At 35.4% G+C, this 72,089-nt stretch overlaps 1 long non-coding RNA gene across 1 annotated transcript; it reads left to right on the top strand.

The window, feature by feature from the left end:
• The first annotated feature begins 20,759 nt into the window (after nt 1-20,759).
• Nucleotides 20,760-35,805, top strand: LOC141502478 (uncharacterized). The gene is made up of 2 exons (XR_012472535.1): nt 20,760-30,315; nt 33,340-35,805. It is a non-coding gene; the product is annotated as an uncharacterized LOC141502478 (long non-coding RNA).
• Nucleotides 35,806-72,089: the final 36,284 nt, after the last annotated feature.

A 72,089-nucleotide genomic window follows, 5' to 3' on the forward strand; every position in this document is an offset into this window, starting at 1 on the left:
AGAGTTGTTTACCATTTCCTTCTTCAGCTCAAACTGAGGTAAAAAGATTAAAGAGACTTCTCCAGGGTCACATAGCTACTAAGAGTCTGAAATCAGATTTGGACTCAGTTCCTTCTGACTACAGGTCCAAGGCTCCATTCACTTACAACACCTAAGTGACTATATAATACATAAATGCATAGATATATACACACACATATATATCAGGCTTAGCTGATAGAGCATTGGGCTTGGAATCAGGAAGTCTCATCCTTGTGAGCTCAAATCTAGCTTCAGACAATTACTAACTGTGAGACCCTGTTTGCCTCAATCCCTCATCTGTTAAATGAGCTGGTGAAAGAAATGGCAAACCACACCAGTATATTTGCCAACAAACTTCAAATGTGATCACAAAGAGTCAGTCATGACAGAAACAACTGAACAACATATTCCCTCTCACTCTCTCTCTCTCAAGGTGGTTAGTATTTAATGGGGAAAAACAGCAGACAAAAGGAAGTTAAAATGGGCTAGGAGAGTAAAGGGGGGGCATGATGTAGAAATTAAAGAAATCTCATAGTATAACCAAGTGGGAAACAAGAAGATGCCTGCTGAGTCCCATCCATAAATGGATTCATGGCTTTGCCCTTCAATCAGAATAATAGAGAAACCAGGATGATTGACTCTTGTGGGATGATGAGTTTTTTCCAATGATAGGATAGATTTTTCCTGGGTCATGGTGAAGTCAGATAAGTTCCAAAGCAGTACATCTAGGAGAGAATTGAGGAGATATAGGTGCAAATGTTAATGAGACTTTTAAAAGTATTATCATTGCTTAACAAAAAAATGTCAAGCCCAGACAACTGACTCAGCAATAGTGCTTGTCAGCATATGTAATATTACACACCTGTGGGCCTCCACTTGTCCAGTGGAAGGAGGTTGGGGAATCTCTTTTCCAGAGTCAAGAATGGTCATTATAATTGCATGATTTATTGGGGTTTTTTTTTGTATTTTTATTTTCATTTACATAGCTATAGTTGTGCATATTGTTTTACTGGGTCTACTAACTTTATTCTGTATCAGTTTATATAAATCTCCTAGTTTTTTTTTCTGAAACCATAATTTCTAATGGGACAATAATATTTCTTGTATCATAATTTGCTCAACTATTCTTCTGTTGATGGACATTCATTTAGGTTCTATTCCTTTGCTATCACAAGAAGTACTGCTATGAATATTTCGGTCTTTGACCTTCTTGGAATATATTCCTAGAAGTGACATTTTTGGGACAAAGAAAATGAACAGTTTTGTTGCTCTTCTTAAATATTGCCAAATTGATTTCTATAATGGATGGACCCATTCACAGAGATGAATGCATCCTACCAGCAAAAATCAGAATGCGTGCTTTTCCTGAAGCTTTTAAAAATAGGTAATTTCTATCTTTTGTCAATTTTGTGAGTGTGAAATAAAATTTCGGAATTTTAAAAATTGTCATTTCTCTTATTAGAAAATTTTTCATATATTGTAAATTCTATTAAATAGTTTTTCATATCTTTTAAATACTTCTGTATTGGAGAATGACACTTGGTCATGTATTTGTGATAATTCCACACATATCAGACTTGAATATTAGACTTTTAATAGTGGTAATTGATACAGTAATGTTTTTTCAATAGACACTTCATATTATCTTAATTTCATTAATTTTGATCATGTAACATTTAAATAATAATTGAAACAATATTTTATCATTTGTGATCATTTCTAGCTCTTATTTGATTAATTCCTTAGTCATAGAGGTAAATATCCTTTCATTGTCTCCATTTATTTTTGCGATGCAGCCTATTTTATATTTAGATTTAGTTAGGCAATGTATTCCTTCCAGAGTCGGGAGGATCAAATGAGATAATAATTGTAAATTACTTAGAATAGTATTTGACCCATAGTAAGCACTATATAAATGTTAGTCATATTCCTTCCCCTTCCCTGCCATCTCCTCCCCTCCCTTCCCCCTTTTCCCCTCTGTTTAGACACATTTTGTACAACCATAATCTATTGTATTATATTGTAAGATGTTGGACTGCACATCTTAGTTTAGATCAACAAGTAATTTATGTTCTCAAGTATTTTTGAATACATATTTTAATTTTTTTAAATTTCTGAATCTTGCTATTTACTCTGATTCACTGATTTTAAAAAAAATTAAGGCAGTAATAAATAACTTTGATAGTTACTGTTGTATAGTGTAGTTTGACATTTAGAAGTCATATTCCTCCATTGTTTTTACTGTTTTTTTATCAGCTCCTTTGAGATTTCTTCCTCAAATTTTTTTTTGTTATTTTGTCAGGTCTTATAATGTAATTTCTTGGGAGTTTGTTGGGTATAACATTAAATCTATAAATTAATTTAGATATATTGTAGTAATACTGGCATGGCCTGTACAAGCAATGAACATCTCTCTGTTTATTTAAAACTTTTTATTTCTGTTGAGTTTTATATTTGGGTCTATAAAAATCTCTTAATTATAATAGCTACTATTTATACAGCACATTATGATTTGCAAAGTATATATACTTTAATGCATAATTTCATTTGATCTTCCTAACAACTCAGTGAGAAAAGTTCTATTATTATCATCACTTAACAAATTAGGAACCTGAGGCAAAGGATCACACAAAATGAAAATAAATTCACTTTAAATTTTTAAAAGAAATATATTTCCTACAAGTAGACATTGGTTTTCTTTTTTTGTTTTTGTTTGTTTGCTTTGATAAAGGTGACAAGACCTCTCTCTCTCTCTCTCTCTCTCTCTCTCTCTCTCTCTCTCTCTCTCTCTCATGACATTCCTGACATTTCTCCTGTTTACTTCCTTACCAACAATGTGTCATCTTCTTCCCATAACTGCTATTCTCCATAATGATCATTGAAAAAGTTGGGCTAATCACATGGTGAGAGAGAAGGCTTGCCTTGTTTCATTTCATTGCCTGGTTTCATGTGATGTCAGTAGATGTAGTTAGAGTTTCTTAATAGAAGACTATGCAGGATTTATCCACATTATGAAGATCACAGATTTATACAAGTAGAGGTGGTGCTGAAAAGTTAACTAGTGTTAGGGAATCACAACTGCCAAACATTTCAAAAGCAATCACTTCTTAAATTCCTCTCATTGGCTCCATAGGAATAGATTGAAAGATTGTTATTTCTACTGGTTGAGTTGTACCATTTTATTTCATCAAGAAATATGTTTGCTCTTATATGGGCATAGCCTCAAATTTATGGATGATGGAGGACAGAGGGTTACAGTTGAATTTGTGTTTGTGCTTGGTGTGTATGGTCTTTTAGGAGGCATTTCCTCAGTGCTGGGTCAGCCAACTTTGACCAACCAATAGGAGTTGAAGATAGATGTAAGTTTGTCATTACAATTTTTAAATAGCCCATAGAAGTTTATAAATGATCAGTTATTTCAGCTGTCATGACATGATATTAATTCAATGCTGACAAGTCCTTGATATCAAGTTGGCGATGTTCCTGGGGGTCTGTATTTTGAAAGCGGTAAGGACTGATTGAAGATTACCTCAAAAGTAATTTAAATAATTTATAAACATACATCTATGAACACAAATTAGAACATGACCTAATGCTTCATTGGGGAAATTCAATAACATGACCTGTTAACCGAATGACAACTAAAGACTATCATTTACCATGAATAGATTTCATGGAGACTTTTTTTTATTCTACCTGTCAGAATAAAGAGAGGGACAGAGAGCTTGCCAGCTTACCAAATGTTTCCAGCTCCTGAATCCTGCAGCCTCGACATAATTATATCCTTTTTATTTATTGATAAACACCATATGCCTGTCATGTCAGAGATCAGTGGATGTCATTAGACTGTACTACAAAGACCTCCCTCATTATTCCATGCTCCATTCATTCTTGTTAGAGCTTTACTACTGAAAACTGGAATCTCTGGGGGCATTGAAAGCTGGGTGACCAACTTGATTAGCATTTCTTTGATAGCCTATCCCTGAACCAAGGCGCTGAAATTTACAACCTCCTCTGGACTATCTACTCTCACTGAGCACTGTGGGACAAGTGATTCAAAAGAGTAAATGATCCAAAACATAATTTTTCTTTTGAGTTTTTACTTTCATAATGACTGTTTTCAAGATTTAAGTGCTTACATGGAAATTCTTTTGTATTCTTGAAACCATCTTGGTTAGAGAAAGCCTTGAAGTATATATATATATGTATATATATTATATATATATATATATATATATATATATGTATGTATGTAAAAGCAAGCCATCTAAATGGGCTTTTCCCCCCCATTAAAAGAAAAGTTCTGAACATAAAGATACCTTATCAAATAGTTATTTCCATATACATGATAGAGCAAAAAAAAAAGATCATGTATGAAATTGCAGATCTTCATGTACAATGTGCTTTTCTGTTAAAGTATAGGATAAATTGAATTGTAACCTTTGAAGTTATACTGCTTGTACTTATTTTTGGTCTTCCTTCTGTTGTCTTCTCTGCTTTAAAAAATATGCTTCCATGACCTTCTTTTCTTTCTTAGTAGGGTAGCTGGTTAGTACATTGGAAAGAGGATTGAGTCTAGAATCAGAAAGACCTGAGTTCAAATCCAACCTCAGATACTTTCTAACTGTATAACCTTGAACATATCACATACCTAGTCTGCTTCAGTTTCCTCATCTGTAAAATGGGGCTAATAATAGTATCTACTTCCTAGGATTGTTGAAAGGATCAAATGAAATAATAATTGTAAAGCACTTAATATAGTGCCTGGCACATAGTAAATACAATATAATTGTTAGCTATTATTTGTTTCTGTTCACATTTCTTTTCTTTTCTTCCCTTCCCTTTCCCTCCCTCCCTTCCCTCCTTTTTCCTTCTTTCCTTTTTTTTTGCCCTTAGCTCCATCCCTCCTCAATTCCCAATTCCTTCAATATAATGACTGTTAATAAATCAGAGGACCAATGATGAAATAAGCTATCTATTACAAAGAAGTGATGGATTTAGCATGCACAATTATATATATTTATAGATGGAGATCTATTATACACACATACAGGTACATGCATATACTATATATATATATATATATATATATATATATATAGGTATAGCTATCTAAATATGTGTACAAATATACATAAATATCTATATCTATGTATCTATATCTCTATCTATATCTATATATGATATAGTCACTAAGTAAACTTGCTTCACTTATCTAGGCATATTTGTTACAAGCTATTTATTTTAAATTTTCTCCCCCCCCCCACAGTGGAATTGAGGGTACATGAGAAAGAAGATAAATTTTTGTGAATTCTTTTTAAATTGAGAGTTCAGGAGTACTACAGATGTGAAATGAAGTATTCATTTTCAGATAATTGCACTTTATTTTATTACAAGAGATCTTTCATGAAGTAGAGGTAACTATAAATGTTTGTAATATAAAAACAAAACAATAATGAAACAAAAAAAAAGAGAACAAAATAATAATTTTAATAATAAATATGCATAGTCAAATAAAACAAATTTCCAAATTGGGTCTGTTAAAATATTCTATCTTGTTCTGTATCTTGAGTTCATCATTTCTCTGTCAAGAAGTAAATAGTGTGTTTTATTTTTAGCTCTCTGGAATCATTGTCATTGCATTGATCAGAGTTCTCAAGTCTTTCAAAATTGAGTTTTCCTTATAATATGATGTTTTTTTATGTATAAATTGTTTTCCTGTTTCTGCTTACTTCATATTACATCAGTTCATACAAGTTTCTCAATTTCTCTGAAACTATCTAACAATTTCTTCATTTCTTAATGGTTTAATAATTATATCACATTCATATAACATTTTATTTAGTTATTATTTTAGTTTTTAGTTCTTTGCTACTACAAAGAGAATTACTATAAATAATTTCATTCACATGATCTCTTTCCTTATTCTTTTATTTCTTTGCAATATAGGCCTACTAGTGATCAAAGAGAATGTAAAGTTTTGTGACTTTGGGGGCATTGTTGCAAACTTATTCCCAGAATGGTCTGATCATTTTACAACTCTAACAGTTGTGCATTAATGTACTTGTTTACTCTTGGCTCCTCTAATGTCTATCTTTTTTTTGGGGGGGGGTCATCCTTTCCAACATTATGAATGTGCAATGAGATCTCAGGGTTGTTTTAATTTGTATTTCTCTTATTATTAGTTATTGGGAACTTTTTTTAAATGATAGCTTGGATTTCCTGTTCATATCTTTTGACTATTTATTGGAGAATATTTCTTATTCTTATAAATTTGTATCGGTTTTTTTTAAGTCTTGGAAATGAGACTTTTATCAGAAAAACTAACTGAAAAAATTTCTCCCTAGGTGTTTGCCTTTTAATCTTAGCTGCATTGATTTTGTTTGTGAAACTAAAAAAAATTTTAATTAATCTTTTATCCTTTGAAATTCTCTATGCCCCCCCTTTTAAAATGAACTCCTCTTTTTCTTAATTCTCATCTTTCATGAACTGTCTGTGATATTTAACTCTGTTGCTTACCTTCTTTTCCTGGATATTCTCTCCTCTAGGTTTTCATGACACTGTGCTCTCCTGGCTTTCCTTCTATTTGTTCAACTCATTTTTAAAAATTCATGTATTTTTGAATTTTATAATTTCCACTCTAATCTCATTTCCTTCCCCCACCCCCACAGAAGGCAGTCTGATAGTCTTTACATTGTTTCCATGCTATATTGATCCAAATTGAATGTGTTGAGAGAGAAATCATATCCTTAAAGAAAAAATGAAGTATAAGGGATAGCAAAATTACTTTAAAAGATAACATTTTTAAAATAGTCTTTGGTATTTGTTCAAACTCCACAATTCTTTCTCTGAATACAGATGATATTCTCCATTGCAGATACCCCCAAATTGTCCCTGATTTCAAGTCATTTTTTAAGTGCATCTCAAATACTTTCTCCTTCAGGAAGCCCTCCCTGATCACCCCTGACAGTAATGGCCATATCCTCTTGAACTTCATGGAATTCTGCCTTTTTCATCTCTCCAATATACCATTGACTTTTACTATTGTGTTTTATGGTTATCTGGTTTTGAGTTTTATCTCTGTATCAGACTGTACAGGGACTATGTTTTCTCTAAACTTTATATCTTGCTCTTAAAAGGACAACTTTTTAGAAAGCTGGAGCATGCTGAAGGACTTTGAATTGGAGTTCTCAATTCCAACAATAATGTTGTTAACAAGAGGGTAATAATGTACAATATGACACCTTGGTCTTCAAGTTGGTATAATGACATTCAGGTGCTGCTTTTCAAGTAACACTTCTGTGCTTTATGTACTAGACAGGTCTTATTCTGATGCCTCATAGTGGCTGACCATAGGATTTCAAAATTCATAATCACTAAATGCAAGCTCTGAATTTTTCTACCTTGTTAGATAGGTTTCAAGGTAATTACCAGTGAGAGACTGCTGTCTGAAGAATAGTCAACCTAACGACAATAGAGTTCTTTGCTAGTAGACTGATGGTGAAGCTTATAATTTTTTTGGTAATGACAATAAACAAAACAAAGAAAAACACAAAACGATTTTCACTCCTTTGTGTCTCCTGCTTCTGGAATTACAGACAAAGAAGAAGGAAAGAGGACAGAAGAAGCTTAGAGTTTTTAGAGTATTTGTAATCATGTAATCATGTACTACTGGAATTTTTGATGTTTAGGTATCAGAATGGATATGATATTATATCCACTATATTTCCCAGAAGCCCATGTTCTTTCCCCACATTAAAATATAAACTCCTTTAGGGAAGAGATTAGATTTTTGTTCATATTTGTATTCCCAGGAAGTAGCACAGTGCCTAGCACTAGTAAGTTTTTAATAAATGCTTTATCTAGCTATACTACTAATATCCAGAATTTGCATAGTACTTTAAAGTGTTTCACAAATATTATCTCATTTTATTCTCACAATCACTCTGTCACTCTGGTAGATAGATACTATTCCTATTCCTATTTTATAGATGAGGAAACAGGGGACAAACAGAAGCTATGTGACTTATCCAAAGGCCATGCAACTAGTAAATATCTGAAGTAAAAATTGAAGTCAGGTCTTTCTGATTCCAGGTTCAGCACTCTATCCAAAGCACCATCTACCTTTAGAGATGTGACAAAGGATAGGACAGTTACACCATATGTATACTTTAACAGCATTTGTGTTTTGCTTCTGTATCTGTATTATCAGCACCTAAAATAATAGTAGAATCTCTCTCTCTCTCTCTATCATTTATCTATCCCTGTTGTTAAAATTGCACCCAGTTGGAAAAGAGGACAGGAATATTATAGTGAATCAAGACAGCAACTAGATATGAAAATGAAGAAGAAAATAGACCTTCTCTTTATTTGCATCTAGACTGTATTAGGCACCAAGACATTCAGGCAAGAAATCTTCAGTATTCCAATGGTAGAAAGCAATATTGAGGCTTCAGAATTTATCCAATGAGCAACTCTTTTGTTCTATTCTTTAGCTTGAACTACCAAGTTATAAAGCAATTTGGGGAGCAGAAATCAATGAATAGAACCTTTGGAAACTTGAGAAGTAGTAGTTTTGACTTTTGGGTCACTCAGGTTATTTGCTCTAGAATTGCAAGGAATCTTTGAAGGTTTTCATTTATTTTTGTAGATCGAAATTAAAGGAAAAATGTTTTCGTTGCAGTCTTTAAAGATCAGATGAGTTGCTTTAATCTAACTATTAACTTTTGGTATATAAGATATCATGCAAGTTATTGTAGATTGCTGAAGTTACACATTGTGTAATTCTTTCTCATTGCATTGCATGTTTTCTTGCCATAGATGTTCAGTTATTAGAAAATATAACATAAAGAGAATTAAGTATGCAATAAGTGCCTAATAAATGCTTGTTGATTTGACTTAGCTTTCAGTAGCTAAGTGGAAAAGGGACAGTATCCAGATATCTTTCTCTGTTTCATAATATATTTGTACATATATTTATGTGTGTATATATATGCATGTATATATATATAGAATGTACAATACTTGATGACAGAGAATTTTGCTTTTTGTTTCTTATATTCTGGACACTTACCATAACATCTCAGACCTAGGAGAAAATTAATAAATGCTTGCTGCCTGGGTTTGATCAATTACAATTAGGGATTCTAGTGCCAAATAGCCATGGGGGAGATTATCAAACTGTTAGTCTGCCAGAACTAGTAGAAAGAAATCAATGTAGCCCCTTTCATGAGACATCATACAGTCTACCATTTAAGGAACTTTTGGAGTCCTGGCTAGATCATACTTCAGAAGTATGGAGAAATAACTGGGGATAGTGGAGTGGGAGTATTAATGTAAAAATACAAAAGAAATTAATGGCCAACCTCAGAGGACTTGTTTTTGGCCTTGGCCACTCACAGAAATGACTGCATCTTATGATCACAGTGCCTGAGTGCTTGCAAATATTAGATGAACAGTTTGATGTTATAGTAAATGTGAAGGAAATCTATATCCAGTTCCTTAATGCCCATTAATGGGAATGGGAGAAGACTTTTGACTTTGGTCATTCCCTAGGATTTAATGAAAGGAAGGATCATATTAGGAAAACATTCAAGGTGAAAGCTGTTATGTTCTTACTGTAAAAGTTGGATGCTGATGGTACTCAAGGAACAATACATGGAAGCAAAACGCACCTCAAAACTCTCAGTTTTTTAGTTTTGTTTTCTAAAATTATTCACTGATAGTTTTTAGTAGTTCATTGCATTAATTGTTGACTATGACTTCCCTCTCCATACATAGTAAACCTTGCCTAAATACTTGTCATCTCTTTTAGTTATTAAGAGCTTTTCAAGTATGGATTGCTTCATTGTTTTATTTATGTCCCCATACCTAATAGAGTGCCTAGCATATAGTAGACCCTTTTAATAAATACTTACTGATTTTTGTTAAAGAAAGTAGAATAAAACAAAATGAAAAGTCAGAAAAACCAATCAGCTAGTGTCTGATAGTTTGTGCAGTACTGTAGCATTGTCCCTTACCTCTGAAACCAAAGGATGGAGATACAACTTTTTGTGTATTCTCTGGGTTTAAGTTAATAATAATGTTTGTCCTTCATTTTTGAAGAAGAACATGACATCAGGGAGGTAATGCCATGACAAGCATGTGAATTGGATTTGAGTGAGAGGGATACTGTGCTAAGTCATCTGCCTCACTTTCTCTTCCAGAGTCATCTAGGTCCAGTGGCCAGATATAAATCAGGATGACTGGAGACAGCCCTGGATGTAGAGCAATCAGGGTTAAGTGACGACTTGCCCAAGGTCACACAGCTATAAAGTGGCAAATATCTGAGACCAGATTCGACTTCCAGCTCCCTGAATCCCAGAGCAGTGCTCTATCCATTCGCCAAGGGCATAATTAAATCAAATTCAAGTTGACATTATTTTTTTTCCATTTACATTGCAGTCATCATTATACATATTGTCCTAGAGTTTCTACTTCTTTCATTCTGCCTTGGTTCTTAATATTCATTGTAAAATAATTATTCTTATATTCATACTCAATACTTCCCTTAGAGATGAGCAACCATTTATTTTATGTCTTTGATACCTCAAAAAGTTCCATTATGATTATGTGGTTTATATGCTACTTCTTTCTCCATTTTTGACCTAATTTGTATCCCTAGCACCCATCACAGTATATGCTTATAAATGCTTGTTGATTGACTGATTTGGGTGTTTGCACAACAGTAGATTATAAGAGTATAAGACTTTTTTTTAGTAATTTGTTTTTACATAGTTACAAATTGTTCTCCAGAATGATCATACCATTTACAGCTCCACCAGCAATATGTTAATTGTCTTGAATTTCTATAGTCCATGCCACAGTGAATATTTGCTTTGCTTGCTATCTCCCATTTGCTAGGTGTGAGATAAAACCTCAGTTGTGTTTTAATTTACATTGCACTATTATTTGTAATTTGAAACAATCTTTCATGAATGTTAATAGTTTGCAGTTCTTTTGAGGACTGTATTCTTTTCACAATTCATCCATTGGGTAATAGATATTTTCATAGATTTGTGTTATTATCCAACTTGGAAGTCAGATCTTTATTAGAGTTATTTAATGCAAAGATTCCATCCTTCATTGAAAGTTTACCTTATTTTTTCCTATTCTCATTGATATTGTTTGTAAAAAAAACTCCAATTTTATGCAATCAAAATTATAATTAAATTTCCTTATTATCTTCTCTACCCCATACTGGATAAGAATACTCTCTTATTTAAAAAACCAGTCTCATAAAAATATTCATCTATGTTTTTCCTTTTAAAAAAAGTCTTTTTTATTTAGATCAAATATCCATTTGGAACTCTTGGGACTCTAATGCCAGTCCTCTTACTTCAAATTTGATGTTGGAAAAGATAAGGCACTCACAAACCATTGAATATTAAACAAAGAGGGTTTATTTTTCTCTAAAATATCAAGGATATACAAAAATATACAGTGGAACTTAGCTCTCTGGACCCAACCCTTTTCATCTTTTTTTTTAAAATTTATTTAAAAAAATTTTTATTTTATTTATTTTGAATTTTACAATTTTTCCCCTAATCTTCCTCCCCCCCCAGGAGGCAGTTTGTTAGTCTTCACAATGTTTCCATGGTATACTTTTATCTAAATTGGATGTGATGAGAGAGAAATAATATCCTTAAGGAAGAATAAGAATAAGAAAGTATAAGATAACAGAATTACATAATAAGATAACAGTTTTTTTCCTGACTTAAAGGTAATAGTTTTTTTTTCAAACTCCACAATTATTTCTCTGGCTAAAGATGGTATTCTCCATTGTAGATAGCCCAAAATTGTCCCTGATTGTTGCACTGATGGAATGAGCAAGTCCATCAAGGTTGGTCATCAACCCCCATGTTGCTGTTAGGATGCACAATGTTTTTCTGGTTCTGCTCATCTTGCTCAGCATCAGTTCATGCAAATCCTTCCAGGCTTCCCTGAATTACCATCCCTCCTGGTTTCTGATAGAACAATAGTGTTCCATGATATACATATACCACAGTTTGTTAAGCCATGACCCAATTGAAGGACGTTTACTTAATTTCCAATTCTTTGCCACCACAAACAGGGCCACTATGAAGAAAACAAATTTATTATGGAATAAAAGAAGAATTTCAATAACATAGTTTAATAAAAAAGATAATTGCACCTGAAACTACAAATCTATTATTACAACTTTTAAATATATATAATAAGGTAATCATGGAAATTTCTTTTTTTCTCTCTTTGCTCTTGCCCCATTATAGATAGGCTACCATTAGATACAAATTAAAAGATACAGAAACACATATACATAAAATTATGCTAGATTTACTTCTGTATATAAGTTCTTCCTTTGGTTCGAGACAGCATCTTTCTCCATGTGTCCTCTATTTTTAATTCATATAAATATGGTCAAAATGACTTGCTCACTCAAAGTTGTTCCTTTTTTTAAAATTTATTTTTATTAAAGATATTATTTGAGTTTTACAATTTTCCCCCCAATCTTACTTCCCTGCCCCCACCCCCCCCATGGAAAGCACTCTGTCAGTACTTTGTTTCTATGTTGTACCTTGATCCAAATTGGGTGTTATGAGAGACAAATCATATCCTTAAAGAGGAGAAGAGAAGTCTAAGAGGTAACAAGATCAGACAATAAGATATCTGTTTTTTTCTAAATTAAAGGGAATAGTCCTAGAACTTTGTTCAAACTCCACAGCTCCTTATCTGGATACAGATGGTACTCTCCTTTGCAGACAGCCCAAAATTGTTCCTGATTGTTGCACTGATGGAATGAGCAAGTCCTTCAAGGTTGAACATCACTCCCATGTTGCTGTTAGGGTGTACAGTGTTTTTCTGGTTCTGCTCATCTCACTCAGCATAAGTTCATGCAAATCCCTCCAGGCTTCCCTGAAATCCCATCCCTCCTGGTTTCTAATAGAACAATAGTGTTCCATGACATACATGTACCATAGTTTGCTAAGCCATTCCCCAAATGAAGGACATTTATTTGATTTCCAATTCTTTGCCACCATAAACAGGGCTGCTATAAATATTTTTGTTCAAGTGATGTTTTTACGCTTTTTCATCATCTCTTCAGGGTATAGACCCAGTAGTGGTATTACTGGGTCAAAGGGTATGCACATTTTTGTTGCCCTTTGGGCATAGTTCCAAATAGCTCTCCAGAGGGCTGGATGAGTTCACAGCTCCACCAACAGTGTAATAGTGCCCCAGATTTCCCACAACCCTTCCAACAATGATCATTATCCTTCCTGGTCATATTGGCCAATCTGAGAGGTATGAGGTGGTACCTCAGAGAAGCTTTAATTTGCATTTCTCTAATAATTAATGATTTAGAGCATTTTTTCATATGGCTATGTATTGTTTTTGATCTCCTCATCTGTAAATTGCCTTTGCATATCCTTTGACTATTTGTAAATTGGGGAATGGCTTTTTGCTTTAAAAATATGACTCAGTTCTCTGTATATTTTAGAAATGAGTCCTTTGTCAGAATCATTAATTGTGAAGATTGTTTCCCAATTTACTACATTTCTTTTGATCTTGGTTATGTTGGATGTTGGTTTAATCTGTGCAAAAGCTTTTTAATTTAATCGAATTAATCTAATTGGTTTTTGGTGATGTTCTCCAACTCTTCCTTAGTCATAAATTGCTCCTCTTTCCATAGATCTGACAGGTAAACTAGTCCTTGATCTTCTAATTTGCTTATAGTATTTTTTTTATGTCTAAGTCCTGTAAGCATTTGGATCTTATCTTGGTAAAGGGCATGAGGTGTTGCTCTAATCTAAGTTTCTTCCATACTAACTTCCAATTATCCCAGCAGTTTTTATCAAAAAAGGGAGTTTTTATCCCAATAACTGGACTCTTTGGGTTTATCAAACAGCAGATTACTATAATCATCTCCTGCTTTTATACCTAGTCTATTCCACTGGTCCACCACTCTATTTTTTAGCCAATATCAAACAGTTTTGATGACTGATGCTTTGTAATATAATTTTAGATCAGGTAGGGCTAAGCCACCTTCTTTTGCACTTTTTTTGATTAAGCTCCTGGCAATTCTTTTTTTTTTCTTTTTAGGTTTTTTTGCAAGGCAAATCGGGTTAAGTGGCTTGCCCAAGGCCACACAGCTAGGTAATTATTAAGTGTCTGAGAACCCAGGTACTCCTGACTCCAAGGCCGGTGCTTTATCCACTACGCCACCTAGCTGCCTCCTAACTCCTGGCAATTCTTGACTTTTTATTTCTCCATATGAATTTACTTACAGTTTTTTTCTAACTCATTAAAGTATTTTTTTTTTTTGGAATTTTGATTGGTAGGGCACTAAACAGATAGTTTAGTTTTGGTAGAATTTTCATTTTTACTATATTAGTTCTACCTATCCATGAGCAGTTGATATTTGCCCAGTTATTTAAATATGATTTAATTTGTGTGAGAAGTGTTTTATAATTATTTTCAAAAAGATTCTGAGTCTGTCTTGGCAAATAGACTCCCAAGTATTTTATATTGTCTGAGGTTACTTTGAATGGGATTTCTCTTTCTAGCTCCTCCTGTTATATCTTGCTAAATATATATAGAAAAGTTGAGGATTTATGAGAGTTTATTTTATAACCTGCAACTTTGCTAAAATTGCTAATTGTTTCCAGTAGTTTTTTGGATGATTTCTTGGGATTCTCTAGGTAGACCATCATGTCATCTGCAAAGAGTGAGAGTTTTGTCTCTTCCTTCCCAATTCGAATTCCTTCAATTTCTTTTTCTTCTCTAATTGCTGATGCTAACATTTCTAATACCACATTGAATAGTAGTGGTGATAATGGGCACCCTTGTTTCACCCCGATCTTATTGGGAATGCCTCTCCTCATTGAATATAATGCTTGTTGATGGTTTCAGATATATACTGCTAATTATTTTAAGGAACAGTTCATTTATTCCTACACTCTCTAGTGTTTTTAATAGGAATGGATGCTGTATTTTGTCAAAAGCTTTTTCAGCATCTATTGATATGATCATATGATTCTTGATAGGTTTGTTGTTGATATAATTGAGTATACTAACAGTTTTCCTAATATTGAACCAACCCTGCATTCCTGGAATAAATCCTACTTGATCATAATGTATTACCCTAGTGATAACTTGTTGTAATTGTTTTGCTAAGATTTTATTTAGGATTTTTGCATCTATATTCATCAGGGACATAGGTCTATAATTTTCATTCTCTGTTTTAACTCTTCCTGGTTTAGGTAACAGCACCATATTGGTTTCATAGAAAGAGTTAGGCAGAGTTCCATCTTTCCCTATTTTTCCAAAGAGTTTATGTAGAATTGGAACCAATTGTTGCTTAAATGTTTGGTAGAATTCACTTGTGAATCCATAAGGCCCTAGAGATTTTTTTTAGGGAGTTCAATAATGGCTTGTTGAATTTCTTTTTCTGAGATAGGGCTGTTTAGGTACTTAATCTCTTCTTCATTTAACCTGGCCAACTTATATTTTTGTAAATATTCATCTATTTCACTTACATTATCAAATTTATTGGCATAGAGTTGGGCAAAATAAATTCAAATTATTACTTTAATTTCCTCCTCATTGGTAGTGAGTTCACCTTTTTCATTTATGATACTAGAAATTTGGTTTTCTTCTTTTTTTTAATCAAATTGACCAGAGGTTTATCAATTTTATTTTTTTTCATAATACCAACTTTTGGTTTTATTTATTAATTCAATAGTTTTTTTGCTTTCAATTTTATTAATTTCTCCTTTAATTTTTGGAATTTCTAATTTAGTGTTTAATTGGGGATTTTTGATTTGTTCTTTTTCTAATTTCTTTAGTTGCATGTTTAGTTCATTGATTTCCTCTTTCTCCAATTTATTCATGTAAGCATTTAGAGCTATACTATATCCCCTGAGAGTCACTTTGAATGAATCCCATAGGTTTTGGTATGTTGTTTCATTATTATCATTATCTAGGATAAAATGGTTAATTCTTTCTATAATTTGTTTTTTGGCCCACTCATTTTTTAAAATGAGGTTATTCAGTTTCCAAATTGTTTTGGGTCTATATCTCCTTGGCCCAGTATTGCATATGACTTTTATTGCTTTGTGATCTGAGAAAGATGTATTCACTTTTTCTGCCTTTCTGCAGTTGGTCATTAGGTTTTTATGTCCTAGTACATGGTCAATTTTTGTATAAGTTCCATGTACTGCATAGAAAAAGGTATATTCCTTTCTATCCCCATCCGGTTTCCTCCATAAGTCTACCATATCTAATTTTTCTAACAATCTATTTACCTCCTTAACTTCTTTCTTGTTTATTTTATGATTCGATTTATCTAGATCTGAGAGCTGGAGGTTGAGGTCTCCCACTAGTAGAGTTTTGCTGTCTATGTTTTCTGTAGATCTTTCAGCTTCTCCTCTAAGAATTTGGGTGCTGTCCCACTGGGTGCATATATATATTCAATATTGAAATGACTTTATTGTCTATGGTACCTTTTAGGAGGATAAAGTTTCCTTCCTTATCTCTTTTAACACTATTTTTGCTGCTGCTTTGTCTGAGATAAGGATTGCTACCCCTGCTTTTTTTTTTACTTCAGCTGAAGCGAAATATATTTTGCTCCAACCTTTTACCTTTACTGTATATGTATCTCTCTGCTTCAAATGAGTTTCTTGTAAGCAGCATATTGTAGGATTCTGGTTTTTAATCCACTCTGCTATTTGCTTACGTTTTAAAGGAGAGTTCATCCCATTCACATTCAAGGTTATGATTACTGATTCTTTATTTCCCTCCGTGCTATCTTCCCTCTGTTTGTATTTTTCCCCCTTTCTCCCCCACTTTATCCATATTCCCTAGTATTTTCTGAATACCACCCCCTTAAGTGTGTTTGCCCTCCTATATGACACCCTCCCCTTTCTTTCCCCTTTCCCTTTTTCCCTTTTTCCCTTTTCCCTTCCCTTCCTTTTGTTATTTCCCCTTTTTGCCCCACTCCCCTTCCCTTTCTCCATCCCCTCTCCCCTTTTCTCCTTTTAATACTTGAAAGGTTAGATGTTTTATAAGTTAGCTGAGTATGTGTAGGTTGACTTTAAGCCAAGTCTGATGAGAAGAAGATTCAGGTGTTTCTCCTCTGCTCCCTTCTTCCCCTCTATTACCATAGGTTTTTTGTACCTCTTAGTGTAATGTGATCTTCCCCCTTCAATCCCCTCCCTCCTCCAGTCTCTTTCCTGTCCTCCTTTTTAAGGAGGTAGTGTTTTTTTAGATCATTTTACCTAAGTCTGCTGAGTGTCTGTCCCTTCTAGTTCAGTATATTGTATCGAATAGAGTCAAAATTCCTGAGAGTTATCAGAATCTTTCTCCCAAGTGGGGTTAAAGCCAGTTACATCCCATTAGATAGCAGTGTCATGGATAGGTCATGAATGTTCATCATTTCTGGCTAGGTGTATTCTCTCTTTTAGAGTTACAATTCTCAAGATTTATGAGAATCTTTTTCCCCCCATGCTGGGATATAGCCAGTTTCAACTTACTAGATTACATTTTTTTTCCTTTTACTGCCCCCCCCTTTTTTACCTTTTCATGTGTCTCTTGAACCTCCTATTTGATGTCCAAATTTTCTATTTAGCTCTGGTCTTTTCATCAGAAATTTTTGGAATTCTTTCGATTTTGTTAAATGTCCATCTTTTTCCCTGGAAGAGAAGGCTGAGCTTTGCAGGAAAGTAGATTCTTGGCTGCATTCCAAGCTCCCTTGCTCTTTGAAATATCTTGTTCCAGGCCCTTTGATCCCTTAATGTTGATGCAGCCAGGTCCTGCGTGATCCTTACTGTGGCTCCCTGATATTTAAATTGTTTCTTTCTGGCTGGCAGGATTTTCTTTTTTATCTGATAGTTCTGGAGTTTGGCCACAACATTCCTTGGTGTTTTCATTTTAGGATCTTTTTTCTGGTGGGGGCTCGATGTACTCTTTCAGTAACTACTTTGCCCTCTGATTCCATTATATTAGGGCAGTTTTCCATCACTAGACCACGTCATATTAAGTCCAGGCTTTTATTCTCTTCAATGTTTTCAGGAAATCTTATAATTTTCAGGTTGCCCCAAATCGATCTATTCTTGAGGTTAGTGGTTTTGTTTATGAGGTATTTTACACTTGCTTCTATTTTTTCTATTTCGGGTCTTTCCCTTCCAAGAATTTTTCTATGGATCCACCTTTCCGCTTACCCTTCTTCATTTTGCTAAGACCTGAGTTGGGGAGGGGCTGGTTCACAAGGGCTTGGGATTGCTAAATGCTTTACTCACTGAGTGTAGTTTCTCTGGCTGGCCAGTAGGAGGTGTTGATTGCTTTCTCTGGAGTATCTGTGACCTTGACTGAGGCCTTCTCTCTTTGCTTGAAGGGAGGAGTTGGAGTTATTGAATTCTTTTGCCTTCAATCAAAGGTGGGCTTTACCCTGGCCTGAGGTTATTCCTCATCTGGGCTGGTTCTTCTGCTCACACACCTGGGCCTGAGCCGAATTAGTTTGCATTTTTTTGTTAGGGAAGAAGTCTCAGTTGTAAGGGGACTGTGTTCCTCAGACCAGAGGAGCCCAGGGATGGTGTCCAAAGCTTTCCTGCTCCAGAACCCCCCCCCCCCCGCCCCCCAGCCCTGTCTGCAATCTTCTGGGGGACAGCACCAACACCAGTGCCTCTGCTCCCTAGTGGACTCAAGCCCCTGCCATCTAGCCCCATCGCTGATCCAGCAGGTCTGTCTCAGGCCCTCAGACTCTGGTTCCAATTCAGGTGCTAATCTGGCTGATCTGGGGCTGATCCTCCCTCTGAGCCCAGACTCACAGCCCAAATTCATCCAGTGCTGCTGCAGGAGACAAATCCTGAGGTAGATGTTCCTTCTCCTGGCTTTTCTTTCTGGGTTTTGTGAGTCGGATTTCTTTTAAGAGGTTTGTTTCATGTGATAGATGGGGAAGAGATCAGGAGACTTTAGAACTGTTCCTGTCTTCTCTCTGCCATCTTGTCTGGAAGTCCAATGTTGTTCTTAAAACAATATCACTGTTATTGTATACAATGTTCTTTTGGTCCTACTTATTTCATTGTCTCCCTTTTTGTGCAAGCCTTTCCATGTCTTATATCATTGAACTCAGCATTTCTTATAGTATAGTAGTATTCCATCACAACCATAAACCACAAATTGTTTAATCATTTCCTAATTGTTTGAGGATGCCTGCAATTTCCAGTTTTTTTGCCACCACAAAGAGAACTGCAATGAAGATTCCATTTATATTAAAAGTTATAGTTACTATTTGTGAATTTTCCTCCATCTTATTTTTACTTACTATTTTCTTTCTCAGTCTCTCTTTTTTACCCCTTTCCCCTTATCCTATCTTCTCCCCACCACCCTCCTACTCCCTTGCCCATCTACCCCTTCAAGAGTCCCTCCTGTCTTCTAACCCACCCTTCCAATCCACACACCCCTCCCCCATTCTTCCCCTTTCTCAAATCCCAATTTACACTTTTCTCTAAAAATTTCTCCCCTACCCTATTCCCCAGTTTTCTTACCTCTCTGTATGTCTAGAAGACTTCTGCACGCTTCTGGATGTACCCATTTCTTCCTCTTCAATAGAGATAAGAGAAAGGTTCCAACATTATCAACTCTCTAACCCTATCTGCCTTGTACTAGTTCTTCCTTTCATCCCTCATTTTTATAATACAATTGCTCTTTTTTACCTTTTCCTAATCAATTTTGCTTTTAAGAATCAGCCCATCATACATGATTCAGCCTCAACCTTTCTTTCAAATTATATAATAAGCATCTTGACCTTAATGAGTGCCTTATAATTATTCTTTTATGCTCCTTATATTTCTTCTAGATTTTTTTATATCAAAGTTTTCATTGAGTTCTGGTTCTTGAGTTACAAATATCTGGAAATCTTTCAGTTCATCAAATGTCCATTTGTTTTTTTATTCAGGATTTTACTCAATTTTGTTGGTTAAGTTATTCTTAAACACAAACTCAAATCTTTTGCATTTCAAAATATATTATTCTAAAGGAGAATCTGCTAGGTCTTATTAAATCTGACTGTATTTCCACAATATTTAAATTGATTTTTCTCTTATTGCTTGCAGTATTTTTTCCTTAACCTGCGAGTTTTGAAACTTGACTATCACAATCCTTTAAATTTTCCACTTGAGATCTCTTTCAGATGATGAATGATAGCTTCTTTCTAATTCTATTTTACCCTTTTGTGCTAAAACTTCAGGGCAATAATTTTTAATAATTTTTGTAATATTGTATCCAGATTCTTTTTTTGATCATAATTTTCATGTAGTCCAATAATTCTTACACTGGGGAAGCAGGGCCAATATGATTCTAGGGATGGTTTTTGTCCTGGGTCTACCCCATATCAATTGGAAGGGCATGTGGGGGAAGAATTGGGAGGGAAGAGGAAACTGTTGGGGAATTTTAAACCTTTTAAGTCTTTTTTGATAAAGTCTGTGTTGTGGTGGGAGGAAAGAAGTTATGACTGGGTTAAGGTCATAGAACAGGAACTTGCTGTGAGATATGGTATAAGGAACTGGTTTTAATCTTTTTTTTTTGTTAAACTACTTTCCAGACTTCCAAGTAATTTGTTGTCAGATGGAAAATTAGTTCTTTAGTTTTTCATGTTATAGAACATTTGGTTATTCATTCAATTGTTCTGACACTTGCAAGTTCAGTCTATTTTATTGATTTTCATTGTATTTTTAAAACTGTTATTAAGTAGCTTTAATACTTCATAATATACTATGAGGTCTAAAAGTACTATTCCTATATCCTTCCTACTTTTCCCCATTATTTCATTTTCATTATTTCCCTTAAAGGTCTATACATTTTGCTCTTGAAAATGAATTTTTAAAATTATTTTGTCTAAGTATAACCATTAAATCTGTAAATTAATTTATGCAGTATCATTATTTTTATTATATGAGCACAATGTAACTCTGAGAAATGACACACTACCCAAGTATATGTCTTCTTTTATTTCTGTATCGAGTATTTTGTGATTATATTTACTTAAATTTTGGATTTAAATTGTTCTGGTACATTGGGAAGGCTAAGGTCTCTGAAGCTAATGAACCTGAGATCAAATCCTTTCTCATGTATGTAAGATCTGTCTGACATTGGGGAAATCATTTAGTTTTCTTAGGACTCAGTTTCCAAATAAATCTCTAAATTAAGGAGCTGAACTGATGAGCTCCAAGGTTTCTTTCCCTTTTAGCTCTATGATTGATAACTAGTTATTTTATTGATATCTAGGTTATTTTAAGTGGGATCTCAATTTCTATTATTTCTTCTTTTTATGAGCAAGTATAGATTTTAAAAATTATTTATTCATTTATTTTCATATTACTACAATATTGTTGTGAAAGTGTACAAAATCCTCCCCCCCCCCAAGATATAGAGAAATCTCAAGAGAAATGAAGTGAGGGGGGAAAAATATTCCTTCAGTCTGTGTTCAGATACCTTCAGCTCTGTCTCTGGGATGGGTTGCATTCTTTATTATAAGTCTATTAGAGAAGTTGCTTCAATATTTTTTCCATAGTTGCTATTGTTAACTGTATTTCTCTCCACTCTATTCCTCCCCACTCCATTTATTCTATTCTCTCTTTTCTATCACCCTGACCCTCCTCAGAAGTGTGTTGTATCTGACTACCCTTTCCCAGGATCTTCTCTCTTCTATCACCTTCATCCCCCCCCTTCCCTTCCCCCTGTCCTCCTTCTCCCATCCCTTTCTTCTTCTGCTGCTAAGGTAAGATAGATTTCTATACCCTATTGAGTCTGTATGTTATTTTCTCTCCTCTATTTCTGATTAGAATGAAAATTCACTCATCCCCTCCCACTTTCTCCCTTCTATTTCATTGCATAAGCTTTTTCTTGACTCTTTTATATAAAATATCAGCCCATTCTACCTCTCCTTTCCGTTTTCCCCAATGCATTCCTTTTTCACTCATTGACTCCATCTTTATACTATATTATACCTTTATATTCAGCTCCCTCCTGTGCCTTGTCTATATATGCTCATTCTAACTGCTCTTATAAATGAGAAGGTTCATATGATTTATCAGTTCCTTATCAGATTTATCACTTATCACTTACTTATTAGATTTATCACTTCCCATGCAAAAATACAAGCAGTTCATCATCATTAAATCCCTCACAATCAGCCCTTCCTGTCTACCGTCTCCATGCTTCACCTGAATCCTGTATTTATAGATCAAACTTTCTGTTCAGCTCTGCTTGTTTCAATAGGAAAGTTTGAAAGTCCATCTTTCCCCTGAAAGAGGACGTTCAGTTTTGATTGATAGTTGATTCTTGGTTGTAAACCAAGATCTTTTGCCTTCTGGAATATCATATTCTAAGCCCTATGAGCCCTTAATATAGATACTGTCAAATCCTTTGTAATCCTAACTGTGGTGTCACAGTACTTGAATTCTTTCTTTCTGACTGCTTGTAATATTTTCTTTTTGATTTGGGAATTCTGAAATTTGGCTGTAATATTCTTGGGATTTTTTTGGAGGGTGATATCATTGAGGAGGTGATCAGAGGATTCCCTCAATTTCTACTTTATCCTCTGCTTCTAGGATCTCAGGGCAATTTTGCTGGATTTTTTTCTTGAAAAATGAACTCTAGTCTCTTTTCTGGTCATGACTTTAAGGTAGCCCAATAATTTTTTTTTAATTTTTATTTATTTTTAGGGTTTTTTTTTTTGCAAGGCAGTGGAGTAAAGTGGCTTGGCCAAGGTCACACAGCTAGGCAATCATTAAGTGTGTGAGGTCAGATTTGACTCAGGTACTCCTGACTCCAGGGCCGGTGCTCTATACTGTGCACCACCTAGCTGCTCCTCCACTGCACCAGCTAGCTACACCTCAATAATTTTTAAATGATCTCTCCTGGATCTATTTTCCAGGTCAGTTGTTTTCCCAATGAGATATTTCACATTTTCATATAGTTTTTCATTCTTTTAGTTTTGTTTTATTGTTTCTTGATTTCTCACAAAGTCATCAAGCTTACTTAAACTCCATTATACATTTGAAGGAGTTATTTTCTTCACAGAGCTTTTTGATCTCTTTTTCCAACTGGCTAATTCTTTTTTTTAAGGAATTCTTCTCCTCATTGGCCTTTTGGACTGCTTTTTCCTTGACTTAAACTGGTTTTTGACATGTTATTTTCTCTGGTGATTTTTTTGTATCTCCTTCACCAAGCTGCTGACTCGGTTTTCATGTTTTTCCTGCATTGCTCTCAATTTTTCCTCTACCTCCCCTACTAGCTTTTCAAAGTCTTTTTTTGAGCTCTTCTGTAGCCTGAGACCAAATTCCCATTGTTTTTGGAGGCTTTGGATAAAGAAACTTTGACTTTGTCATTTTTTAAGTGTATATTTTAATCCTACAAGGAACCAAAGTAATTTTCTATGATCAGATTCTTTTTTTTTGTTGTTTGCTCATATCCTCCATCTATGACCTGATTTACTATACATCCAAAGCTTTCGGGGCTTTTTGGGACACCCCTCTACCCCGGGACCTTAATTCCTCCAATGTCTTGTGAGAAGGTCTAACTGCTCTCCTGGCCTGTCTGTGTATGGATATAGGCACCCCACTTTGCCCTAGAGCTTTGAGGAGGATCTGTGCTCCTCTGTGGTAGTATGGGGGCTCAGATTCCCATCCCAGGGATAGCAGAGATCTCTCTGAAGTCTCTTTCCATCCCTTTAGCATCTGTGGACTGCGCACTCAGGAAGCAGCTGTTGGGTGACTCCACAGATTCCTGTGGATACCAGCACTGGCCTGGGCTCCGGTGCAGCAGAGTTCTCCTACAGGTTCTCCAAGATATCCCTGGTAATCCCTTGGCCAAGAGGTCTGGAAATTGCTCTCACTCAGACCCAGGTGCCCCCAGGGATCCAGGTATCCCTTTGGCTGTTCCTGGAAGGCTGGAGCTGTTTTGCTCTGGCGTGGTATGGCTGCTGCCCTGGCTATGCTCTGGCTCTTTCCAAACCCAATCCTGGTGGAATAGACCTTTCCCATGGATCTAGCAAGCCAACTTGAGCTGGAAAACTGCATTCTGTGGGTTCTGCCCCTCTAGAATTTAGTTGTAGTCATAATTTTATTACATTTGGAGATTTTTTGGGGGGGAGAAGTGGGAATTCTTGCCTTGATACCTCCATCTTGGCTCTATGCCTTTATTTCTATTATTTCTTCCTTATTTTTGTTATAACTGTGTGAAATGCTACTTATATTTGCGAATTTATATCTAAGATTCTGTCTGATGTCTAAGATTCTATACTAATCCCTGTGGACACAAAGTTCCCATCCTCAAGGAGCCACAGGCTAATGACAACTTGCAAACAAGTATGTTCATATAAGATAGAGAGAGGAGATAGAAGTAATTTCATAAGGAAGTCATTATACTTCATTCAATAAAGACTGAGTTTTGGCATAGATGTGGACAACTATTCTACTTATAGTTTTTATAAATGAGAGAGATGTACCATATTCCTTAGAGTAGCACAAGTGACCCATAGATGCAATGAATTATGACTCATTAGATCATTTGCATGTGATTATTTTTAGAATATTGAAGGATATAGCTGAGAGATCATAAATCAAAGAACCATTTGTGTACTTTATGAAAATTGTGTATATTGCCCTTTTTTTGGGTGTCATGTCATATTGTGAGTGATTCAACTTGGGCCACTGTAAATGAAGGAAACTTGCTTTGACCCAGTGTTCAAAGAAACTAAGCACAGCAGTGATAGGAAGAAGGGATGGAAGAGAGAGAGAAGGTGACAAAGATAATAGCTTGCAGAAGCCAAGATATCGGAAACAATAAGCCAAGACACAGAAGGTGAAAAACAGCAACTACTTTGAGCAGAGACAATTAACTGAAACAGATAAACTCTTCATTTATTTGCTAGGAACTATGTTGACTAGAAAAGAGGCATTGATCTGCTTAGAGCTGATTGGTTGGATGAAAATTGCAGTGCCTTTTGTCTCTCAGCATCTGACTTAACATTCTTTTGATTCATCTTTTTAAATGAAGTCTTCATTTAATTTGTCCCTTCCCTTGTTTTAACATTAGCTTCTCATTTAATTGTTTTGTATCCACCATAATTTTTGAACTCCTAACTTCCACTAAAGTGTCCTAACCTACCATTTCTCTCTCAAATGTCCAAAATACCAGAGATCTCCTTCACTCTCCAGCTTGCTTGCTATGTAGGAAATGTAATATAGATAAGTATTTCTGGGTGGTTTAATAAACTTCTAGTTGATTCTCCCTTATTAATATATTTTACATTAAATACTTCCATTCATTAATCTTTACAGCTCCCTAATGTAAAGTTTCTGGATTAATAAATCTGAAGTTCTCTATGGCTTTCTATTTGTAGATTTCACCTATCTTCTGTTTAGTTTGTTTGTTTTTGGTTAGGACCATTTTCTCTTGAGCCTTACTCTTAGATTTATCAATTCATGAGTGAAACAACATTTAATGGAAGCTGTGTCATGCAGTAAAAAACACTTTTCTTCCTCAGACATGAGGACTGATCTAATTCCCATCCCTTATCACAATCACTAACCCCTGCTAAGGCCAGGATTTATGTAACTCCTCTCCTAGATTAGGATACAATCCTTTCTGAGAGATACTAGGAACATTCCTTAATTCCTTTCATTTCCCTTGTCTGGGTGTGAAATAATTTTCTAAACTCTTCTCAACCCAGTCCCTCTCTTCCATTGGGTTTATCTTCCTCTCTCACAGAACCCCTTTTCTTGTTGAAAGACTAAACAAATTACTATTACTTCTCTGCTCATTTCTGTATTAAAAACATGGCTCCTCTCTAGCTCCATTATGTCCCTTAGCACTCCTCAATTACTTCTCATTTTTATTCCTTTTACAAAAATATTAATTCAATAAGAGGGAATACATGGAAAAATTAATCCAATGCTTCCTTTTCTTCTCTTTTCCTGATTCTTCAAGGTGCCCTTAAATCTTTAGTCCTTTAGATACTCTTTATTCCCAAATTCCAATTACCTTTTTAAAACAATAATGTAAATAAGAGAAAATAGAATTTTGCTTAATCTTTTCTTGAGTAAATTCTTATGTACTTATTTACCTTTTGTGTTTATCTTGTTTGGAGTATTTACTAGTCTAGCATTTTGCTAATTTCTGTATTTTCCTTTCAGAACTGGGTTAAAGGCCTCATTTATTGAAGAGTCTTTTTTTTCATTGATGATTAGATTTGGCCTTGCAGGATATGTCATTTTGGGTTGCAGCTTGAGTTCCATTGGGCTTTAGAATATCCTATTTAATTCTTTCTAATTGACATTCCTTAACAGTTAAAGGTCTTTATTTTTCCATGATTATATATTTTGTTTACTATTGAAATTGTGACATTTTACCACTTTCCCAAACCTTAAAAGTTTGAAGTGCTCTGTGGTTTTGATCAGTCAGTACTTTGGCACATGTTTTCAAAAGTTATTATGAGTTTTCTTGTAGTGTTGCCCATTGTATGGTATTTCAATTTAATTTTTTTAATCATGTTATTTTGAAGAACTAATGATAGTTAAGCTATCTCTTCATACCTTGATACTAATTTTATCTATAAAGAATTCATATGGTCTCTCAAAGTTACTATCTATTGCTTTCCCCCCTTCTATTTCTATATTTTGTGTTATAATTTTGTAATTTTCTTTTTCAGAGCTTTAACTTATTTTAGATAAGATTTTCTATTATGTTGCCTAATTTTTTTATCTTCTTGGTTGACTTTGTTAATTTTGATTTGAGAGCTCTAATTTCAACATTAATTTTTATCCAGATATCTTCTTTTGAAAACTTTTTATTTCTCTTTTGCACAATTTTGGAGTTTCCTTTGTTTTTCCATAATGTCTGGAAAGCTCATAGTATTATCTCCTCTGCCCTGCCCTTGACTAGTATTTTTGACTCATTTTTTACATAGTATAATATTGGTTTAATGTATTTCTTTGATGGAATCTTTCTTATTTTTGCTTTTGTCCTTATGAGTCACATTTTTGTTCATTTAAATTTCTGTTTGAAAACTGGACATATGCCCAGACTTTCTGCTTTGGACTTTTGGTCTTTTAGCTTTTTTCTTGCATTCTCAATAGCTCTTGCTTCCTCACTTTTTGACCCTTTATATTCCTACCTCTTTGAATAGTGGACAGTCCAGATAGTGGAAAGTCAGTTTCCTCAGGTTGGAGGTGGGAGGGCGTTGTCAGGACTTAAACTGACTCCCTCCCCCAAGTAAACTCCATGGGGGAAAGCACTCATTCCTATTTGGTTTCTATTTCCCTTTCTCTAATGTATACAAGGTCCTTGGGCTTAGAGTGATAAGAAGGGTACCCCCTGTTGTGGAACACGTTTTTCCTTATCTTGCAACCTCTAGCATGAGGACTCTTATGGCCTTTTTTTTTCAGTATGGTGCTTATCAGAAATAACAGTACGGAAGAAACTTAATGAGAGCTACTTAACATGTTTGTGAGATTTCCTAGCTCTATACTATTATTTATCTGATTTTTTCTTATTATCTTCTACCCTACATTTCAAGTTGCACTTTTTTTTTCTTTCTTCAGGGTATGGTAACAACCAGTGTCTTCTGCCTCTTTTGTTTTATGGACTCCCAGTTATGCGGAGAATTTTTTTTCCCTGGAAATTTCCCTCTCTGAGATAGAAAAACTCAAAAAGCATTTGAAGAAATTTTGAGTTACAGTCCCCATGTCTCACCTCTGTTGGTAGTATGGAAAAAACCCCTAACATCCTAGTCAGAGATATATGCATGTAGAGTATTAGAGTTAGAACCAGACCAAATACTTGGACCATTTACCAAATCATGAGTACAAGATATCCTTAACTTTCTGATAGGAAGCCAATACAGGAGTGGTTTCTCCCTTCTCTTCTCCAGTTTATTTTTATAGGTGAGGAACTGAAGGAAAGAGTGTTAAGTGATTTGCCCAGGGTCACATCTGATTTGAACTTTGGAAGATGGTTCTTCCTGATTTCAGGCTTAGCTCTCTATCCCCTGTGTCACCTAGTTGCTCCTTCGCAATAAAGCAGACATCACCTAAATAAAGACAAAATCCCTGACTAGTAAGTTTATAGTTTGATTACAATATGTATCAGTCCTACTACTAATTATATTCCCTAGTTTTGCCATAAGATCCTTCACAATGAAAATGTCATAAAGCATACATAGAAGCAATATAACAACAATGAAATTACATTTTGAAATCTATCCTTCCAAGATGACTATATATTATTTTCCCTCATTTGTTCTCCAGTCTGGTCTGCTTTCTCTTCCCTATACACTCCATTTGCTGCTTCTAAGTCTAGAATACTTCCCTCTTTCACCCCATCTCTTAGAAACTCTGATTTCTTTCAAGACTTAAATCAAATGCTACTTCATGCCCTTAATCATTAAATTTAGTCCATGTATTTTCTTATCTCCAAACATATCGCATCCCTCAAATGGAATAACTATAGACTCCTTAAGGGCTCACTTTTATATTTGTGTTCTCAGAACCTAGCAGATACATAGTTACAACAAATGCAAGTTGTTTAATTGATTGATTCTTTTTCTTCTTACAAAGCAATTGACAAAAATTGTTGAAGCTGACAGGATTGGAGGGAGAGTCCTTTAGCAAGGACCTTGAATTATCTGTTTCTCTAGGTTGGTGATGATTCCTAATTCAACACTCCTTATCATGTTACTTCTACTAGTAGGCCATATTTCTCCATCTTGATCATTAGGAGAGGCTTCCAGATTCCTGCAGAGCAATGAAATGCAGAGGAAAAATGTAGGAATCTCTGTTAAATCAAATCACATCATGTTGATGACATTGCCTTGAACTGTCAGTTTAATATGCTATCAGAAAGGAAAATTGGTCAAGTTTGTTACCTGCAATAGTCCCTCAACTTGCTTCTATAACTTCAATTTCACCATCCCCCCCCTCCCGATAAATCTTATAAGCAGTTCTACAATGAATCTTCTTGAAATACTTTCATCAGAGAACTGGAAAATTAAAGAAGCACAGAACTGGAAAGGACCCCAGAGTTCCTCTATTCCAACCTGTGCCTGAGTAGGAATTTCTTTTATAGCTTCCTCAATGAATTGTTATGCAATCTCTCCCTGAATGCCTTCAGGTATTGGGAGAGAGACCCTGCTTTCTGAAGAATCCATGCCAATTTTGAAAAGTTTTCAATATTTAGAAAGTTCTTTATTTTGAGTTAAAATCTGAGAAGACTAAGTGGGAGACATGATGTTGATTTTTAATTACTTAAAAGTCTGTCATGTAAAGATAAAGTAGCTAGGTGGTGCAGTGGATAGATTTAGATTCAGCAAGACTCATTTTCCTGAATTCAAATCTGGTCTCAGATATTTACTAGCTACGTGACTCTGGGAAAGTTCTAGGTAAACCCTATTTGCCTCAGTCTTTCATGTAAAATGAGCTGGAAAAGGAAACAGTGAACCGCTTCTTTATCTTTACTAAGAAAATTCAAACCATTCCTGTATCTTTGCCAAGACAGAGGGTGAGACATGACTGAAATGACCGAACAACAAGATGTGCAACAGGGATTATATTTATTTTACATGGTTTCACCTGGCAGAAGAAAGGAAGAAAGAAAAAGGAACAAGAATTTATTAAGATATATCATTTACTAGACACTGTGTTAAGTGCTTTACAAATATTACCTTATTTGAACCTTATAACAACCCTGAGTTGCAAATTCCAGGATTATCCCTATTTTATAGTTGATAATTGATCCAATGAAAATTAAGTGATTTGGCTAAGGTCATAGAGCTAATATATGTCTGAGGTCAGATTTGAAATCAGGTATTCTTGATATCCAGACCAGCACTCTATCCACTGCACTGCCTAGAGACAGAATGGGTAGAATGAGTTGTAAAGCAATCATTTGGAAAGAAGTTGCTTTAGACCACGTGAGGGAAAATTTCCTTGAACTGTGGCAGGTTCCCTTTCAATTAGAAGTCTTAAGATAAAGACAACCAGACATGAATATTGTAATAGAAATTATTTTGGAGGTTTAGATTTCTGAACTCTTTTAGCCAAACCCTTTCTGAATCCTTTCAACTCAGAAACTCTGTGATTTTCTTTTCCTATAGATTCTCCCAATTGGTCTTTATTTTGTACTCTGGGACTGAGCAGAACAAATCTAATCCTTCTTTAACATGGAAGATATTCCAGTACTGAAGACAGAATTAATCATGTTGAAGCATCTTTTCTCCAGGTTAAACATCCTCAATTTCTTCCCTTGAACTTTCTATGAAATGGTTTCAGGGCCCTTCACTATCCTGGTCACCCTTCTCTGACTGTGCTGAGTCTTATCAATGTCTGTCCTAAAATGTGATGTCCAGCTTAATTCCTCTAGATCAAGCTCACATGTAATATAAATAGGCACCACTTGCACCACATTGACAGAAGCAACAGAAATAAAGTGATACCTAACCCCTGGAATGTGCCATTGCTTTTTGCAAGGATAGAAAGCATTGGACTTTGGATCACACCGACGATAGGTTGGGTTATATGATGGCAATTAAGATTGATAAAAAGTGACCTAAAGTGGAGAAAAGGGCTGAAAAGGCAGAAAATTGAAGTATAGGAAAAGGTTGAGATCTTTAGCTAATCGGTGAAAATGACCCAGTCATCAGAAAGCAATGGACAGAATTGGTTTTAAAAATGACGGGAGCTATAACAGACCAGTCACTAATTAAACTGTGTCCTAAAATTTTTTTCAGGTAGATTACACTATAGCAATGGTCAAGAGTTGAGAGTTGGGACACCTAGGATCTAACCCCAACTCTGCTAGGTGGCTAGATCATTCAGTGGATAGAATACAGGGGCTGAAGTCAAGAAGACCTGATTTCCAATCTGGCTTCAGATTTTTACTAGCTAAGAGATTCTAGACATGCCACTTAACCACTGTCTGCCTTGGGTTCTTCAGTTGTAAAGTACTTAGAAAGTACCTAGCATTCATAGGCACTTAAGAAATGCTTGTTTCCTTCCTTGAGAAAGTCACTTTCCTTTTCTGGGCCTCAGTTTCCTCATTTGAAAAATGAGGGTTTGAACAAGATGATATCTGTTTCTTTTGTACTGAATAACTTTAGAACAAGATTCAAATTATTTGAAAACAGAACAAATCATAAATACCCTCAAAATAAGGAGGATGAGAGGGAACAAAACATGAGATGAAATATGGCATGGTGTTAAGGTCTTTGAGGTACTATAGTGAGAAGCTGTGGTGAAAATATAAAATGGAATTAAAAATGGAAATAAAAACAAGCTATTTGTAAAATCAGCACACTCTTAAACTGCTGTGAAAAGATTCCTGAAGCCTAGGAAGAAAAAGAGGTTGGAAGAGATAATGAATTCAATCCCTTTCCTAGGAGAAGGAAAATGACTTCAGCAGCTTCAGTAACTTTTAAACCAATTCATGAGTGAATTGGTTGAAGGAACCTATAATATTTACCCTGGAGAAGAGAAGAGTTAAGATGAAGATCTCTTTACGTAAGATCTCAAGGAGACTGAGATATTTTGTCCAACCCTACATTTTACAATTGAGAAAACAGCTTTAGAAGAGGGAAATGATCAGGAAGCATCTTTTATGTGCTTACTATGGACAAAGCCCTGAAAGTACAAAAGGCCAGGGAAAGAAAGGACCTGGACCTGCAGATTCTTTGATATATGAAAATCCTGCTTGAAGAAATTACTCCTAACTAACGCCTTCTCTGAAACTTTTAGAGAATTCCCAAAAGAAGTAGATAAGTGATTTTTGTTCAATTTTTGTTAGCTTGTTCCTAAAGCAGGTGAGAGATTGATTCTATGAGACAGAGGTAAAGAGAAGATGGAACTTAGTATAAAGATATGGAATTAGAAAATAAAGTGCCCTTTGTGAGAACTTTAATGATTGCTATAATTTGGAAGATGGACTAGATTTATTCTATTTAACCCCAGAAAGCAGAACTAGGAACTATGAGTAAAAGTTAACAAGGAAAAGATTTAGGTGTAAAGTAATAGCAATGACTGTGTGATCCTGGACCAGTCACTTAGCTCTGTTTGCCTCAGTTTCCTTATCAGTAAAATGAGCTGAAGAAGCAAATGGCAAAAAACTCCAGTAAGAAAATGCCAAATGGGTCATAGAGAATTGGACATGACTGAAACAACAACACAACAACCACAATTACAACTATAACTTCCTACCAATTAGAAATGGTATAGAGTATCTTATAAGATAGTGTGTTCCCTATTATTAGAGGTATTTGAACAGAGTTTGGATGCTCATATGTAAAATGTGTTATAGAGAGAATTTTTGCTCAGGAGCCAATAAGATGATAACAACTAGGGTCAGATTCCTTCCACTTCTAAAATCTTATAGTCTTATGATATCAAGGACTTTGATGTCCCAGAAAATTCTGGAATTTGATGATCATAAGCTGGGACCATGCTTTTGTCAGAGTACTGTTATAATGAGTTTTGAAGGGCTCATACATTTGATAAGGGAAAGAATATTAATTGAATAGGATACCAAGTGCAGATAATTAGTATGACATTGCAGCATAAATTGAATTGTCAGAGTTTAGAACTGAAAGAGGACTCATGAGATCATACAGTCCATCTCCCTCATTTCCACAGAAAAGGAAACTGGGATTCACAGAATGAGAAATTCCACATGAAATTAGTGGGAGAGTTAAGACTAGAACCCAAGTCTCTTTTGCACTATATGAATCTCAGTTTCCTTATCTGTGGAAATGAGAGAAGTGGTCTATATGATCTCTTGGGTCCTCTTCCAGTCTAAACTCTGACAATTCAATTTGTTGCTCCATTATCACATCAATAATCTGAACCCAGTGTCCCATTCAAATAATATTCTTCTATTTATCAATGCTTGTGCTCCTCAAAACTCATTCTAGTAGAACTCTGACATATAGGAATGGTCCCAAAGAAGGATAGCCATCTCTCTGCCTATGATAGAGTGATAAACCAATATGTTCCAGCATATGGTCACCAGTATATTCAAGCAGATGCTGATCCAAAGAGCATTTTTTAAATTAAATGATCATTAAGAAATGAGGGAAAACAGGAAAGTATAGGACCCAATGCCTAAGAAAATAAGAAACAATGGAAATATGGAAGGTTTATCTTGATCTTCTCTTTTTTTAAACTAAGTAAACATATTTTTATTGAAAATATTGATGGTTTTGGGTTTATTAACTGATGTTGATGCCTTTTTTATTTCATCCTCCTTGAAACTTAGGAAGGAAATGAGATATTGGCATGAATAAAACAACAATGTGGCTTTTGGACACTCAAGCTAAACAAAAGAAATTGTACACGGCCCTTGCTTATTTATTTATGGTATCTTCTCTCAAGCTACCCTCTTGGAGTTCTGAGAAGCTCTGCTGGCTGGTGTATTTTAAGGTGGGTAGGTTGGTTTTGTGAAAACCAATGGAAGCCCTTGTGGTTTAGATAAGTCTTTTTTGTCAAGTTCCATGTTTAAGTGAGAATTAAGTAACAAGATTACTCCTTTTTCTCCTTGTTAACTTGAGTTAGTACTCCTACAGATTAATATAGACAGTGTTCCAGATATTATCATCAGAAGTTCTTCTTGGGGGAGGAGTATGCTTTCCCCACCTCTAGCTCATTAGCTTGCTCTGCCAAAGCTGCCAATCTTCATCAGGTATTCTGGCATGGAGCCTGGATGCTTTCTTCCCAAAGCAGATTGGAAGGAGCTCTCACCCCAGACTCACGACCTAGCTTATCACATGCATTTCTGTGGTCAGTGTGGAATTAGAAGCAAAGGAAGTTTTGGTGGAATTGCTTGCCATACTTAGCCCCATCCCTTAATAAATTAAATTCAATAAATTCAATCCTTGTACTTCCCTGATTATGATCCTCCTTGACTCACTGGGTTTTCTTAAGAAGCTTCCTCTTGCAGTGTAGTGGAAAGATCATTGGATTTAGAGTTAACAAGAGCTGAGTGCAAATCCCAAGTTGGCTATTCACCGCCTGTGTAAATATTGGCAAATCTTTTTAACTCTTTTTTTTTAAGATTTTTACTTATTTTGAATTTAAAAATTTTCCCCTAATCTTGCTTCTCTCCCCCCACCCCGCACAGAAGGCAGTCTGTTAAATCTTTATAACTCTTGATGTTTTAGTTATCTCCAGAAAAATGTAGGAGTTGAATTGGAGAATTTCCAAGGTCTCTTCCACCTCTCTCTGATCCCATTATTTTAGAGTCCTGTCTTTCTGATTGCTTTCACTCCCTGATGTTTGTCCTTCATTTTCAAAGAAGACCATGCTATGACAAGCACATGAATTGGATTTGAGTGAGGGGGTTGCTGTGCTAAGTCACCAGCCTCACTTTCTCCCCCAGAGTCATCTGGATCCAGTGGCCAGATATGAATCAGGATGACTGGAGATGGTCCTGGATGTGAGACAATCTGGATTAAGTGACTTGCCCAAGGTCACACAGCTAGTTAAAATCAAGTGTCTGAGGTTGGATTCAAACTCCTTGCTCCCATATTTTTAGCATGATGTTTTCAGTCCTTTTACCTAACTCCTTCACTGAGGATGAACATGGTCACAAGGTCAGCTAATGCACTGATGGCAAATTCTTTAACTTGAAAAGACTACAGGCCAAGACCAAAGTGGAGGGAGTAATTTTCTGTTTGCAGATGATTGTACACTCAATGCAGCCTCTGAAGCTGAGATACAACAAAGTATGGATTGATTCTCTATTGCTTGTGCTAATTTTGGTTTAACAATTAAGACCAAGAAAACACAAGTGCTCCATCAGCCAGCACCACACCATCCATATGTGGAACCATCGAATATAGGAAATGGAGAAGTATTGAGTACTGTGGACAATTTCATTTACCTTGGCAGTATTCTTTTCAGGGAGGTTCACATTGACAATGAGGTTGACACTCACATTGCCAGAGCTAGCTCAGTATTTGAGAGACTCCAAAAGAAAGTGTGGGATAGAAGACATATTAGACTGACTACCAAACTGAAGGTCTACAAAGCCATTGTGTTGACCTCATTGTTATATACCCATGAAACCTGGAACAAAGTCTACCAGTGCCATGTTAGAAAACTGAATCACTTCCATTTAAATTGTCTTAAGCAGATTCTGAAGATCACCTTGAAGGAGAAGATACCAGACACTTAGGTCCTTTCTTGAGCTAAACTGCCTAGCATTCCAACATTACTACAAAGAGTGCAACCATGATGGGATGGACACATTGTTAGAATGCCAGATGTATGCTTGCCAAAAAACTATTTTATGGAGAACTCTCACAGGGCAAATGCTCACAAGGGGGTCAAAATGAGACACCCTGGAGGTCTCATTGAAGAACTTTAGAATTGATTGTACAGCATGTGAGACACTGGCACAGGACCACCCAGCATGGTGTGCCCTCATCAGTGAGGGTGCTGTACTCTATGAGGAAGGCAGAATTGAAGCAGCTCAAAGAAAATGTAGCATCTGTAAGTTTGTAGTACCCATCCCAGGTGTTCACATAGACTATTTGTGCCCATCCTGTGGTAGAGCATTCCAAGTTCATATTGGTCTGACCAGCCACTGTGATTTGTCTCAAACATAGTGATGTCAGTTTGGTCTTCTTTGATAACAGGACAAGAACCACTCAATTAACCAACCATTCCTTGATACTCACCAAAATCATTGTACTGGCTATTGGGGGAATCTCCCCTCCCTGAATTTTTTTTTTTAGGTTTTTGCAAGGCAAATGGGGTTAAGTGGCTTGCCCAAGGCCACATGGCTAGGTAATTAAGTGTCTGAGGCCGGATTTGAACTCAGGTACTCCTGACTCCAAGGCCAGTGCTCTATCCACTACGCCACCTAGCCGCCCCCTACCCTCCCTGAATCTGCTTAACTAGGTTTGTTGTGACTATTACTGGTAACATGTGCTCTGGTTAGGGTACTTCACACTTCACACAGGGTACATTGTGCAGTAATGATACTTTGGTGGAGACAGTCTGCGGAGCATAGGATGGACCTATGCTTTGGTTCACTTATATAGAAAGTCATTTGTACTCAGGGTTGTGCCAAAGAGTTAGTGGAAGTCATCTACTCAGTAGCCTTTGAAAGTAATGGCCTACCTTACTTCCCTCTGTCTCTCTCTGTCTCTGTTGTGTCTCTGCCTCTCTGTCTCTCTGTCTCTTTTTCTCTCTTATCCCCATCAGTCAAGCTTGTCAAGAATTGTCCTTTACATTTTTAGTCCTCTTTCCCCAATGTATTTAGTTCTTAGTTTTCTACTCCCTACTTATAAAACCCTGGTCTTTCTATTTCTCAAACTCTTTATCTTCCATGTCTATTGTAGTCAATCTAGCTCTATGGGAATTGTCATATCTCACATACCTTCCCCCCAAAAAACATCCCACCCCAGAGTCAAATGAATTTTATCCAGGTGATAAAATTTCTAATTATGACTTTTCTATGTCAATTATGTATAAAAGGAAATTATGATTTTCATTTTGATGTATAGTGGATATAGTAATAATCTGAATTTCTCAGAGCTCCCTTTACACATGCAAACTCACAAAGTAGCTGAAAGTGACCCATCAACTTGACAGAACTCTCACAATCGCTATATTCCTGTGTTTGTCTTAAGTGAAATCAATTAGAAATGGTAAAACCTGTTCCCATCACAGACTTTGGTACCAAAGTACCCCCCAAGACTTGAGAAGAATTGTTTCTCAAGAACTGTTATACCTGTATTGTGCTGCACTTGTGAGTGTGCATGAGAAACCATTTAAGCCACATAAATGATTGTGTTGTGATTCTCTTTCTCTCTCTCCCTTCCCACTTGTGATTTATGTATGTAATCTCTATTTTCACAACAGGAAATTAAAGTTCCAATCATGAGAATTCCCGATTTGCAAATTGTATTTCTCATTCAGAAACCAATTAATTAAACTACTACTTGATTATTGGTACTCTATCCCTGACCTGCTCTGTTTTGCCATGCCCAGATTAGAGACCGCCTCAGTAAATTCAATTAACAGATGTATATGAAGACTTCATTGTACTGTGTATCACTTTACACAGTTTTTAATCCAATTCAACCCAACAAGTACTAATTTTATTATTTAAATTTTATTTTTAATTAAATATTTCCAAATATATCCTTCTCCTACAAAGTCTCTTCTTATAACAAAGACAAAGTGGGGAAGGAAGCAATTTAGCAAAATTATCCAATCTAGTAACTAGATCTGACAGAAGATTTTAAAGTAGAGTTTAGGAGACCTTAAGAGGTTCTCTATCTATCCATTTCTTTCCACTCTTCACATGAAATTTAGGTAGCATGACAGGAAAATTCAAGCTCTCCTTCAGATTTCTAGTTTTTTTGTGGGGCAGTGGATTAAGTGACTTGCCTGAGATCACACAGCTTTAAAAATTTTGAGATTTGAACTCAGGTCCTCCTGACTTCAAGACTGGTGTTCCATCCATTGCACTACCTAGCTGCCCACATCTTCATATTTCTAAAGATTAAGAAAGGGTATATTTTTCTTCTCCTCCCCTACTATCTACAGCTAAGGCAACTGTTCTCATGTGATATTGAGAATGTGGGCTTATCCAGGTGAACCTGAGACTGAAACTCAAGGTCCTCTATGTGTATCTTTCCCAGAACACAGGTGACTGAAAAGAGAGCCTGTGATGCGTGTGTTTAATTTTGGTGGTAATCTTTTGAGTTTCATATCCATATATTCTTCCACCTCTGCAAAGAAGGGAGAGAGGTATTTTTCTCCCTTCTTTTGTTGTTTTCTATTAATGTTTATATTGTAGTCTTTGCATTTATGATTTTCTAGTTTTCCTTACTTCACTTTAAATTAGTTCACATAGATCTTCTTATGCTTTTTCTATATTCTTCATAGTTTATCATTTCTTATGACAGAAATATCTTAGATAAGTCTAAATGAAATAAAACATTTACTTTCCTTTTTATTTTAGGTTTTTGCAAGGCAAATGGGGTTAAGTGGCTTGCCCAAGGCCACTCAGCTAGGTAATTATTAAGTGTCTGAAACCAGATTTGAACCCAGGTACTCCTGACTCCAGGGCTGGTGCTTTAGCCACTGCACCACTTAGCTGCCCCAACATTTACTTTCAATATCAGACTCTGTACTAGGTGTTGGAGGTAACATAGAAGCAAAAAGAAAGACACCCTCTACCCTCAAGTTGCTTACATTCCACCAAGGAAAGACAAAACATGAAAGAGAACTGAAAGGTAGAAGGATGGAGATAGAAAGGTACCTTTATATGGTGGAGGTAAAGGAAGAAAGTATTCTGAAGAGTTAGGTGGGCCAGATGACTGACTGACTGGCACAGGTACTTTCTCAAAGAGAAGTTCTGAGGAGGCACAATTCTGCATGCTGTAATAGAAATTAAAAAAAGAAAATAGGACCTCTCTACACAAATTTTATATTCTTCTGAAAAAAACCTCATCAGAAAGGTAGGGCTTGTAGAGTTCAATGATTTATAAAATTATCTAGGAAGAAGGGACTAAAATTTAATCACTGGAAAATAAAGTAAAGTTCCTAATATCAATGGTGAAAGACTGCTTCTAATTGAAGGTTAGAAGCCAAGTTACTTGGGATAGTCACAGGTCTGGGGCAGCTGATGGGAAGAGTTGTGGCCTCTTTCCTGGGCTTACTGCTCTTGCTGCTGCTATGATTGGATGGAAGATGATGATGAGCAGATGGAAATGCTAATGACAGTGTCCAAATTTGTTTGTTTTATGTACCATGGGAGCCAATGCCTCAACTTTAGAGAATGAGTAGTTCAGAGTAGTTTCTAGTTAAAGTGCTTTTGGGGTTTAACCTACCTTCCTCTCCGGATCTCACATCCTAGACTCTTAAGGCTTCTTTCTTCAACATGTTCCAGAGGACTTCTTACTCTGGAAAATTCAGCTTCCCTTATACCCCTTCCCTTTCCTTGTTTGGCCAGCTCTCACTAAAACTTCCCTTTTTCAGTAAGTTCTTAAGTCAGCTATATTTATTCCTTTTATTATTCTTCAGGACCCACTAGATTCTGGACTCTCAGGTCCCTTTTTTCTATACAAGTTTCTTTTTATTTGATATCTTCCTCCTTTAGAATGCAAACCCTTTCCTAGTAAGAACACTTCTATTGTTTTCCAAATGCTTAGTACAGTATATGACACATATCCCATATAGGTTACTGCTATCCAATGTAGGTTACTGCTGTTCTCTACTCCATTGAATTTCTCCTCCAAGAAACTAGACTCTAGAGGACCTTAAGTGTTTGTTTATCTCTCTAGTTTCTGTTGTCCCCATAAAGCAGAGTAGGTCTCATGTTTCCTTGTTTTAATGTCAATTAAAATAAAGATATCTTGAGTCTAATGTGATTCCTCTAGGGACAGTATTTCATGATCTTTCAACCAAATGGATTCTTAACAAGAATTTTCACACACACACACACACACACACACACACTCCCTTTTATGATAGTTTCCATTTCCAAACTTCTGATTCTATTATTTTATTTACTAGAAAATCAAGCTATCCAATATGTACTGCAATACTTTATTTTTCCTGGTACAACTTAAATTACTTCCTATATATTCAAATTTTGGAGTTTCTTTCAAATTTCATAATTTAATTGACTGGAATAAAAGTAGATAATAATGATACTTCTTAATAGTTAATGTAGAGGTTTCTATTTACATATTACTTTGATATATGAAATTCATTTTAGCATTATAACTGCTCCCTGAGGTCAGTTGTACAACATTATTACTCCTGTTTATCAGTCAATCAATCATCCTTTTGGAAGCATCTGCTCTTTGTCAGACCCTAGGCTAGTTCCTAGGATATGACAAAGCAAAATGGTCCCTTTCTTGAAGGAAATTATATTCTATTGGGAGAGAAAATAAATGAGGAAATTAGGATTCATAGAGATTCAGTAACTTGTTCAAGGTGACAGTGACAGAGCAGGGACAGAGCTTCTAACTCTAGGTCCAGTGTGTGTTACTTAGAATAATATAACTGATTTTATCTAGTATTTTAAGTTTTGTAATTTGTATACATTCTCTCATTGACATCTCCCCATGGAGGTGGGGATTACAGTTATCCTTTCCATTGCAACTTTCCCCTTTTGTAGTTTCAATATAAGAATATATCATGGGTCAGCACAAGAAATTAAATGGGTAGTTTTGGGACTTTTGCTGAAGCAGCAGACGAGGGTACAAAGGCTGACAGATGACATAGAGCCTTTGATCACATGCTTAACTTAAATTTTAAAATAAGGTACTGACCACTCCTCCCCCCTCCTGCCCCCATTAAAGAAAAAGGGAAAAAAATCAGACTTCTTTCTTTGTCATAAAGGGAGGTCCAAAAAATTTTAATCAGATTTTCCAGAGGGGGAAGCTGTGTGCTCCTAACCTCTTTCCCTTATTGAAATAATAACTTTAATGATTATTATCTTCATTTTACAGATGAGAAACTGGGGGCTTCTATAAAATTTAATTACTGATCTCTAGTCACATAGTTAGCAATTATTTGAGGTGGGATCTGAATTAAGCTCTCCTTGACTCCAAGTCCAGCATTCTACCCATTATATCATGTTGTCTCTTTATATTATATAATTAATGTTATATTAACATTTCTTTTAAAATAATTTAAATACCTGTCTGGTCTATTAACCCAAATTTCACTTGAACTCAAAGTTTGGTTCCCTGTGGGGTAGGAAGAGATCTCTCCGTCTCTCTGTCTCTCTCTCTGTCTCTGTCTCTGTCTCTGTCTCTGTCTCTGTCTCTGTCTCTGTCTCTCTCTCTCTCTCTCTCTCTCTCTCTGCCTGTCTCTCTCTCTCACTTTGAAGTTGTGTCTCTGCTCCTAGCTGAATGCCATATCTTCTCCTGTTAAGTAGCTCTGCTTCAAATTGATTTCAAAGAGGGATCATGATGATGATGATGATGATGATGGTTGTCCTTCATTCTCCAAGAAGACCATGACACAGGGAGGTGATGCCATGACAAGTATATGAATTGGATTTTAGTGAGGGGGTGCTATGTAAAGTCACCAGTCTCACTTTCTCCTCCAGAACCATCTGGGTCCAGTGTCCAGATATGAATCAGGATGACTGGAGATGGCCCTGGATATGAAGCAATCAGGATTGAGTGACTTTCCCAAGGTCATACAGCTGGTCACTGCCAAGTGTCTGAGGCCAGATTTGGAATTAGGTCCTCCTGACACCAGTGCTGATGCAGTACTGTACTATCTTGCTGCCCCTTTTAGGGAGAGGGAAAAGGACAGATCCCTCTCACTGCCTCTCACCTAGAATTATTCCCTCTTGGGGACACATTTCTTCCTCCACTTCTGGCTGTAAGCTTTGGGCCACTATAATTCAAACAAGATTAGTCCTTTTAATTCTATTAGCAAAAAGTGTTTATACTTCACAAAGGGAACACCAGGTGGTGACAACTTTTTAAAAAAAATATTAAAACTTTACTATTATTTAATCTTTACTTTCTGTGGGTACATCCACTAGGGAAGTACCTAAATCCTGTTCTCTCCCCCATTGCAAATATTCTATTAGAAAGTTAACACTGACTATCAGCACAGCCATCTAAACTTGCTTAATAACCACATTTAAATTATTTTCAACAGATACATCATAAAACTTTGCTATTGACTTTACCTCATTTAATAGTAATTAAAAGTGTCTGCCATTCTTTGTGTGCTGCTTTTTTTTTTGCTCTGCATTTATTTCATCAAAGTGTCTTATTTGTTGGTCTCAACTACATTATACTATTATATTACATTGTTATACCACAATTAATTTAACTTTTTCCTTGTTGTTGGCAATTATTGTTGTTTCCAGGTTGTAATTACACATAATATTGCCATAATCTTTTCACACAAAACTTAATTTAACTAAATTTTTCAGGATATGTTCTCGAAAAAATTACTGAGTCAAAGAGTAAGATTTTGTACTATTGCTAGATTGTTCCCCAAAAAAGTTTCTAAAAGTTTGGAATTCTACCAACAATGAATGAATGAATATGCTTATTCCTCCATAACTCTACCGAAAGTGAATTTTATTGCTTTTAATTATTATTATTTTTTAAATAATTTGGTGGGTGATATATTCAGCCTCAAAGTCATTTGAATTTATATCTCTTTATCACATTTAATTAAAATGAATGAGGCTAAGAATTTTATAATTATATTAATTATAATGAGTGAGGCTGAGAATTTTATAATTATATTATATTCAATTATAATGAATGAGACTAAAATTTTTTTGTAAGGATTATTAATTTGTTCTTTGAAAATTATTAATAGTTTGGGAATGCAATTTTTAATAGTTCCTCATATACTTTAGATATCACATTTTTGCAAATATCATTTCATAATTTGTTATTTTTGTTTTTCTTTTACTTGTATTGCTTTACATTAGTCCTGATGTTTAATGTTTTTAAAACATATAACTTGTGACTTTTTTATAAAACGTGTTCCCAGAATCATTTTCAATGTCATTATAGTCACTCTAATATCGTGGTACAATTGAATTTATGGGACTAGCCAAGAATATGTTATTCAACTTTATACAGTCCATTCACTCATATATGCATAATATTCATATACTTAACTTAGTGCACTTGACCCTGCTTATCCCCTAGTTAGGTCCTAATTTGGGAGAAGCAGGGAATTTGACTTATAAAGGTGGATGGCATGTATGAATGCAGTTGAATATTTGATTTAATGAAAGGGACAAAGGATTTGGACTCAAAAGATCTGGGTTAGGATTCTCCTTTCTTCTTGTGTGGCCTTGGGTAAGTCACAACTTTCCTGCAGTCTCATTTATCTCATATTTAAATGAAAGATTTAAATAGTATAATCTCTTAAGGTCCTTTCCAGCTTTAAAATTCTTTTGACCCATGCAGGAAACTCCTGTTATAAAAACTCCTACGACTGCAAACATATTGATAACTTGTTTTTGTTGTTATTCAGTCATTTTTTCAGTCATGTATTCTTCATGACCCTAACTGGAGTTTTCTTGACAAGGCTATTCGAGTTGTTTTCCATTGCCTTCTCCAGCTCAATTTACAATGGAAATGGAGGCAAACAGCCTTAAGTGACTTGCCCAGAATCACACAGTTGGTAAGTGCTTGAAACTAAATTAAAACTCAAGTCTTCCTAACTCTAGAAATAGCAATCTATCCATTGCACAACCTACCTGTCCCTCCTAACTTATAGAGTCCTGTAGAGGCACTGGGATTTTAAATGACTTATTCAGGTTCACACAGCTAGCATTTTTAGAAGTAGGACTTGAACTTAGGTCTTCCTGACTCTAAGACTGTGACTTTGTCCACTACTCCATTTTTCCTCTATATTTATAGATTATATTAGTACATAATAAATTCAAGGAAATTCAGTGAGACACCTCTATCAGAAGTTAGGCTCAACTCTGCCTCATCTGCCATCCCCTGACCACACATCCCTGGTACATATAGACCATAATGTATATTATATCAAATATTATATCTATAAACTCCTCCTCCTTGATACAGTGGATAGACTGTCAAACCTAGAGTTAAGAAGACTCATCTTCCTGAATTAAAATTCAGCCTCAAACACTTACTAGGTATGTGACCCTGGACAAATCACTTAACCCTGTTTGCCTTAGTTTCCTTATCTGCAGAATGAGTCGAACAAGGTCATAGTAAACCATTCCAATATCTCTGACAAGAAAATCTCAAAAGGGATCATGAAGAGTTGGACTTCACTGAAAAATGACTTAACAATTCCTTATTACTATTAGATGCTAGAGAAGAGGGAGTAAACCAAGTATTCTGCATCTCAGGTTGACTCATCCAAGTAATCTTTGATTGTTGAAAGAGATTGTGAAAAGAGCCAAACAGCAGAGCAAGCTTGACCAGTACATGAACTTTGAAAAGAGAAAGAGAAATAACAATAACAGTAATAATAGCTAGTATTTATATAGCTTTTACTCTATGCCAAATATTACTAAGAGTGTTAAAATATCTCATTTGAACTTCGTCACAACCCTGGGAAACAGATGTTATTAGTATTCCCATTTTATCATAGAGAAATGGCACAGTATCACTGGTTCATGTTTCCCCTGTTCTCTGGACAGGATTAGGTGACCTGGAATGATGATGCCTTTTGGAGGACCTGTGACCACTATACTCTCAACAATAATTAATAAGCTCATAACTAATTGGTCTTTTTTAAAATTTAATGTTTTTTCCTCCATTTATATGTAAAAATAATTTTTAACATTTTTTTAAAACTTTGAGTTACAAATTCTCTTCCTTCTACCCCACCTTTTCCATTGAGAAAGCAAGCAATTTGTTATAGGCTATAAATGTACAGTCATTAAAAACATTTCTATAATCATCATGTTGTAGTCAAAGAAAACATAGCCCCCCCAAAACCTTAAGAAAAATTTTAAAAAAGTATTCTTCAGTTTTATGAAAAAAACAATAAAATAGATAAAAAGAAATGAAAAAAACAAATTTACTAAGATCAAAAGTGAAAATTCACCACCATTGAGGAAGAAATCAAAGTAATAATTTGAAACTATTCTTCCAAACTATCTTCCAATAAATTTGATAATCTAAATGTAATGGATGACTATTTACAAAAAATATAAATTCCCCAGGATGAAAGAAGAGGAAATAACTTAAATAATCCTTTCATAAAAAGAAAATGAAACAAGCCATCAAAGAACTCCCTAAGAAAAAAATCTCTAGGGTCAAATGAATTCACAAATGAATTCTTCCAAATTTTAAAGGAACAATTAGTTCAAATTCTATGTAAACTATAATAGGTGAAAAAATAGGTGAAGAAGGAATTTTGCCAAATTCCTTCTATGATAGTAATGTTGTGCTGATACCTAGACTAGGAACAATCAAAACAGAGAAAGAAAATTATAGACTAATTTCCCTAAAGTATATGGATGTAAACATTTTAAAGAAAATATCAGCAAAATGCCTACAACAAGTTGTAACTAGGATAATACACTATGATCAAGCAGGATTTATATCAGTAATGCAGATTTGTTTGAATATTAGGAAAACTATCTGCATAATTGACCATTTCAACCAAAAAACCCCAACAGAAATCAAGTGATTTTCTCAATAGATGCCAAAAAAGTTTTTGACAGAATACAGCAGTCATTCTTATTTAAAACATTAGAGAACAGAGGAATAAATGGAATGCTCCTTAAAATGATAAGCAGTATCTATCTAAAACCATCAACAAACATCATATGTATTGGGGACAAGCTAGAAGTATTTCAAATAAGATCAGGGGTGAAACACCACTATTATTCACTATTATCACCACTATTGTTCAATATTGTATTAGAAATGCTAGCTTTAGCAGTAAGAGAAGAAAAAGAAATTGATGTAATCAGAATCAGGAATGAAGCAACAAAACTCTCACTCTTTGATGATGATATGATAGCATACCTAGAGAACCCTAGAAAATCATCTAAAAACCTACTGAAAATAATTAGCAACTTTTGCAAAGTTGCAGGATATAAAATAAACCCACATAAATTCTTAGCATTTCAAAAATTACTAACAAGATGCAGAAGCAGGAGATAGAGAAATCCCATTTAAAATAACTTCAGACAACATATAATAACAACATATAATACTTGAGAGAGAGTGTGTCAAGGCACACTCAGAAAATAACTATAAAACTATTTTCACAAAAATAAAATCAGATCTAAATAACTGGGCAAATGTCAATTGTTCATGGGAAGGTTGAACTAATATAATAAAAATGACAATTCTACCTAAATTAAATTACTTATTTAGTGCCATAACAATCAAACTTCCAAAAATAGTTACTTTAATGAGCTAGAAAAAAATAGTAACTGAATTCATAAAAATAAATAAAATAGATAAATAAAAGGTCAAGAATATCAAGAAAATTAATGGAAAAAATGCAAAAGAAAGCAACCTAGCCATACCATCAGTCATCAAAATTGTTGGTACTGACTAAGAAATAGAGTGGTGGATCAATGGAATAGTTAGGTGCAAAAGACACAGCAGTAAATGACTATAGTAATCTACAGTTTGATAAGCTCAAAGATTTCAGCTTCTGGGATAAGAACTCAGTCTTTGATAAAAACTGCAGGGAAAACTGGAAAATAGAATGGCAGAAACTAGGCATATACCAACCTCTCACACCCTATACCAAGACGAGGTTGAAATGGGTACAGGAATTAGACATCAAAGATAACATTAGAAGCCAATTAGGATACAAGGAATAGTTTATGTGTCAAATCTCTGGAAAGGGGAGCAGTTTATGACAAATAAGAGATATAGAACATTATAGAAAACAAATGAGATAATTTTGATTACATTAAGTTAAAAAAAATTGTACAAACAAAATTTCTGCAACCAAGATTAAAAGAAATGTAGTAAGTTGGGAAACAATTTTTACAACTAGTTTTTCTGACAAAGGACTCATTTCTAAAGTATTTAGAGAACTGAGTCACATTTATAAAAAAAAAAGTCATTCCCCAAATGATAAATGGTTAAAGGAAATGGAAAGGTAATTCTCAGATGAAGAAATAAAAGACATCTATAGTCATGTGAAAATTACTCTAAATCATTAGTGATTAGAGAAATGAAAATTAAAGCATTTCATATTTGCCATTCTGACTTGAAAGGAAAATGTTCAATGTTGGAGGGGATGTGGGAAAATCAGGACACTAAGGCACTGCACTGTTGGTGAAGCTATAAACTGATCCAGCCTTTCTGGAGAGCAATTTTATTGCCCAAAGGGCAATGAAAAAGTGCATACCCTTTGATCTAGCAATAGTATTACTGGGTCTATATCCTGAAGAGGTCTTGAAAAAGGGTAAAAATCCCACAGGTACAAAAAAATATTCATAGCAGCTCTTTTTGTAGTAGTAGTAGTAGTAGTAAAGAATTTGAAATTGAGGGTATTCCCATCACTTGGGAAATGGCTGAATAAATTGTGATATATGTATATGATAAAACATTATTGTTCTATAAGAAATCATGAGATAAGGGATTTCCAGAAAGCCTGGAAAGACTTGCATGAATTGATGCTGAGTAAAATGAGCAGAACTAGAAGATCATTAACAACAGCATTGGGTGATGATCAACTATGATGAACTTGTTCATTTCAGTAGTACAATAATCAGACAATTTTAAAAGATTTGTGATGGAAAAATATCTATATCCAGAGAAGGAACTGTGGAATTTAAATGAAGATTAATGCTTTTTATCTTCAATTTTTAAAAGTTGTCTTATGTATTATGTCATTTTTTTCTCTTTAATGTTTTCTTCCATTTGAATCTGATTTTTTTGGATCAATGGATCAATATGGATTCTATGTAGAACCTATATCAGATTGCTTTCTGTCAGGAAGAGGTGGGGGAGGGGAAGGGAGAGAGAAAAAAATATAATACTTAAAACCTTGCAAAAAAAGATTGGTAAAAACTACCATTGCTTGTAGTTAGAAAAACAAATATCTAAAACTTTTTTTAAAAGTATGCTCCTGGGCAGCTAGGTGGTGTAGTGGATAAAGCACTGGCCCTGGAGTCAAGAGTACTTGGGTTCAAATCCGGTCTCAGACACTTAAAAATTACCTAGCTTCGGTCTCAGACACTCAATATTTATCTAGCTGTGTGGCCTTGGGCAAGGCACTTAATCCCATTTGCCTTGCCAAAAAACTAAAATAAAAAGTATGCTCCTATTTGAATTCAGATACCATCAACTTTTTCATCATCAGTCTTTCAGAATTGTCTTGGGTTACTATACTGCTGAACAAAGCTGCCATTCTCAACTATCATCCTATAATATTGCTGTTCCTTTGTACATAATACATTTCACTTAGCATCAGCTCTCCAGTTTTTTCTGATAATATCCTCTTCATTATTCCTTATAGTAAATTAGCATTCTATCATAATCATATACTACAACTTATTCAATTATTTTCCAACTAATGGGAATTTCTAATTCCTTGCCACCAGAAAAGATCTTTATAAATATCCTTATACATATAGGTTCTTTTACGTTTTTGTTTTTCATCTCTTTTGAAATACAGACTTGGCATTGCTGGGTCAAAGGATACACATGGTTTTATGGTCCACTAGAATGTTGAATTAGTTCATAATTCCATCAACAATGCATAAATGTCTCATTTTCCCTACATCTCTTCTGACATTTGTCATTTTCTTTTTCTATCCTATTAACCATTCTAATTGGTATAAGGTAGTAACTTAAGATTGTTTTAATTTGCATTTTTTCCAATCAATAGTGAGTTATAATTTTTTAATATGGCTATAGATAGTATTAGTGACCTCATCTGAAAACTGTTCATATCTTTTTATCATTTATCAATTTGGAATAATTCTTATTTTTATAAATTTGATTCAGTTCTCTATATGTTTTTGAAATGAGGTCTTTATTAAAGGAAACTTAACTGAAAATTTTTATTATTGTTAATTATTTCCCTCCATTCTATTTCCCTCCATTTCTGTTCATTCTATTCTCTCTCTTCTGTTACCCTGTCTCTCCTCAAAAGTGGAAAAACTCACTTTAAAAAGTTTTTTTTTTAAAAAAAACTTGATTTATATTATTTTTACCTATGCAGTATGGATAGGAATAAAAAATGCATATTATGAAACCATGATTATGAGGTCAGTTCTCATCTACTTGGAATCCATTGAATTATGGTACAAAGGGAGAAGATAAAAATTTTTCCAGGGGGTAGAGGCTGAACTAATATACTAACTGGATAAATATATGCAAAAATATGTCATTCACACAAGAAGAGCTAGAGGATAGAGGTATCTAACCATCTGAGAACCATATATAGCTGAACATTTCCTCTGGTGTTAGGTGGAAATCATACCTACCAGAAAGATCATGAACTACCAGCCCTCTCTCCAGGTACATACATAATAGAGTTAAGCAGATCTAAAGAAATGATTATGTATGCACTCATACTTTGTTTTATTTCTACACCATGTTCTATGAAAGTCCTCTTTTCATGCTTCTTTGTAGCAAGGAAGTGATTCTGGGTTTTTGATGACTCCATGAATCACAAGTTCTAGTATCTCTTAACAAGCTGGAAAGACTGAGTAAAAAACCCGGCAAGTAGCACTGTCTATCATTTTAGAACTACCCTCATTAAAGTTGGAAAGGCTCATTACTAGTTTGGTTACAGGATGGTAAATATTTCTGCCACAGAGATTTAACAAAGATTGTCTAATAAAGCAAGAAAAGTTGCATGTGCATTCATGAATGCATTGATAATACTAAAGGTCCTCAAAATACTGAAGTTTTACACACATATGAATGCATGTGTATACACAGAAATACTTCAATGGATCTCTAATACCATGATTGTGAATATTCTCTCCAAAAAAGCAGACTGCAACCCATCCTTGTCTGCCTATTCTTCCATGACTGTTATTTCTATATTCCTACAAATTCACCATAGAATATTGACTCAATATACTGGAGAGGTTTCCTCACTTTCTCTTCATATGGTGTGTAAATATCTTTAGGATTGTCCATTTGATTACCCCTTGCTTTCACTGCTTAACCAATCCTTCATTTTTTTCTAGACATACATTTCTCTGCTGACATCCTTTACACCACTTCTCTTATATAATTATTTATTGAAATGTATTGCAAACTATTCAGATTCATCATATTTCTCTCTATCACCCTTGGAGAGAGACCCTGAACTCTGGGGTTTGTGCTGCTCATGGTTAACAAGTACCATGCACTCACTCACACACATTGTATTTATGGATAAAAAGAGGGAGATACACATTTTTTTTAAAATTCATTGCACTTTTGAAATTCTTGGATCTATTTCAGGCAAGGGCATCATTATGCTTTCAGTCACTGAGATATGTAACCTTGGAGTAATCATTAGCTTCTCATTCATTCCCACGGCATATTTCATTTGCTAAATTGAATTCCACAATATCTCTTGTATAAATTATCTTCTGTTCACATACATAGTCACTGCTCTAGTTCAGATCAATATTACTTCTTACTTGGACTATTGCAGGTCTCCTTTTTGTTTATCTTTCTGTTTGATTTGAACTAAACTTATAAAGGGATATTGAGCATTTTTGTAACTATTATATTATTATCTATGTTCTCTGAAGTTTGGCTAGTAATTTCTTTATGAATATAGAAGTTAAGGAATTTGGAACATATAAGTTTAATGTTGATATTGGTTTGTTATCTATGGTTCCTTTCAGCATAATGTAGCTTCTTTGTTTATCCCTTTTTATACTGTGAATTTTTGTTTTTTTCTTTGTTAGATTTTAGTACTACTTTTTTTGGATATGATACATAGTAAATTTTTTGCGATATCTCATTGCTATTCTGTATGTTTTTATTTTGTAAGTATATTTCTTATAAGCAATATATGGGGTGGGTTTTTTAATTCAATCTTTTTCATTTAATTAGATTGTTTGAACCATTCATATTTAAAATTATGAATTAGTTTGTATTTTTCTCCATTCATCTGTAATATCACTTGTTATTAGGATATTTTTCCTTTTCCTCTGAAAAGATAGTATTGTCTCTTCCATGATTTTGGCTTGATCTACTATTTCTCTCTTTCCCTTGTTCTCAAAACTTGTCCATTCTCCTTCCATCATTTGTCATCTCTTTCCCTAGTTTTGGAATTTTACTTAACTTAATGATTTCTTTTTCTTTCTTTCATTTAGTTATCTAAAATCTCTTTTCTTTTTTCCCCTCATCAGGTAATAAAATAAAATTTCTCCTTCCTTTGTTCTGTCAATTATTTAAAGAAATTTTAATTTTCTATACTTTAAAAAGATTTTTCTTAGTCTTGCTATTATTTTTCTTTCATTTTTATGACAGCAACAAATACTGGGGGAGGAATATTCAATAAGGATTTTCAGTGATATAGGTAAGTCCAACTTCCCAGTGTTTATCATGATACTGGACTCCAGGCAGAAGCTTCAGAGTAAAAGGTCCTCATGGCTTTTTCTTCACAGATGACTAAAAAGCTACATCATCAATCTGAGTCAGTCCCCATTACCCTTCAGTTCTCTGCAATAATTTTAACATTCCTTAAAGTAAGGGTCTAATCTGAGTGTGGTTTAGCCTTATTTAAAACTAACTGTTCAGTTGTTTCTAACTCATATCTTTGGGATCCTCTTTGGGGTTTTTCTTAACAGAAACTAGAGTGGTTGACCATTTCCTCCTCCAGATCTAGATATAGATGAGGAAACTGAGGCAAACAGGGTTAAATGACTTGCCCAAGGTCACACAGCTAGTACGATGTGAACTCAGATCTACTTGACTCTAGGCCTAGTACTCTATCCACTGTGCCACCTAGCTATCCATCCAAAGAAAGACTAGCCAACATTGCAGGACCCTAGGAAATGCTGCTTGTACCCCTCAGGTCTTCTGAATCATATGTGCTTCTCTGTTTCTTTTGGAGGGGATTGTAGGTTTGGCAGCCTGCCATTTCTCCTTTGGAATTTGGCTGAAAGTGGGGAGAGGGATTTTTGCACATTTTTAAACTGACCTTGTGAAAGATCCACCTTGGTATGTGTACCAGAAATATTTGAAGGGAATATATGTAAATATTTGACAAAAGAAATATGATGTTCCTCCTAGATATCTGAAGAAGCTCTTTTTTTGGTCATTTAATTCAGAAGTTACTCTAATGGCAACTATACTTTCATGAGAATTGTGGGAGAAGATGGGAGAGGATGGTTGGAGCATGTCAGGAGCTCTTTTGAGGGCAGATGGTCTTGACAGTGACTGTGCCTATTAGATTTGAATATGTATGGAGCCTCCTCCTAATTCCCTAATTATCTAATATTAGTCCTGCCCAATTTATTGTTCAGTCATTTTAGTCGTCTGTCTCTTTGTGACCCCATTTGGGGTTTTCTTGTCCAAAAACAAAATCTGGGGCAGTTTGCCACTTTTCTCACCAGCCAATTTGATAGATGAGGAGATGGAGACAAAAATCAAATGACTTCCCCAGGTCACACAGCAAGTAAGTGTGAGACTAGTTTTGGTTTCTGAATCTAGACCTGGCACTCTATTCACCCAGCTGCCATTAGTCCTGTACAATTAGAACTCAGAAATTGCCAGTGATATTTTGGTCCTAGCTCTCCATATAACCGTGATAGGTGAATAAATACTTCTTGTAGGATATGAGATAGCCAGGTGGGGCACCTTTTGTGACTCTTAGAAAGCATCCGCTGCTTTCCTAATGCTTTGGTGATGCTGAATGCTCAGCTCTATGGTGTTGAGTCCTATGGCAATCTGTTCTGCTCAATGTTTTGCTTAAATGTCAGAATGTTGATTTCACATCCAAAGGGTGTCTTGACTTCTCTGACTGCAAATTCTCCGCCTTTGAGGAATCATGGTATAGTGGAGAAAGTCCTAAACTTGAATTGTGAAGACCTTGTTCAAGTTCCAACTTAGAAATTTACTAGATGAGAGAAATGATTATTTTTCCTTCATATTGATAATCAATTATTGAATTAGGACCAGGTTTTTTTTCAGAAGCCTGTAGGTTGTTCAGTTTTTAAAGGACATTGCTGATGAGATTGAATTAATTTTCTCATCAAAATTATTCAGACCCACCCAGGTTGGGAAACCCATTGTACTGTACATAGGTATGGATGGGGATAAATTCTTGGATTAGATTGCCTGATGTTTGACAATTTACAACTAAATGACATAATCAAAGTAATATTCCACCCAGCACTTCATTAGAACAGGTTGACCTCTCATTGTAATATTCATTCTCTTTCACTACTTATTACAGTTAATTGCCACCTTCAGGAATACCCATTTTTCCAAGGGTATATAAACTGTGAGCCCACTTCCATCATTGTCTTTGGCATTTGAGTTCTATTTTATAAATGCCATAGGACTCAGAACAGACTCAGAGGACAAATAGAAGAGCCAGTTCAGTTAGTGTTTGATTTAACCATATTTTTTTCTTTCTTCATTTTTCTTCTGCCAAATACTCTGTGATTGGATTCTCTGATTTTCAATTCTAGCTCCAAAAAGGGTAAATGAGCAGTCAGGTGCTGCAGGTAGGCTCCATTTCTTCAGTTCCACACAGTAGCTGTTAGAATGTAAAAATACATGTGTGAAATTCCTGTTACCATGGTAGCCACAACTGCAAAGCTTCTTTCTTTTTCTTCTGCTTATGGATCTGAATCAATAAATGTCTATAAATAGCTCACCAATTGGTCAGGGAAGAGGTGAAAGTACAAGCAAAAATATTTCCTCTACTCTGTGAATTTTGAACATGGGGAGATGTGCATGTTGTATGTTAAAAACTCTCATTATTCCTTTTATAAGAGGACTCAGATAACACCTTCCTAATGAAAATCAGATTTAGAGACTATGAAGAATACAAATACACAGTGTGCTCATCCAGGAAGCCCTACAGTGAGGTATTAGGATACACAAAGATATCATTTTCTTGAATGCCTATACTATAGGATGTGAGTAAAGAAAAAAAAGAATCCTTATGTTTATTTTAATCAGTTCCATTACTCTGAATCATTACATTATTCTTTTTAATATTTATTTTATTTTTAATGTATGAATTAAAACAAACATTTCTAAAACATAGTATAATTTTAAAAATTTGGTTGCACATGAAACTGCAAATCTATTTTATATGTTCTCTTCCTTTTAAATATATAATAAAGTTATAAGGCAAATTTTTTCCTTTTTTTTCTCCCCCTCCCCCGCCTGGGCTTGGTAGGTAACTGGTTCTCAATATCTTCAAAAATATTTATTGTGTCTATTTTTTGCTAGGCATTGTGCAAGCCACTGAGTTACATGTCTAAAAATGCCCTCATGGACTGGCCTTGTGTTCTTGGGGAGGGATACAATATGTGCACAGATAAGGAAAAAATAAGATTGGATTAGAGACAAAAGAGATGTCCAGTCAAAGTGCTCTAGGGAGATTTGAATAAGGGATCTTCAGGCATGGCTTAATGGAAAAGGTAGTGTCTAGAAGGAAGGTAAGGATTTTGGATGGCATAGAGTAGGGGCACATGCATTCTAGGTGTGGGGAATGACCTCTGGGGTGGAGGTAGGCTATAGCATGAGGAATTTTGAGGAATAATTAGTGTTCCAGTTTGGTTAGAACATAGAGTATATGAAGTAGATTTAAGGTCATTGATTTCCTTTAAAGACTGCTTAATATGCAGGAGATCTTTTCAGGTGTACTTCATAAGATTTCTTTCCAGATGCTCTGTATATATTTTGCACCCATATTATTTCTTTCCAGGTGCTATATATATATATATATATATATATATATATATATATATATGTATATATACATATATATATATATATATAGTATATACAAAATTAGTTATCTGTTGTCTCCCCTATTAAATTCCAAATTCCTTCACAGCAGGGATTGTTTTTGCCCTTTCTTTGTATCCTCAGTATTTAATACAGTGCCTGCAGCATAGGAAATATTTAACAAATGATGATTGACTGAAGATTGGAAAGGAAGATTAGAGTTGGATTGTGGTAGTCCTTAAGTCTTAAACCAAATATTTTATATTTTATTTTAAAAGTAATTGGCAACACCTACTTATCAAATGTTCTCTATGAAATAAATATATGCGGTATTCACCCCACTCTGTGTAATCTTAAAATTAAAGAGACCTCAGAGAGATCTAATTAAATTTCCAACCCAATCTCCAACTTCTTCTATAGTAACCCTAACAGATGGCTATTCATTCTTTTTTTTTTTGAGCACTTCCAGTGATGGGGAGCTCACTAATTTGAAAGGCAGCCTGTTCCACTAGTAGATGGTGTTAATTGTTAGAAAGTTCTTTCTTATATAGATCTGAAATCTGGCTCCCTGCTACTTCTATTTCCTGTTACGTCTCCCCCCCCCCCCCACTACTCTGGAAAAACACTGAACAAATCTCTTTCCTACTCTGTGGCAACCCTTCAGATATTTAAGGACAACTCATGTCAGGTTATCAAGGCAGGTGTTCTAGTTGTGTGATCTTGGGCAAGTCACTTAATCCCATTGCCTTTCAAAAGCCAAAAAGGAAAAAAGACAGGTACAGCTAAATGACATGGTAAACAAAGTACAGAAGTTGGAGACAGGAAGACGTGAGTTCAAATCCAATTTCAGATATTTACTAGCTGTGTGACCCTGAGCAAATCATTTAACTTCTGTCTGCCTCAGTTTCCTCATTTGCAAAAAAAAGGAAAATAATAGCACCTTCCTCATTGGTTTGTTTTATCAAATGAATTAACATATATAAAGTGCTTTGTAAAATTTAATACATCATATAAATATGAACCATAATGATTGTGTTCCATTAGTCTTTTTCCTTTTCTATCTATATGTCTTCAGGTCTTTCAATAATTCCTTACATCATATGGTTTCTGTATATTCTTCATCATCCTGTTCATGCTTCCTTAGATACTTTTTTTTCTTTTGGTTTGAATCTGTGATTTCAATGGTATAGGAAATTTCCTGTTAGGAAACTCCTTCTACCAGTACATCAGCAGCTATGCTGCAGCTTAGAGTCTTATAGAATTGTCTTGGACTGTGAAGTTAAATAATACATTCAGAGCCACACAATCAGTGTGTTTCAGAGATAGATCTTGGAGTCATGTCTTTTTTCTATTTATTTTCTAGACCTTACATTATCTCTCAAATGTTTAATATCTTTCTAAAATTAAATGCAATAGATAACACAAAATTCCAGATATCTGCTCACTTCAGAAGCAAGTTAGAATGATTAGTTCCTGAATTGTTGTTGGGTCATTTCAGTTGTGTCCAACTTTTTGTAATCCTATTTTGGGGTTTTCTTGAAAAAGATACTGGAATGATTTGTTATTTCTTCTTCTAGCTTGCAGATGAAGAAACTGAGGCAAACAGGTTAAATGACTTGCCTAGGGTCACACAACCAGTAAGTGTCTGAGACTAGATTTGAATTCAAGAAGATGTCTCCCTGATTTCAAGCCCAGTGTTTTATTCATTGCACCATGTAGTTACCTAGACTCCTGGGCTCTAGATAATATAATTCTATTCAGACATCCCAAAATTACATCATTATTTCATATATTTCCAATTCTTAGAACATTTTTTTTACAGATGTGTGCATAGAAGAAACTGTAGTGGTCTGAAGCCAGACCACATTAACTCTGCAATTTTACTTCTTTCTCTTACTTAAAGTATCTGCATTTCATTAGTTATCTCATCCAATGCCTGGTCTTTGAAAGTGTTCTCCATTATCAAATCTCCTTGTTTGAGACTGGTATTGACTTCAGAAGGCTACTCTAAAAATCCAGAGTAAACAATAGCTAAAATTCACAAATACTTACTCAGATACTACCCCTGACCAAACAGAGGGGATTTAGTGCTTTACTTCTCTGGGCAGGAGTCCTGAAAGTGAGGCAAAGGACCCACATGGTCACATCACTGCAAAACTCTTGTCCTCAGAAAGTTCTCAGAGCGTCTTAGAATTCTATTTTTAAGCAATGAAATCCCGTAACCCGTAACAACTCCTTCAGAAGCTTTGTTGCTGGTAAGCTTATTGGTTGCTGCCAAGAATCCCACCTCTTTTTCCGAAGAAAGGCAATCGAGAGAACCATGGTTGGTATAACCCAAGAATCTTGAATTCCTTCCAGTTTGGCAATATTTCTATATATAGACTTGGGTGAGAAGTCATTTCTACTACTAGGGTTGTTCTATAGCAGAAGATGAAGATGAGACATATAGAGTCAACAATACCTTATTTACTGCTCAAGGTTCAGAAGGACAGGAATGTAAATAGTGGTGTCTATATATATATGTATATATATATATATATATATATATATATATATATTGCTTAATGTTCAGCAGAGGGCATATAATATCTCTGCACAACATGTTCTGTGATCAACTGCATATGTTGGGAGGTATCAACAAAATTCCTACATAGGTGCTGACCCCAAGTGAAGAGCTTTAATTATTTGTTCTTTCCATATCTCAGACGACTTATCTATGAATGACTATTGTCCAAGAATCAGTATAAATAAAAATCAGGTCATCTTCATCCTTCATGGCTCTCTCATTTGCCAGTTATGTGGTGGCAATTGTTGTTATGATTGTTGTTCATCCTTCATTTTCAAAGAGGACCAATGATATCATGGGTAATGTCTTGATTTACAGAGCAGCCAATAAGACCAGTCTTGCAGCTCATATCTGAATCCACTGAGAAACCTTTCCAGAATTCTCATCCTTCATTGAATCAATCTGTATTTTACATTAATTAGTATAAATAACTAAAATAAAGCATAATTAATCATTTAATATTAATTTATTAAATTATTTTAAATTATTTTATTAATTACTAGATGAGTGGTCTGGTTATATACCCAGTACTTCTTTTGTAATTGGTAGAGTCATCAGTAAGCTCAGTAAAGACTAATTAATGGGTAGAGCTATCAGTTTATCAGGCAAAACAGTGTTCTTCTAAAGCTAAGACTTCATAGATGGGAAGTCATATGAGTGACTTCCTGAATTGTTGTTGTTGGGTCTTTTCAGTTGTGTACAACTCTTTGTGATCCCATTTTGGGGTTTTCTAGTAAAAGATACTGGAATGGTTTGCTATTTCCTTTTCTAGCTTACAGATGAAGAAACTGAGGCAAACAGGTTAAATGACTTGCCTAAGGTCACACAGCTGGTAAGTGTTTGAGACTGGATTTGAATTTAAGAAGATAAGTCTTCCTGATTTCAAGTCCAGTGTCTTATCCATTGCACCATTGTAGTTCCCTAGACTCCTGGGTTCCAGATAATAGGTGATTTCAATGGTATAGCAAAAGAAAGTGGCTTGCCCAAGGCCACACAGCTAGGTGATTGTTAAGTGTCTGAGGTTGGATTTGAACTCAGGTCCTCCTGACTCCAGGGCCAGTGCTCTATCCACTGTGCCACCTAGTCACCCCATAGGTAGAGTTTTTTAAAAAAAATTTTATTTTGTTAAATATTTCCCAGTTACATGTAAAGGATATTAACAATCATTTTTTTTAAATTGGAGATCCAAATTCTCTCTCCCATCCTTCCCTCTCCTTTGAGAGGACAAGCAACTTGATAACATTTATACATGGGAAGTCATAAAAATTTTATTTCTATATTAGCCATGTTGTAAAATAAAAATGAACACAATAAAATATAAAGTTAAAGTATGCTTCAGTTGGCATTCAGAGTTCTTCAGTTCTAAGAGGTAGATTTGTACGTTATTTAGGAAATGGGGGAGATAACATAAAAATGAAAGTTTTGTATATAGAGTGTCAATAACTTCTTCCAAACTATATCCAGAATTATTTGGGCTCTTCCCTTCCAGGTTATTAGAAAACTTAAATGTTCAGTTTCAACTCTGAGCTATATTACGGTTGTTTTTTTTTCATTCAATTCCCTCAACTGTTAATTGGAGCTAATAACAGAATTTACCTTGAAGGGCTCTTAAAAGGATTAAATGAGATAGTGTTTATGAAGTTTTAACTCACTATCTGGTATGCAGTAGGTGTTTAATAAATGCTTGTTGCCTATATCAATTTTTAAAAAAATTATTTATTTTTTCTGAACTTAAGAAATAAAACATGCATTTCCATAACACAGTAGAATGGAAAAATGTGATTGCACATAAAATGTAAATCCATTACATATAACTTGCTATACCTATTAAATATATAATAAAATGTAACTTTTTTTCCTTCTCACCAGAGACAGTGGAATTATAGAAAGTTAGATACACTCATTCACTATTGTTGGCATTTCAAACAATTTGGTCAGGCCTGGTATATTGTCAGCACTTACTAAATGACTATTGCCTGACTAATTGACCCTATTGGAATAGTCTTTAATCAGTCAGTCAACTAGTGCCAAACACTTTGCTAAGAGCTAGAAATATAAATACAAGTAGAAACAATCCTTACAACAAATAGAAATAAAAGCAAAGGTATCTTAAAGGAAATCCAAAGTATATGATGGAGAGAAAAGAGAAATGGCTTGAACACTCTCTTTGAATGGGGGTTCTTGGAAGAATTATCCAATCAGAGGGGGAGAGGTTGTAGGGTAAAAAGGTCCATTCAATATAGGGATTCAGGAGCTGGGATGATCTTCAGGGTGAAGAGGGTACAGTCTGAAGAGGAATGGGAGATTTTAAGACTCCATAGACACCTCCATGCCACAATGAGGCAATAGAGGAGTTCTCTGTAGAGGATCACTGGCAGCAATAGCTTGTAATTTCCCCCCACCATCACCATTCCCAGGTTCTCAACCTCAGCTTCCTTTGCTCCACATTCTTTTGCTATTGCTCCCTCCACAATAGTTCTCAGATCCGTAGCCTTCCCTTTAGTCACATGAATCCCACCCTAGCAAGGGCCCTCATTACCTCTCACCTGAATTATTATAATAGACCTCTAATTTGACTGTCTTCCTCAAATCTCTTCCTTCTATTCTTTAGACAGCTGCCTAAGTGATTTTTCTAAACCACAAGTCTAATTATAACACTTCATTATTCAATTAACTCCAAAGGTTCCCCATTACCATTGGTTGGTTGGTTGGTTCTTGTCTTTTGTTACTGAAGAAGATCAAAATGGTATCACTATGTTAGAGATGAGTTACAGTGTGTTCAACTGTGGCCAATCAGACCAAAAAGAGCTCAGAATGCTCTACCCCAGGTTGAGTATAAATAGCCCATGTGAACCCCTGGATGCTCAAACTTACATATCTCGTATTTCCTTTGACCTGCTTCAATTTTGCCTTCCTCATAGAGTACAGCACCCTCTCTGATGAGGGCACACCATGAGGGGTGGACTGTGCCAGTCTTTTCCATGCTGCACAATTATTCCAAAGTTCTTAAGAGAGATATTCAGAGCATACCTAGATCATGTCTTCTAACCCCCTTGTGAGCATTTGCCCTGTGTCAGTTCTTCATAAAATACTCTTTTTGGCAAGTATACACCTGGCATTTGAACAACATGGCCAGCCCAATGTAGTTTCACTCTCTCGAGTAACATTTGAATACTTGGCAGTTTAACTCATGAAAGGACCACAGTGTCTGGTATCTTCTCCTGCCAGGTGATCTTCAGAATCTTCCTAAGACAATTTAAATGGAAGTGATTCAGTTTCCTGGAATGGACTTGGTAGACTGTCTAGGTTTCACAGGCATACCCACAATGAGGTCAGCACAATGGCTCTGTAGACCTTCAGTTTGATAACATGATTGAAAACATCATGTTAAAAAGCATTGGGGCAAGAACACATTCACTTCATTGATGATATTCATAAGATACTGAAGTTTAGAGCACTCAATGGTTCATTCCAAAACTCCAATTCCTATTAACCAGTCAATAGGTAGACTGATTTTTACAAAGGAATATTTACTTCAAAGTTATAACCACAACAAACATACAAACACCTCCCCTCCAATACCTTGGAGACATAATCTCTATGCCAACTCAGTTTATGCAGAGGAAAGGGGAATTAGATTCTCAGTTTAACTCAATGCCTCCATAGGACTAAAGGACTACTCCCATTAAATTCCAAGTCAAAAGTCATCCCCCAGGGGCAGCTAGGTAGTGCAGTGGATAGAGTATCCACCCTGGAGTCAGGAGTACCTGAGTTCAATCCAGTCTCAGACACTTAATTACCTAATTGTGTGGCCTTGGGCAAGTCACTTAACTCCATTGCCTTGTAAAAAAAAAACCTAAATATAATGTCATCCCCCTTTACCTCATGTAGCATCTTGGGACCCTGGCTTGAGTTTCCAAAGTTCCCATTGCTTGAGTTGTGGGGTCAATGACTCCAATCCCTCTTCCTAGAATTAAAAGGGCAAATAAAACACAACTGCAAGCTTGTTTTTTTTTTTTTAGGGGCACCAGGTTTAAGCAAAGGGGAAGATGACCCTCAGTTCTTTTCCCTTTTACTACAAGGAATCTCAGCTGCAAGTGAATGATTCCTTCACCTCTAGAAAATTGGAAAAAAGTGTCTATGCTCAATTAGGTTGATTAAAGATACTGCCTTTTCTAGAGCCAATGGAAGGAGATTGCACTCACTTACATTATAGGCCACAAAGAATGTTTACTTCCAGAAGCAGATGCCTGAAATCTTCTACTTGATTGCTTTCATTTTAGAATATCTGGGCATATATCAAACTTCTGTGACTTAAAAAATTTTGTTTATACTTGTAGGGGTGATATTATCTCCTTTTCTTTTTTGTCATTATGTTCCCAGTACCTAAGCACATCAGGTGTTAAATAAATGCTTATTGATTAAGTAATAATTGTAATAAAAATGGTTTATACTTCCACTAAAGTCTTTCAATGATTTATCATGGTATGGAAGTGATCCTTGGTTCTCCAAGGCAACTCTGCCTGTGGATTACAAGCATTGATAGACTCACACAATATGAAAAAGCTTTGTATATGGACCTATGGATAGACTATAGATGGGTCTCCTTTCTGGGGACTAGCCTATCTGTGTTAAAATAGTCTCATGTGTAGGATGGCCACAGAATGTTGAATTTTTAGCCATAAAATTGTTAGGAAAAACCGCCAATTTGTTAAGTATACATGGTCTATAGGACAGTTAGGTGGTGCAGTGAATAGAGTGTCAGGCCTAGAGTCATGAAAACTCATTCTTCTGAGCTTAAATCTGAGTGAGTCACACTCTTTGCCTCAGTTTTTTCATCTGTAAAATGAACTGGAGAAGGAAATAGAAAATTTTTGTCAAGTATCTTTTCCAAGAAGACCCCAAATGGGGTCATGGAGCATTGGATATGATTGAAAAATGACTCAGCAACAAAAATCATGCCTCTTTAGAGGCTGCTCCTCAATTGGTTTTTTTTTTTAATAGGTCCTTATGGTACTGATTATTAAAGATTTAGAGATGGAAGACAGAAGGCCACTGGAAAGTCAAAGGAATTCGCATGCTCTCTTGGATGTTGAAACTGCTCAGGATTTTATTATGGCAAAATATTGTTACAGAGTGCATTGGCCAAAATTAGTAAAAAAAAGCATTAAACACCCTGAGGACAGGACAGGTTAAGTCTGAGAGAGACAGAGAGACAGACAGAGAGAGAGAGAGAGAGGGAGGGGGAGAGAGAGAGAGAGAGAGAGAGAGAGAGAGAGAGAGAGAGAGAGAGAGAGAGAGAGAGAGAAAGAGAAAGAGTGAAAGAGAAAAGGGCAGGCAGTCATGAGACCTGGCTTAGCCTGGTCACATGGCAACAGGCCCATTGTACTTCACATGGGTTAAGGAAGAACATGAGAAAGTCCCATACTTCTGAATGGGAGCCCAGAAGAAGCAAAGGCCTTCAAGGGGTGGTGGTTCCTATTATAGACCTTTCTATGGTAGTTTGGACAGAGGGTAGCATTTGGAGTGGTGCTTCCTATTAAATACCCTTCTATGGTAGGTTGGACAGAGGGTAGCATTTGGGGAGTAGTCTTACACCTTTGACCAGTATCTACCAATGGCAAGCTACATACTAGTCCTTCCTGTCCCAAAGTGCTCGACACTCAAGTTCAGCATGTCTTTTCCTGTCACACCAGTGTCTAAGGCCAAGGTTAGGTGAAGGGGAAAATGGGGGACAAGATGCAAACAACAGCATCAAGGGGAGACAGGGTACAATCAACAGGGGGTCAAACAGGAGCAAACAGCCCTCCACAATTAACAAGATTTTTAACATCATTAAAAGCTACATTCATAATTCTCTACATCATTTCCCTGCCTCATTTACATGACTGATTTCAGTTTCCTTACTATCACAGCTACCCTTCTCTAGGTGACCAGTTGCTCTTAGAACTGGAGTAGATCTTTGAGATGATCTAGTGTATTTTCATATTATACACAAGGAAACTAAGATTCAGAGAAATGAACTGCCTTGTCAAAAGTCATGAACAATGAAATAATTGGAGATGGAACTTGGACTCTGGTCCTCTGCCTTCCAATTTGTTACTTGGTCCATTATGTCAAATTGCTTTTCAACTATACATTATGTCAGCTCTCATCTGTGACCCTACTACCTATTTTTTCTAGGCAGTCCTCATTTTCATAATTCAAGAACTGATTCAGATGAAACTCTGTAATACCCAAAGCACTTCATGAACACAGTTGCTTTTTTTAATATTTGTTTGGAGAGGAAAACACGATTTATTTCTACCTCTTTCTATTTCTTTCATCTTACATATTTTTACACTTTTCCTCATCTATTCTCCCCCCCTCACCCACACACACTTTTGTAATCCCTGAATTAGGCTAATCCATTTGATACCTTTTTCTAGAATTAACACCACCAACAGTAACCAAAATTGATGCAAACCAAATGTCTTAGAGGAATATTTTCTGGCACTTCAATTCAGGGATTCTTTGCCCAGGGTCCACAAATTTGTTGTTGTTTTTGTAAATATTTTGATGTTTAAATATAATTCATTTCCTTTGTAATTCTATTATTGTGTTTGATTTGTTATCCTATAAATTTGGTTTTATGCATTTAAAAACGTGATTCTGAGGGGATTCATAGGCCTTATTAACAGAGTATCAAAGGAGTCTAAATGGAAAAAAAAAATAAGAACCCTTGATTTAATTGATGAAGATTTTTGGGGATCATCAATGACAGTTGCCTTCCCCCAAAATAACTGAAAATCAGACTATTTTAATTAATCTAAAATTTAGATGTCTAAGGAAGATGATATGAAGACTTATCATATTATCAATATTAATACACTAGACTGGAGATAAAGCTGGTTCTTTCACAGGATCTTTTTAGAAACATTAATTTGCAAATGCACTATCTTGTTGTTGTTGTCATTTTCCACTTGTATATGACTTTTCATGATACCATCTGGAGTTTACTTGGCAACGATACTTAAGTGGTTTGCCATTTCTTCCTCCAGCTCATTTTACAGATGAGGTCATTGAGGTAAAGAAGGTTGAGTGATTTGCCTAGGGTTGTAGAGCTAATAAGTGTCTGAGGCCAGCTTTGAACTCAGATCTTCCTGACTCCAGGCTCAGGACTCTAAATTATTATTATTATTATTATTATTATTATTATTATTATTATTATTTTAGATTTTATCAAGGCAATGGGGTTAAATGGCTTGCCCAAGGCCACACAGCTAGGTAATTATTATATCTGAGGTTGGGTTTGAAATCAGGTACTCCTGACTCCAGGGTTGGTGCTCTATCCACTGTGCCACCTAGCCACCCCAGGACTCTAATCTACTATGCCACATACCTGACCTGCCTAGCAGCCCAACATGGCTTACCTGCATTGAAAATAGGTGCTGTACTCTATGAGAGAAGCAGAATTACAGTAGATCAAAAGATGCACAATTTTAAAGACATCTACATTCCAAATGTTGATGTGGTCTATGTATCTGACATGTGTTAGAGTCTCCCAAACTTGTAGTGATCTGATCAGGTACAGCCAGTCACTTTGCATTTTGACTCCATCACAGAAATATTACTTTGGTCCTTTTCAAGAACAAAGAACAATCATAGAACAAGGTAGAAAAGGTCAAGTCATAAAGCAAATGCCTAGGCTCTACCAATGTTGTTGTTGTTACCCAATGTTGAAGAATTGGTAGTGTGCCTCAAAGAGTTTACAATTAAACAGAAAGCACAAGACATGGACTAGGAGAGAAGTGGAAAAACTTCTCAAGATGGCAGAGAAGTCAGGCACTGTAATAAGGTCTCCTGTCGTTCCCTCAGAACTAATATGAAACAAGCTTCTTAACAGAATTCAAATCCACAAAATCCAGAGAAGAACATCTGCCAACAAGGTCTGTCTCAGAAGAATGTGGGGAAGCTGGGGACAGAGATCAGAGAACCAGTACAGGGGCGCTAGAGTGAGATCCAGACTAACCTCAGAATAGCCATGGAAGCTTTTGGCTTTGAAATCAGACAGGAGAGTGCCAGTGAGGTTGGAATGACAGTTTCAGTGCAGCTGACGGGAAAGCTTCAGTGTGGCTAGACATCAATCCGGTCAGCTCTGCTGGCCTAGAAGACCAGGGCCATGGGCCCTGTATTTTCAGTGGAGTCCCTGTGTTCCCATCCCAGTGAGAGAAAGGGACTCTTCCCAGAACAAACACAATAACAACCTTCCCATCCTCCCAGGCTCAGGTGTGGGTAGCAGATCTCTCTCAGTACTGAGTGAATAATAAGATTAACTACATAGCCTGAGGGCCCAGACCACCAGGCCTAGGGAGTGGGTAACAAATCAAGGTTACAGACACTAGGGAAATATCTAGCACCCCCTACTGGCAAGCCCACTTGGAGTTACTAAACCAAGTCAACAAAACCAAAGGTCTGTGAACTAGCCCCTCCCCCAACACAAGATCCTAGAAAATTGAAGAAAGGCCATAGTGAGGGGGGAGGGTCCATTGAAAACTACCTTGAAGACAAAGCCCCTAACTCAGAGAGAGCTAGAACTTCTGAGGAGAATATGAATTGGTCTCTAGACAAGAAAGACTTCTTAGAAGAGATTAGGCAGGAGTTTTAAAACCAATTGGAAAAATTGAAAAGAAACCCAAGAGAAAATTAACATCTTGCAACAAGAAAATAATTTTTTCTCAAAACCACAATTGAGCAAATGGAAAACTCTTTCAAAAATAGAATTGACCAATTGGAAAAGGAGTTGCAAAAGATAAATGAAGAAAATTCATCTCCAAAAATAAGAATGAAATCCATGGAAACTAATGACTTCATGAGAAAAGAATCTGTTAAACAAAACAAAAAAAATTTAAAAATAGAAGAAAACATAAAATACCTCATCAGCAAAACTACTGACCTAGAGAATAGAACCAGGAGAGACAACGTAAGAATCACTGGACTTCCAGAACACATTGAGGATAAACAAGGCCTGGATTCAATATTTCAAGATCTTTTGAAGGAAAATTGCCCTGTTATCATGGAAGCAGAGGGAAAAAATAGTTATTGAAAGAATACATTGATCCCCTCTTCTGGCCAAATTTCAGAACTATCAGATAAAAGAGAAAATCCTGCAAGCATCCAGAAAGAAACTTTTTAGATACCAAGTAACCACAGTAAGGATTACACAGGATCTGGCTGCATCAACATTAAGGCCTCAAAGGGCCTGGAACATGATATTCTGAAGAACAAGGGAGCTTGGAATGTAGCCAAGAATTCATAAGCCTGCAAAACTGAGCCTTCTCTTCCAGGGGAAAAGATGGACATTTAATGAAAAGGAGACTTCCAATTTTTCCTGATGAAAAGACCAGACCTAAATAGAAAATTTAGACTTCAAACAGGGACTTAAGAGGCACATGAAAAGCTAAAGAAAGGGAAAAGAAAAAAATTCTATCCAATAAGATGAAACTGTCTATATCCCCACCTGGGAGAAAGCTTCTCATAACTCTTGAGAATTATAACTCTATTAGAGAGAATATACTTACTAGAAGTAATAGGCATTCATGATTTGTCTGTGACTCAGAATGATTTAAAAACTAGATCTCCTTAAAAAGGTGAGAACAGTAAAGAGATGTGAGGATGGAAGAGATTGGATGGGGTAAATCACATTACATGAAGAGATATGAAGTACCTATTGCAATAGAGGGGAAGAAGGAGGAGGTGAAAACAATCTGAATCTTCCACTATTCAGATTTGGCTCATATACACACACACACAGTTAAGTTAAGAAACTTATTAACTTTTCAAATATTAAAAGGGGTAGGGGGAGGAAAAGGGGAACTAACAGAAGGAAGGTTCAAAGAGAAAGGTGAAAGATGGAGGAGGGTAGATATAAGGGGGCAAAGACACTGAAGGAGGTGGTATTCAGAAGTGGGAATTCATTGGGGAATATGGATAAAGTAAAAAAAAGGGGGAAATACAGAGGGAAGATAACATGGAGGGCAATAAAAAGTTAGTAAATATAACTTTGACTGTGAATGGGATGAACTCTCCCATATCAGGTAAGTGAGTAGCAGAGTGGATTAAAAACCATAATCCTGCAATATGCTGCTTACAAAAAACTCACTTGAAGCCGAGCGATACATATAGAGTAAAGGTAAAAGTTTGAAATACAATATATTTTACTTCAGCCAAAGTAAAAAAGACAGGGGTGGTAATCCTTATCTCAGACAAAGCAGCTGCTAAAGTAGATCTCATCAAAAGAGATGAGGAAGGAAACTATATCCTCTTAAAAAGTACCATAAATAAAAAAGCAATTTCAATACTAAATATATATATATACATATATATATATATATATGTATATATCTGTATATATGCACCAAGTAGTATAGCATCCAAATCCTTAGCTGAATGAGTTGCTGGAAGACATAGACAGCAAACCTCTACTGGTGGGAGATCTCAACATCCCTCTCTCAGATTTAGATATATCTAACCATAAAATAAACAAGAAGGAAGTTAAAGAGGTAAATAGAATGTTGGAAAACTAAACATGATAGACTTTTGAAGAAGATTGAATGGGGACAGAAAGGATTATTTATTTTTTTTTTTTTGCAGTACATGGAACTTACACAAAAAATGACCATGTGCTAGGGCATAAAAACCTTATAATCAAATGGAGCAAGGCAGAAATAGTGAATACTTGGGTGGCTAGGTGATGCAGTAGAAAGAGCACCAGCCCTGGAGTCAGGAGTACCTGAGTTCAAATCCAACCTCAGACACTTAATAATTACCTAGCTGTGCAGCCTTGGGCAAGCCACTTAACCCCATTTGCTTTGCAAAAAACCTAAAATAAAAGACAAAAAAAGAAATAGTGAATGCTTCCTTCTCGGATCATAATGTAATAAAAAAATCACATGCAATAAAGGGCCATGGAGAGGCAGACCTAAAACTAATTGTAAAATAAATAACCTCATTTTAAAGAATGAATGGATCAAACAACAAATTAGAGAGAATTAATGATTTCATCCTTGATAATGACAATAATGAGATAACATACCAAAACTTAGGGGATATAGCCAAGTCAGTTATTAGGGGATATATTATATCTTTAACTGCTTACATGAATAAAATTAAGAAAGAGGAAATCAATGAAATAAGCATGCAACTAAAAAAATCAGAGAAAGAACAAATCAAACCCCTCCATTTAAATACATATTAGAAATTCTAAAATTTAAAGGAGAAATTAATAAAATTGAAAGCAAGAAACTCTTGAACTAATAAAACCAAGAGTTGGTTTTATGAAAAAACAATAAAATTGATAAACCTTTCATTAATTTGACTTAAAAACAACAAAGAAGAAAATCAAATTACTAGTGTCATAAATGAAAATGGTGATGTCACCACCAATGAGGAAGAAATTAAAGTACTAATTTGGGATTATTTTGCCCAACTGTATGCCACTAAATTTTATAATCTATGTGAAGTGAATGAAGATTTATGAAAATATTAAGTTGCCCAGGTTAAATGAAGAGGAAATTAAATATTTAAATAACCATATCTCAGAAAAAGAATTTCAATAAGCTATCATTGAAATCCCAAAGAAAAAATATCCAAGTGAATTCTATCAAGCATTTAAGTAACAATTGGTTCCAATTCTATATAAACACTGGAAAAAATAGGTGAAGATGGAAATCTGCCTAACTCCTTCTATGACACCATTATGGTTCTGATACCTAAACCAGGAAGAGTCAAAACAGAGAAACAAGATTATAGACCAATTTCCCTAATGGAAGTGGATGAAAAATCTTAAATAAAATCTTAGCAAAGCAGTTACAGCAACTTATCACTAGAATAATACACTATGACTAAGCAGGATTTATCCCAGGAATGCAGGGTTGGTTCAATATTAGGAAAACTGTTAGTATAATTGACTGTATCAATAACAAATCTATCAGAAATCATATGATTATTTCAACAGATGCTGGAAAAGCCTTTGACAAAATACACCCATTCCTACTAAAAATACTAAAGAGCATAGGAACAAATGGATTGTTCCTTAGAATGGAGTACATCATTAAAAACAAATTAGATAATTTTGATTATATTAAATTAAAAAGCTTTTGCAGAAACAAAACCACTGTGACCAAGATCAAAAGAAATGTAGTAAATTGGGAAACAATTTTTACAACTAGAATTTCCAACAAAGGACTCATTTCTAAAATATATAGAGAACTGAGTCAAATTTATAAAAAAAAAGCCATTCACCAATTGACAAATGGTCAAAGGATATGCAAAGGCATTTTATAGATGAGGAAATCAAAGCTATCCATAGTCATATGAAAAATTTCTCTATATCATTACTGATTAGAGAAATGCAAATTAAAGCAGCTCTGAAGTATCATCTCACACATCTATCAGATTGGCCAATATGACCAGAAGGGAAATGTTCAATGTTGGAAGGGATGTGGGAAATCTGGGATATTAATACATTGTTGGTGGAGCTGTGAATTCATACAACCTTTCTAGAGAACAATCTGTAATTATGCCCAAAAGGCAATAAAAATTTGTATACCTTTTGATCAAGCAATACCACTACTGGGTATATACACTGAAGAGAACATACAGAAGTATGAAAACATCACTTGCTCAAAAATATTCCTACCATGTTTGTGGTAGCAAAGAATTAGAAATCAAGTGAATGTCCATCAATTGGGGAATGGCTGAACAAGTTGTGATATATATATATATGTTATAGAACACTGTTGTTCTATAAGAAACCAGGAGGGATGGGATTTCAGAGAGGTCTGGAAAGACTCACAAGAACTGATGATGAGTGAGATGAGCAGAACCAGAAATACAATGTACACCCTAATGACAATATAGAGGTGATGATCAATCTTATTGGACTTGTTCATTCTATCAATGCAATAATCAGGGTCAATTTTAGAGCATCTGTGATGGAGAATGCCATCTGTAAGTAGAGAAAAAACTGTGGATCCAGTTTAAACAAAGACCAGACTCTATTACCTTCAATTTTATTTTATAAAAAAAATCTTATGTACTATATAATTTTGCTATCTCTAATATTTTATTTTCTCCTCAAGAATGTGATTTCTCTCCCAACACTTTAAATTTTGATCGATGTATAGCACGGAAACAATGTAAAGATTACCAGACTGCCTTCTGGAGGGATGTATATAATTGGAAAACAAATAAAATAGTAATTAAAATAAAAAGAATAATGAACAACAACTATAACAGCCTAAAATGCACTCTAGATGACAGTAAAAGAGGAACATTATTTTCTTTTGAGAATTACCCATTAGAAAGTTTAACCTAGGGTCATTCTCCAGGTTGGGTTGGGGCCTAGATTCAACCTATTAACACCATGACAGGCCCACTCATTCACCACTATAAATCTTCAGTAAAGGAGGAAGCAGTTTAGAGAAAGTAACTCCATTATATATAGTAAAAAGAAAGGGGCAAGGCAAAATTCCTGGAATAGTTCACTCCACCCTTTTCTTAATATTCCCTCTTTGGTTATGAAGCACAATGTTTTACATTGGTGAATATTCAATTTCCAGGCCCCATTTTGTTCTCAACACAGTTAAATCAAACACACAGTGACAGGTGAGTCCATATTGTGTAGAAATGCATAGGACTTTGTGAAATAGTGGTGTTCAGCAGATTTGGCTCAGGTCATGGAAAGTATTTTGTCATATTCTGCTGCTCCTATGGCCATCCTGCTGGACCAACAAAGGTACTGATTCATGCCCCTAGCTGAGTCTTCTTTGCATTCATTCCCCTTGCTCCAGGCACAGATTTTTGGGCATGGCTTGCAGTTTTTATGTTTCAAAATGGCCACTGGAAGCGTCCACATGACAAATGACTTGTTCCCTGTCTGCTTTTCTCTATAGTTCTCTATGACCATGGCACCATTCCTATGGAGATGACCATGCCAGAATCCCAGAGGCAAGGGATAAATGGGCATCTTCACAACCCTGTACATTTGCCACCTTCTCTCAGGGAAGCTCCTCTTGGTAGTTGGCAGGACCATCCACCATATTGCACTTTCCCACACCTGTTAACACTTGTATCATACAAAAGAAAAGTAAACCATAGAGGAAAATGAGACCTGGGGTTTGGTTTTACAATTATTTCATAGTTGCCAGTGGGCACCTGCAAAATTCAGGAACCCTAGGTGAAGAAAGAGAGGCAGATAGATCAGAAAAAAAAGCCAAATTCCATCTGACAAGTTCAGTCACCAGATGTGGTAATATGGTAGCCAATTCGTAAGAAGACCTAGGCCCAGAGAACGGTTGGAGCGAGAAACCCCAGGGTATATGGATCCAGAAATTGCCCACCCATTTCCTGATTTATTAACTCCTGATGGAACCTGAGGGTGGATTGACAGGAGACTCCAGCATGATCCTGATATGTTGAAGGAAGGATAGGTGCCAGAGTGTGGTAAGGTGGGGAAGACACACACCCGCTCAGCATTATTGGATTTGGACATATTAATGTGAGATGGAAGGGAAGACTCACTTCACCACATGCTTCCTTTCTTCCTTTGTTCTGTGGAAGTTTACAATGCTAGGGCCCATATTTTGACTTTCTCATCTCTCTTTTTTCAGCATCTTTCTCCTCTGCACGCTCCACAAAATCACTTCAGTATTTTACTATTGGGGAAGACTTTACTAACCTCAAATGGCATCCATTGGTTACTGCTACTGCATTTTAAAATATATACATTTAATTGAAATGTTTTGCTATCACATTTCCAGATCACCTTCACCCTGTGAGTGGTCTTTTGCAATGAAGTAAACAGTTAAGCAAAACTGATGAGACAGTGATTCAGGGTTGTACTGGAATTAGCACAAACAGTGCTAAATTTTTTATATCAACATTTACACTTTGGCAATCTGCATACACCATAAATCTGGATTTCATATTTTGTTTTGTTGACTGTCTAGTTTTAAGAAAATGATGGAGAAATGCTAATGAAAATTAAATGAAAATATGTGTGGTATATACATTTTTAAAAGAACCCTTTGTTAAGTATTTGCCAGCATA

Source organism: Macrotis lagotis, chromosome X (genome assembly GCF_037893015.1).
Source record: "Macrotis lagotis isolate mMagLag1 chromosome X, bilby.v1.9.chrom.fasta, whole genome shotgun sequence".
Taxonomy (NCBI): Eukaryota; Metazoa; Chordata; class Mammalia; order Peramelemorphia; family Peramelidae; genus Macrotis; species Macrotis lagotis.